The following is a 72089-nucleotide window of genomic DNA, read 5'->3' as shown; positions in this document are numbered from 1 at the left end:
TAAACATTTATAAACATTATATTTCTTGAATTTATGTATATTCAGATATTGTATATTTGGTAAGTTCTAATAATTAGTCATAAACATGTATTTCTCTGAGATTTAAAATTGAATGATTGTATAAGATTATGAAAGATATTTTCAACAAACGTTGATAAAAGAACTAAGATGAAAAAAAAACAACTTAATTTGTTAAACTAAACATTTAAGATATTGAGGTTGGAATTAGTCATAAACAAGTATCTCTCTGAAAACTAAAATTTGATTAATTATATAAGATTGTGAGAGATATTTTCAACAAACGTTGATACAAGATCTAAGATGATAAAAAAAAAAAAAAAAAAAAAATATTTTTGAAAAACTAGTCTCAATTGTAGAGATATTTAGGTTGGAATTCAGAGATGTCCTTGGTAAGGACTAAATGCTACACAATGGTCTAAATTTGTGGAAAAAAGGTGGTGAAAACAATATATATGATAAAATTTGAAAAAAAGTTTTTAAAAGAGGATTGGGATAATTTCACTAATGTAATACAGTTTATACTGATTTGTATATAACTTTTCTCTAGAATTTCCAGCTTCTATTTTTATAGAAGGTACTAAATTTTGATATAATTTTAAATATATTTTGATTTTATTTAGGTTTTTAAGAAGCAGTTCAGGTTAAAATCTAAGTTTAACCCTTTAGGCTTTAGGGTTTGTAATTCAAATATCCATTTGGCTTCTTTTTGCAGGAGTGCATCGGATAAATTACCACCCCTCTTTTTTTCTTTTAATTTAGTTATCGCTGTGAAGTTAAAATATTTCAAATTGTTATTGCAACACATCCTAAAATGTTTCGCGATAGGTAGATCTTTATTGCGTTCCTTTTCGGAATTTTCTATGGAGTTTAGGTGTTCCCTAATTCTTTCCCTTAGTGTTCTCTCTGTCTCTCCTACATACTGTTTTTCACATTTTTTGCATGTAATAAGATAGATAATGTTCGTGTCCATACACCTGATGGTTTCCTTAATTTTATAATCTTTCTTTGTTATGTTTGATTTAAAGCTTTTTGTTTTAATTGAATGTTTACATGCTTTGCATGATATGCATGGGTAAAACCCTTGTAGTTTTTCGCCTAAGATCCCTCTTATAGTATTGTTATTTTTATGTTTAAAAGTTGGTGCAAGTTTGCTTTTTAGATTATTTGCTTTTTTATAAACAAATTTTGGTTTATCTGGAAGTTTTTCTACTAAATGAGGATCAGATTTAAGAATTTTCCAATGGTTTTTTATTATTTTTTCTACTTTGATCCTATCTTCACTATACTCTGTTATAAAGAGTAGAAAGATTTCTTCGTTATTTATTGAAGTAGTTGTCTTTGGTTTGTATTGTAAAATCTCTTTTCTATCTAGATTCACAATTTTTTGTCTTTCTGTTTCTATGGTCTCTTCTAAGTATCCTCTTTCTAAAAATTTATTTTTTAGTATTTTTGACTGTATTTCAAAGTCTTCTTTCTCTTTGCAATTTCTTTTTAGTCTTAGGAATTGACTCTTAGGTATGTTTGCTTTCCACCTTTTTAAGTGACAGCTACTTTCATGGATGAAATTGTTAGCGTCTACTTCCTTAAAGTATGTTCTGGTTGATATTTTTTCGTCAATAATGTTGATTTCAAGGTCTAAATAATGAACTATATTAGCGCTGAGATCAGCAGTGAACTTCAGATTTAGATTGTTAGTATTCATGTTTTCTAAACAGATTGTTAGTTCCTCTCTAGTTCCACTCCATATGAGAAACAGATCGTCTATATATCTCTTATAGACGATGTTTTCCCTATATGGGCTGAGGCTGAGAAATTGTTTTTCCCAGGCTCCCATGAACAGATTTGCGTAGCTAGGAGCAAATTTGGTGCCCATAGCTGTGCCGCAAATCTGTTCATAGTAATTGTCTTTGTATAAGAAAAAATTATGGGTAAGAATATACCTTATACTATCTATTAAGAAGTCTCTTTGTTCTTTCTTAATATCTTTATCATCTTTAAGAAAATTTTCTATGGCATGTATCCCATCGTCATGTTTAATAGATGTATATAAGGACTGTACATCGCATGTGACCAGTAGGTAATCTTTTTCCCATTTGAACTCATCAAGTAGTAATAGTAAATTGGTAGAGTCTCTTAGATAAGAATCGAGCTTTGTCACGTATTTTTGTAAGTATTTGTCTATGTAAGCCGATAGATTAGCTGTTAGTGAATCTATCCCCGCTATAATCGGTCTCCCTGGAGGTTTAGTTAGTGATTTGTGAATTTTCGGGAGGGCATAGAGAACAGGCATAATAGGAAATCTGGGGAGTAGATAATCATATTCTTTATCATTAATGATCCCTTTATCACTAGCTTTATCTAGGTGGTGTTTCAAAAATACTTTATATATCATCGTAGGATTACATCTTAATTGCTTGTATGTATTGGTGTCGTTTATTAGATCATCAATCATATTTCTATACGTTCTCTGTCTAAGATAAAAATCCCTCCTCCCTTGTCCGCCGGTTTTATAGTTATCTCTTTATTTTCTTCTAATTCTTTGATTAGCTTTTTTTGTTTGAGTGTAATATTATGTTTAATTTTCGTATTTTGCTTAATCTTACTGATGTCTTCAAGAACCAATTTTTCAAAGGTTTCAATAAATAATCCTTTTTCTTGTTTAGGGTAGAAGTTGGATTTATTTTTTAGACCTGAATGAATATATTCAGTATTGTTTAAGACTTCTTGTTCATTTATAGACATTTTTGTGTTAAAATTCCTTTCCAGAGGGGTTTTAAGGAAGTATTTCTTAAGTGTAAGATTTCTAATAAATTTACTTGCATCAATATAAGTGTCAAATTTGTTTAATGTTCTGGTTGGGGCAAATGACAACCCTTTGTTTAATATTTCTATATGTTTGTTTTCAAGTTTAATTTTACTCAAATTAAAATTTCCATTAGTCTTTATCTCTTCCTTTTGACCCTCTGTGTGTTCCTGTATTTTTCTTCTACTCTTTCTCTGTAACCCTCCTCCTCTCTTTCCTCGTCGTCTGAGTGATTTCTTTTTCTTCTTGTTCCCTGGTGTTGTGGGCCTACCTCTAAAAAATGTTCAGTGTGTTCTTTACTGTTATCTCCTGTTTTGTTTTGTTTTCTTGTTTCTGTGTTTCTATCTAATGTATCAAATCTATTAGATGTGGGAATTCTCCATTCATCTTTATTGGGTCTATTTTCAGTGTTATCAATTATTTTATCATGTGTTTTATAATTCCCATTTTTATTATGGTAGTATGTGTTTTTCTTAGGTGTATTTCTTTTTGGCTGTTCATAATCCCTTCTGAAATAATTATGCTCATAATCTCTTCTCTGATACCTATTGAAACTGTTATAGTTATTTTTGTTTTTGTGTCTCTGATGGTAATTAACCGTTTGCCATTCTGGTCTTAATTGTGGGCCATTATAATGTATCTGGTTATAATTTGAAAACTGGTTTTCTTGTCTGTAATCATTATAGTAAAAGTCATCCTGTCTGGATGTGTTATAGTTTCTTTTTCTATCTTCCTGGATGTTTTTATAAGGTATTTTTGTATTCACTTCTCTTGAGTTTGTGTCAACTTTTTGAGTGTTAGTTTCTCTCTGAGTTTGTGTGTCTGATTTATTATGTGTATTTTCTCTTCTCCATTTGTGGCTGATATATGCCTCACTATTCGTTTTTTTCTCATTTGTTTCGTAATCTTATCTATCTCTTTCAAATTTATTAAGTTTAGTTTTTATGAGTTCATCTTTTGTATCCTTCATTAGTTTTTTAAGAGATTCTTCTCTCCTTTTATATTCCTCTAATCCTTTATATTCGGATAGCTTTAGCTCTAGGTCATTAATCTCATTTCCTAAGGTTATCAATAGTTCTTCCCTGTATTCTTTTATTAGAGTCATTAATTTAGCAGAGGCCTCCTCTAAGATTTCATTCCATTTTGTTTTAAAATCATCTGAGTCTATTTTGAATGAATATTCTTTTTTAATACGTAAACCTCTCGGCACTCTTTTTGCACTTAAGTATTCATTAATGAAAATGCATTCTGTCTTATGTCTTATTTCAAGGATTAACTTGTACTCCTTTATTTTTTCTCTGTCATTTAGATTTGCTCTAGGAATACTTTTATGTTTTTCTTTTTCAAAGATATTATGAATATTGTCATAAATTGATGACCTCAGATCAAAAATATCTGTTTTCTCAATTTTATCAGTTTTGTCAGTTTTTTTTATCTTTACCAATATCATTGTTTCCTCTTTCTATTATAGACAAATCAGTCATATTACTGGTGCGCGGCTTCAAGATCAGCAAAAACAGTTACACTGCTTGTCTTATTTTGGAGGCATTTTCTTCTAAAAGGTGACATCGGACAAAGAAGACAGCTCATTCCATTCTAAGAGCTGAACTTAAAAGGATCACTTAAACAGGTACCTGTAGTTTCTAGTGGATCCATTAGAGCACTAAAAAACACTGTGCTACACTAAAGGAATCACGGATACCAGTAAATCACTCATATTCATCTGCACCTTTGAGGACATTTTACTGATATGCTGACTTAGCCATATTTAACGGAAGCTATTTGGTTTATGCACTTAGCGCACATACTCTTAGATTATCAGTAGATCATTTGATGATAGATATTGTGTTACAAATTGCTTGATATTCTGATACATACAGTTCTAGTTGCTTACATTAGTAACCTACAATATATGTGTAATTTTCCATGTGTAAATGCTTTTATAGATTACTCACATTTTAATAGAGATTGGCCAATCACATATTTTATTGTCTGAATTCTTGTATAAGGTTTAATTTATACCTAGGAGATTTTCATCTCATGTTATACATATTTTTATTTTTAGGTTCTTTTTGTGACATTTGTTGAAGAATAAATTATTTTTTATATAAACACTAAATTGCATGCTCTCTTTTTCTTGGGTATATTTTGCCTGTACTGGCGCTTTAGATTTTAATTGTTCTCTGTTGCTGGATAGTTTTTGCATTGTGATAGGTGGTGGTGGGCTCCGGGAGCGGCGGTTTAGGGGTTAAACAATTTATTTATTTGCGGCGGGGTCCGGGATCCGCAGGATAGGGGTTAATAACTTGAATATAGGTGGCGGCGGTGTAGTGGGGGGCAGGATAGGGGTTAATAGGTATAATGTAGTTGGCGGCGGTTTAGGGGTTAATACATTTATTTTAGTTGCGGCGGGGTCCAGGAGTGGCGGTTTAGGGGGTAATAACTTTATTTAGGTGCGGGGGGCTCCGGGAGCGGCGGTTTAGGGGGTAAACCAGTGTAGTTTAGTGTGGGTGCTTAGTGACAGGCTATCAAAAAAGCTGCGAAGAAGCCGATGAGCAGCGAGATCGATGACTGTCAGTTAACAACAGTCCGCTGCTCATCGCTCCGTACTTGGTGCACGGCTTCTTGACAGCTTTTTTGATAACTTTGGCGAACGTATTCAGGTCCACGGCGGCGATGATAGGCGAGCTTAGGCGAGCGTATTAGGCCGGCGAATGCAGCTAAGTAGACGGCTTCATAACTAGAGGCCAAGATCTCAACATCAGGGCTGCAAAACAAGGCTGTGTAAAATAATGTAATCATGATCTGCATGTGCAATAAACATAAGTTGAGAATAATATTTGAGCTGTTATTGATCGCCTTAAAGGGACAGGAAAGTCAACATTTAGCTTTCATGATTCAGATAGATTATGTAATTTGATTCAACTTTCCAATTTACTTCTGTTATCAAATGTGTTTTTTTTCTCTCTGTATAATTTGTTGAAGAGCCTAGATGTATTTAGCTAGCTTCAACAAATTATACCAAAATAATCAATAATTTTTGTAAACAGTAATAAATTGGAAAGTTGTTTAAAATTGTATGCTCTAAATCATGGAAAAAAATTGGTGGTGAGTGTTTATAAGAAGGTGGTATTTAGGTTTGGGAGACGTCCCATATGAACTCTAATGTGGAATGTTTTTGAAGTGTTTTTAATATTAAAGTGAAAGTCAATCCTAGTGTTTTTGAAACGCTAGGATTGACTATTGAAACAAATAAAGGGGACTTTAATTCATGAAGTATAAAATTATTCATGTAGAAAGCTAATTTTTTTTTTTTCAAATGATTGCCGTTCTTAGCTGCTAACGAAGCCATACATTTTTTTTTTGCTAATTGGTGGTGACGTTTTGACCTCTTAGCAAATAGCCATGCAGTAAATCCGGCTCCCAAGAGCGCCAAACTGGATTTACTGCACAGCTATTGGCTATAGAGGTGAAAACGTCACCTCTCTAAGGCCTAGATTTGGAGTTTTGTCGGTAACGACCTGAAAAACTAACGCCAGCTTTTTTCTGGCCGCACCATAAAAATAACTCTGGTATCGAGAGTCCACATAAAGGCTGCGTTAGGCTCCAAAAAAGGAGCGTAGAGCATTTTTAACGCAGCTTCAACTCTCGATACCAGAGTTGCTTACGGACGCGGCCAGCCTCAAAAACGTGCTCGTGCACGATTCCCCCATAGGAAACAATGGGGCTGTTTGAGCTGAAAAAAAACCAAACACCTGCAAAAAGCCGCGTTCAGCTCCTAACGCAGCCCCATTGTTTGCTATGCGGTAACCCTTCCGACGTCTGCACTTAACACTCTAACATGTACCCCGAGTCTAAACACCCCTAACCTTACACTTATTAACCCCTAATCTGCCGCCCCCGCTATCGCTGACCCCTGCATATTATTTGTAACCCCTAATCTGCCGCTCCGTAAACCGCCGCTACTTACATTATCCCTATGTACCACTAATCTGCTGCCCTAACATCGCCGACCCCTATATTATATTTATTAACCCCTAATCTGCCCCCCACAACGTCGCCTCCACCTGCCTACACTTATTAACCCCTAATCTGCCGACCGGACCTGAGCGCTACTATAATAAAGTTATTAACCCCTAATCCGCCTCACTAACCCTATCATAAATAGTATTAACCCCTAATCTGCCCTCCCTAACATCGCCGACACCTAACTTCAATTATTAACACCTAATCTGCCGACCGAATCTCGCCGCTATTCTAATAAATGTATTAACCCCTAAAGCTAAGTCTAACCCTAATACTAACACCCCCCTAAATTAAATATAATTTAAATCTAACGAAATTAATTAACTCTTATTAAATAAATTATTCCTATTTAAAGCTAAATACTTACCTGTAAAATAAATCCTAATATAGCTACAATATAAATTATAATTATATTATAGCTATTTTAGGATTTATATTTATTTTACAGGTAACTTTGTATTTATTTTAACCAGGTACAATAGCTATTAAATAATTAAGAACTATTTAATAGCTAAAATAGTTAAAATAATTACAAATTTACCTGTAAAAGAAATCCTAACCTAAGTTACAAATAAACTTAACACTTGAATATCAATAAATTAATTAAATAAACTACCTACAATTACCTACAATTAACCTAACACTACACTATCAATAAATTAATTAAATACAATTGCTACAAATAAATACAATTAAATAAACTAGCTAAAGTACAAAAAATAAAAAAGAACTAAGTTACAAAAAATAAAAAAATATTTACAAACATAAGAAAAATATTACAACAATTTTAAACTAATTACACCTACTCTAAGCCCCCTAATAAAATAACAAAGCCCCCCAAAATAAAAAAATGCCCTACCCTATTCTAAATTACTAAAGTTCAAAGCTCTTTTACCTTACCAGCCCTGAACAAGGCCCTTTGCGGGGCATGCCCCAAGAAATACAGCTCTTTTGCCTGTAAAAATAAACATACAATACCCAAGCCCCCCAACATTACAACCCACCACCCACATACCCCTAATCTAACCCAAACCCCCCTTAAATAAACCTAACACTAAGCCCCTGAAGATCTCCCTACCTTGTCTTCACCATACCAGGTTCACCGATCGGTCCAGAAGAGCTCCTCCGATGTCCTGATCCAAGCCCAAGCGGGGGGCTGAAGAGGTCCATGATCCGGCTGAAGTCTTCATCCAAGCGGGGCAGAAGAGTTCTTCCATCCGATTGAAGTCTTCATCCAAGCGGCATCCATCCGGAGCGAAGCGGCAGCATCCTGAAGACCTCCACCGCGGAACATCCATCCTGGCCGACGACTGAACGATGAATGACGGTTCCTTTAAATGACGTCATCCAAGATGGCGTCCCTCGAATTCCGATTGGCTGATAGGATTCTATCAGCCAATCGGAATTAAGGTAGGGATATTCTGATTGGCTGATGGAATCAGCCAATCAGAATCAAGTTCAATCCGATTGGCTGATCCAATCAGCCAATCAGATTGAGCTTGCATTCTATTGGCTGATCGGAACAGCCAATAGAATGCGAGCTCAATCTGACTGGCTGATCGGATCAGCCAATCGGATTGAACTTGATTCTGATTGGCTGATTCCATCAGCCAATCAGAATATTCCTACCTTAATTCCGATTGGCTGATAGAATCCTATCAGCCAATTGGAATTCGAGGGACGCAATCTTGGATGACGTCATTTAAAGGAACCATCATTCGTCGTTCAGTCGTCGGCCAGGATGGATGTTCCGCGGTGGAGGTCTTCAGGATGCTGCCGCTTCACTCCGGATGGATGCCGCTTGGATGAAGACTTCAATCGGATGGAAGAACTATTCTGCCCCGCTTGGATGAAGACTTCAGCCGGATCATGGACCTCTTCAGCCCCCCGCTTGGGCTTGGATCAGGACATCGGAGGAGCTCTTCTGGACCGATCGGTGAACCTGGTATGGTGAAGACAAGGTAGGATGATCTTCAGGGGCTTAGTGTTAGGTTTATTTAAGGGGGGTTTGGGTTAGATTAGGGGTATGTGGGTGGTGGGTTGTAATGTTGGGGGGCTTGGGTATTGTATGTTTTTTTACAGGCAAAAGAGCTGTATTTCTTGGGGCATGCCCCGCAAAGGGCCCTGTTCAGGGCTGGTAAGGTAAAAGAGCTTTGAACTTTAGTAATTTAGAATAGGGTAGGGCATTTTTTTATTTTGGGGGGCTTTGTTATTTTATTAGGGGGCTTAGAGTAGGTGTAATTAGTTTAAAATTGTTGTAATATTTTTCTTATGTTTGTAGATATTTTTTTATTTTTTGTAACTTAGTTCTTTTTTATTTTTTGTACTTTAGCAAGTTTATTTAATTGTATTTATTTGTAGCAATTGTATTTAATTCATTTATTGATAGTGTAGTGTTAGGTTAATTGTAGGTAATTGTAGGTAGTTTATTTAATTAATTTATTGATAGTCTAGTGTTAGGTTTATTTGTAACTTAGGTTAGGATTTCTTTTACAGGTAAATTTGTAATTATTTTAACTATTTTAGCTATTAAATAGTTCTTAACTATTTAATAGCTATTGTACCTGGTTAAAATAAATACAAAGTTACCTGTAAAATAAATATAAATCCTAAAATAGCTATAATATAATTATAATTTATATTGTAGCTATATTAGGATTTATTTTACAGGTAAGTATTTAGCTTTAAATAGGAATAATTTATTTAATAAGAGTTAATTAATTTCGTTAGATTTAAATTATATTTAACTTAGGGGGGTGTTAGTATTAGGGTTAGACTTAGCTTTAGGTGTTAATACATTTATTAGAATAGCGGCGAGATTCGGTCGGCAGATTAGGGGTTAATAATTGAAGTTAGGTGTCGGCGATGTTAGGGAGGGCAGATTAGGGGTTAATACTATTTATGATAGGGTTAGTGAGGCGGATTAGGGGTTAATAACTTTATTATAGTAGCGCTCAGGTCCGCTCGGCAGATTAGGGGTTAATAAGTGTAGGCAGGTGGAGACGACGTTGAGGGGGGCAGATTAGGGGTTAATAAATATAATATAGGGGTCGGCGGTGTTAGGGGCAGCAGATTAGGGGTACATAAGTATAACGTAGGTGGCGGTCGGCAGATTAGGGGTTAAATTTTTTTTTCGAGTGTTGGCGATGTGGGGGGACCTCGGTTTAGGGGTACATAGGTAGTTTATGGGTGTTAGTGTACTTTAGAGCACAGTAGTTAAGAGCTTTATAAACCGGCGTTAGCCAGAAAGCTCTTAACTACTGACTTTTTTCCTGCGGCTGGAGTTTTGTCGTTAGATTTCTAACGCTCACTTCAGAAACGACTCTAAATACCGGAGTTAGAAAAATCCCATTGAAAAGATAGGATACGCAATTTACGTAAGGGGATCTGCGGTATGGAAAAGTCGCGGCTGGAAAGTGAGCGTTAGACCCTATTTTGAGTGACTCCAAATACCGGCGGTAGCCTAAAACCAGCGTTAGGAGCCTCTAACGCTGGTTTTCACGGCTAACGCCAAACTCTAAATCTAGGCCTAAGAAAACAGTGATCTGCCGCGGGCTTCCTTAGCAGCTCAGAGCGGAAATCAGTTGAAACAAATAAAGGTGCTTTTAACATGAAGTATCTTATACTTCATGAATGAAAGTCCCATTTATTTGTTTCAATAGTCAATCCTAGTGTTTCAAGAACGCTAGGGTTGTCTTACATTTTAATTTGACTTGTGCAAACTTATAAAGGTGTAAAATATATTTTGTATTTTTCATAAATGTGTGTATTGTAATTGTTAGCTTTTAGTGCCCGACTTGCGACCTAGGTTTGTTTTTAGAGATTTCTTTGCATATCTACCTGGGAGATGGTAGCTTTCTTGAGTGGCAAAACCAGTTATAGGCAAAAGCAGAACTATATTCCTTTCTGTAACAGTTGTGTAACTGTTTCATACAAATACCCTCAAAGAAAGCTTCCAAATCAGGGAAACCAAACAAAACAAGCATTGGTCACTAAAGGTCTAAATAAGGATTTTGAATGGAATCTATGTTTTTTTAATAGTCTTATATATCAGTAATTTTGTGCAGAGTTTTCCTTTTTAGTTGTACGTTTTTTGTTTTTTAAGAATTTATTTTGTATAAAAAATGTTTTTATGAGCATTCTGTACTAATAAGATAGTAAAGAAATGGACAAATTGTAGTACCTAATTTTGACCACATGATATCACTATTGTACAGAATTTGAATTTAATGCAACAAGTAAGGGTATAAAAGAAACAAAGTAACAAAATAGCAAATCCGAGGAGCTATATGTAGGGTGACCATATTGCTGCTTTAAAAAGGGACATATATGAAAAATACATATGTCAGGGCTGTTTTCAGGGCTGTTTAAAGAAATGGTTTATATAAGAACCCTGACATATGTATTTTTCATATGTGTCCCTTTTTAAAGCGGCAATATGGTCACCCTAGATATATGTAAAACGGAACTATTATTTAGGAAATTTGTTAAAATGCAAAAGAGCCTTTACATGACCATGAGTGGTAAATGGTGACAAAGCTAACATGTTTCGGCCAAAGCCATATTCATAGCTAGTTAGTTAAAAAGTAAACACCCTTATAAAGACCCGTGCCTTTCCTTATTGGTCACTACCTGTTACTCAGCTGCATTGTTAACACCTATTTCAATAATTTAAGCGGAAATACTGGCGCTGAAAGCAGGGTAGTACACAAATACAATATACGGGTAACCTAAAAGGGTCTACCTTAGCAGGAATATAATCGTTATAAAAGTTAATAAATGGTTATAGCCTAATATATATCTAAGAAAATATATTTAATAGTGTAAAATTACAATACAATCAAGATTAAAAGATCAGTGTTAATAAAATCAGTACATATATACTAAAAAGTAATTAATGGGGCCCTTTAAATTAGTTTGAAAAAACATACAGAAAGGGGAAAGATTAACCACAAATATATATATATATATATATATATATACTGTGATTGAGGATAGAAGAAAACTATACTCAAATAAATATAAGTATAAAGATGGCAGAGATATTCAAACAGTATAAATAAAAACAAATAGCAATACAAACAGACTTAATAACTATTGCTATTTGTTTTTATTTATACTGTTTGAATATCTCTGCCATCTTTATACTTATAATTATTTGAGTATAGTTTTCTTCTATCCTCAATCACAGTATATATATATATATATATATATATATATATATATATATATATATATATATATATATAGATTTGTGGTTAATCTTTCCCCTTTCTGTATGTTTTTTCAAACTAATTTAAAGGGCCCCATTAATTACTTTTTAGTATATATGTACTGATTTTATTAACACTGATTTTTTAATCTTGATTGTATTGTAATTTTACACTATTAAATATATTTTCTTAGATATATATTAGGCTATAACCATTTATTAACTTTTATAACGATTATATTCCTGCTAAGGTAGACCCTTTTAGGTTACCCGTATATTGTATTTGTGTACTACCCTGCTTTCAGCGCCAGTATTTCCGCTTAAATTATTCTACTATCCTCCTCAGGGTTCTTAGAGAGAGACCCTTCTATACTTGGCATTAGGGTTGATATAAGCGCCAATTCTCACCTATCCTCCTAACACCTATTTCAATGCCTGTGTAGAAAATCTTTAAAGGTGCAAATGCACCTAAATATTAAAGAACGAATGTTATGAAACACAGGCTGCACACATATTTGTTATATTAATGCATGGGTTATAACAATGCAGCCAAAGAGCAATAAGTATATGGAAACAAAATACATTATTATTACATCTCTTTCCTAGAATGGTAAATGGACATATTCCATAATTCTGAATTACTGTTGTGACATATCAATATAAATATACATATATATTTTTTGTACTTCAACTGAATTGTGAATAGGCGACTCTTACCCGCCACTGCCGGACACTTTTGAGACCCGTGAGGTGGTCCGTTTTTGTGAACGCTGCTTCTAACACTGCTATAACACGCTGAGCCTTCTGTTGCTCTGAGGGCTTAAGCGGATGTTTTTTGATTTGTCTTATTGATACCTCATACAAATTGAGGTTTTTAAATGTGAGTAGGTTACTGCTGAATGTGCGTTTTGTAGCTCAATAAAGGGTAATACACTATCAGTGTTTCTCTTTGCTTTTATATGTGAGTCTTTTAGAGCCCATACACAGCTCCGGTGCCTGTCAAGAAAAGTAAGACCGAAAGTGTCTTCTTCTGAGACTCCAGGGGTCAGGAAAGTTTACACTGTGGCGTTCTCAAGCTTCCAAAGCAGTGAGGAGTATTGGTGGATACGTCTTTTCTTACCTCATATTGATTGAGGTAAACTCAAGTAAGTGGACAATCTTAGGGTGATTTTTAAAGAAGAAAAAAGCATCTTTATTTCCATTGTCATTCTGATTAATTTATGAACTTTTGTATATTGTGTTATTTGTTTATTAGTGTATAGATACTCATACATTCTTGGGGACCTGGATCAGCGCTTACCTACCATTCGGCTAGTTTTGCGTTATGAGGGGTGCAGTGCTAACTTGCACGTTATTGTCACCGCTCAATTCCCTACAGGGCTTGTATTACAGGTTTACAAAAACCCGGTGTTAACAGGCAAAAAGTGAGCGTAGAGCAAAATTGATCTCCATACCGCACTCCAATACCAGCGCTGCTGAAAGCTGCGGTGAGCAGGTTTTACATGCTCGTGCACAATTTCCCCATAGACATAAATGGGGAGAGCCAGCTAAAAAAAACCCTTACACCTGCAAAATATCAGCGTAAAGCTCCGTAATGCAGCCCCATTGATTCCTATGGGGAAACAAAATTTAGGTTTACACCTAACACAAACCCGAGTCTAAATACCCCTAATCTTACACTTATTAACCCCTAATCAGCCGCCCCGACATCGCCAACACCTACATTATACTTATTAACCCCTAATTTGCTGCCCCCAACACTGCCGCCACCTACATTATATTTATTAACCCCTAATCTCCCGCCCCCAATGTCGCCACAACCTACCTACATTTATTAACCCCTAATCTGCTGCCCCAAAGTCGACGCCACTATAATAAACATATTAACCCCTAAACCACCATACTCCTGCATCGCAAAAACTAGTTAAATATTATTAACCCCTAATTTGCCGCCCCCAACGTCACCGCCACTATACTAAATTTATTAACCCCTAAACCTACATCTAACCCTAACCCTAATACCCCCTAACTTAAATATAATTAAAATAAATCTAAATAAAACTTACTATCATTACCTAAATAATGCCTATTTAAAACTAAATACTTAATAAACCCTAAGCTAGCTACAATATAACTAATAGTTACATTGTATCTATCGTACGTTTTATTTTTATTTTACAGGCAAGTTTGTATTTATTTTAACTAGGTAGAATAGTTACTAAATAGTTATTAACTATTTAATAACTACCTAGCTAAAATAAATACAAATTTACCTGTAAAATAAAACCTAACCTGTCTTACACTAACACCTAACCTTACACTACAATTAAGTCAATTACCTAAATTAAATACAATTACCTAAATTGCAAAAAAACAAAACACTAAATTACACAAAATAAAGAAATTATCAGATATTTAAACTAATTACACCTAATCTAATAGCCCTATCAAAATAAAAAAGCCCCCCCCAAAATAAAAAAAAAAACCTAGCCTAAACTAAACTACCAATAGCCATTAAAAAGGCCTTTTGTGGGGCATTGCCCCAAAGAAATCAGCTCTTTTACCTGTAAAACAAAATACAAACAACCCCCCAACAGTTAAACCCACACAACCAACCCACCAAATAAAATCCTAACTAAAAAAAACTAAGCTCCCCATTGCCCTGAAAAGGGCATTTGGATGGGCATTGCCCTTAAAAAGGCATTTAGCTCTTTTTCTGCCCAAAAGCCCTAATCTAAAAATAAAACCCACCCAATAAACCCTTAAAAAGCCTATCACTAACCCCCGAAAAGATTGGAACAGCCAATAGAATGTGAGCTCAATCATATTGGCTGATTGCATCAGCCAATAGAATTATTTCACCTTTAATTCAGATTGGCTGATAGAATTCTATCAGCCAATCGGAATTCAAGGGACGCCATCTTGGATGACGTCATTTAAAGGAACCTTCATTCTGCAAGAAGACGTTGATTGAAGAGGATGCTCCACGACGGATGTCTTGAAGATGCAGCCGTTTCACGCTGGATGGATGAAGATAGAAGATGCCGTCTGGATGAAGACTTCTGCCTGTCTGGAGGACCACTTCTACCAGCTTGGATGAAGACTTCTCCTGGCTTCGTTGAAGACTTCTTGTACTTGTCGCTTGGATGAAGACTTCTCCTGGCTTCATTGAGGATGGATGTCCGGTCTTCAAAACTGTTAGTGGATCTTCGGGGGTTAGTGTTAGTTTTTTTTAAGGGTTTATTGGGTGGGTTTTATTTTTAGGTTAGGGTTTGGGCACTGAAAAATAGCTAAATGCCCTTTTAAGGGCAATGGGGAGCTTAGTTTTTTTTAGTTAGGATGTTGTTTGGGGGGTTGGTTGGTTGGGTGGTGGGTTTTACTGTTGGTGGTTGTTTGTATTTTTTTTTACAGGTAAAAGAGATGATTTCTTTAGGGCAATGCCCCGCAAAAGGCCCTTTTAAGGGCTATTGGTAGTTTAGTTTAGGCTAGGGTTTTTATTTTTTATTTTGTGGTGCTTTTTTTTATTTTGATAGGGCTATTAGATTAGGTGTAATTAGTTTAAATATCTGACATTACTTTTTTATTTTGTGTAATTTAGTGTTTGTTTTTTTGCCATTTAGGTAATTCTATTTAATTTAGGTAATTGATTTAATTGTAGTGTAAGGTTAGGTGTTAGTGTAAGACAGGTTAGGTTTTATTTTACAGGTAAATTTGTATTTATTTTAGCTAGGTAGTTAGTAAATAGTTAATAACTATTTAGTAACTATTCTACCTAGTTAAAATAAATACAAACTTGCCTGTAAAATAAAAATAAACCCTAAGCTAGCTACAACGTAACTATTAGTTATATTGTAACTAGCTTAAGGTTTATATTACAGGTAAGTATTTAGTTTTAAATAGGAATTATTTAGGTAATGATAGTAGGTTTTATTTAGATTTATTTTAATTATATTTAAGTTAGGGGGTGTTAGGGTTAGTGTTAGACTTAGGTTTAGGGGTTAATAAATTTAGTATAGTGGCAGCGACGTTGGGGGCGGCAGATTAGGGTTGAATAAATGTAGGTAGGTGGCAGCGATGTTAGGGGCAGCAGATTAGGGGTTAATAATATTTAACTAGTTTGGAAAAAACACAAAACCAATGGCACTACTTTGTTGTCTATGATTTTTAGAAAGCTCTTGATAACTCAAGTATTAGATTAATTGTTCAAATAGAACTATGTGAATACAAACTTTTTGATATAGTGGTGCTGTGTATTATTGAAATTGAAACAAAACTATGAGGTGGGTTAAGAGGACCCCCCCAAAAAAGGAATACACATATAGCACTCTAGAGCTATTTGTAGCTAGGTATAGCTGTATAAGGATCAACTGGGTATCAGATTGATATCAGTTATTCATGACCGATTAGTCACGAGATTGAGGAGAGGAAAAAGGAGATAATTAAAATATAACTTTTATTAAAGAAATTGCTACTAAAAGTATGGGAAACAAAAGCATTAAAAACACACACAATATATGTTGACTAATATGTTTAAACATACACCTATATCTGTGCAAATAGTTATGTATGTTATAGGTGGATTTGGAATCGTGATATGATTTAATCTAGAGGTTCCAAATAGTGATTCAGTTATTTTATTGAGGTCTACAAATTGTATTACCTTCACTATTAATACACTATTGGAGGTGTTCCTTGGATTACTTGTTATGGTCTTAGGAATTAGTTGTTGGTAGTGGTCTTTAAATTGTATGGCACACAGTATTGTACCATTAATGTGAGTATTTCATTGTGTACTAGTGATTTTCTCTGTGATGGCCTTTTGAGCACTATGATATTAAGTGGGTGTTCACTATTACCCACCCAAATTGTGTTATTTTACAGGATATTGTTCACTCCGTTCTAACATTGAAATTGCACTTGAAAATATGTATTGTGTTCGAACTTCATAGGGTTATATACAGGCTTAGTTAACTCTGTATCTTCCTGTTTAGTAGTAGTGCTAAAAAGGACTATCACAAGTTCTGTATAACACTTGTGTTATTTTTATAGTTTTTACTGATAACTCAGTTTTTATTAAATGGTAACACTAGTGTTTCAGCCTTCAACAGTTTTTTTACAATATATTTATGTTAACTTATCAAAAACATGTACTGAAATTGCCATTGAAGCTGCAATTAGTACCTTGTCATACAACTATGTATGTTTTTGAAATTTTATGGTTTGTACTGCATCTAAATAGTTTTTAATAATATATGTTAAGAAGTGTCAATAAATTGTTCTTACACACTTTGTTTGTGTTAGATTTTACAGAAACATATATTTTAAAGCAGCAGTTTGAGCTGCAGTTTGATCATTATAGTGCAGTTCAATTCAGTTATATTCTGTGTCACACTTGTGCTACTGTTGCCGATTGAATTGGATGGCAAGTCAGTGTTATTTTAATTATTGAGCTGTGTACCTCTTCATTATCTATTGACAATGATGTTGCAAACTTAATTTACCGTATATGTTGTTTTGAAACTTACAATAATTTGTATCAGTGCTGCAACTGAAGCTGTATCTTAAAACATTAAACACAGCCTGTGGAGCAAATATAGCATTTCATGCAAAATATGTAGTAAAATTGGATCACAATAGGATCTCTGTTGTGCTTTTAGATTCAATTGCATCAGTTGACTTTATATATATATATATATATATATATATATATATATATTTATTTATGTAATTGTTAAATAAATGTTGGCAACTACGTTGCAAAATATATCTAACACTAGTCCTAAAGCCCGTTCACACGGGCCATTTTTTGCAGTACAGTGGTCCCACCCCTTGCGTTCTCTCCCTCCCACTCTCTTTTGCTTTCTCTCTCTCCCCCCTCTCTTTTGCGCTCTCTCTCCCCCCTCTCTTTTGCGCTCTCTCTCCTCCTCTCTTTTGAGCTCTCTCTCTCCCCCCCTCTTTTTCGCTCTCTCCCTCTCTATCTCCCCTCTCTCTTTCTCTCTCTCCCCTCTCCCTCTCTCCCCTCTCTCTTTCTCTCCCCCCACTCTCTCTCTCTATCTCCCCTCTCTCTCTCCCCCCTCTCTCTCTCTCTCTCTCTCCTCTCTCTCTCTCCCCTCTCTCTCTCCCTTCTCTCTCTCTCTCTCCCTTCTCTCTCTCTCTCTCCCCTCTCTCTCTCCCCTCTCTCTCTCTCCCCTCTCTCTTTCTCTCTCCCCTCTCTCTTTCTCTCTCCCCTCTCTCTTTCTCTCTCCCTCTCTCTTACTCTCTCCCTCTCTCTTTCTCTCTCCCCTCTCTCTCTCTTTCCCCTCTCTCTCTCTCTCCCCTCTCTCTCGCTCCCCTCTCTCTCGCTCCCCTCTCTCTCTTCCCTCTCTCTCGCTCCCCTCTCTCTCTCCCCTCTCTCTCTCTCTCCCCTGTCTCTCTCTCTCCCCTGTCTCTCTCTCTCCCCTGTCTCTCTCTCTCTCCCCTGTCTCTCTCTCTCTCCCCTGTCTCTCTCTCTCTCCCCTGTCTCTCTCTCTCCCCTTGATCTCTCTCTCTCTCTCCCCTTGATCTCTCTCTCTCCCCTTGATCTCTCTCTCTCTCCCCTGTCTCTCTCTTTCTATCCCCTCTCTCTCTCTCTCTCTCTCTCTCCCCTTGATCTATCTCTCTCTCCCCTTGATCTCTCTCTCCCCTTGATCTCTCTCTCTCCTTGATCTCTCTCTCTCTCCCCTTGATCTCTCTCTCTCTCTCCCCTTGATCTCTCTCTCTCTCCCCTTGATCTCTCTCTCTCTCCCCTTGATCTCTCTCTTCCCTTGATTTCTCTATCCCCCCTCTCACCTCTTTTGAGCTGTTTGAGCTCTCTCCACGACCTTTCACGGCCCTGCCCCCGGCCACGCCCCCTTCACGGACCTGCACGCTAGGCCACGCCCCCTTCACGGGTCTTCACACTAGGTCATGCCCCCTCACACACTCGGCCACACCCCCGCACACGCTCGGCCACGCTCACTTCTTCTCGAGGCACTGTCTGGCAGTCGGCAGATCAGGTAGCTTTCTCTCTCCCCTCTCTCTCTCTTTCCCCTCTCTCTCTCTCTCCCCTCTCTCTCGCTCCCCTCTCTCTCTTCCCTCTCTCTCGCTCCCCTCTCTCTCTCCCCTCTCTCTCTCTCTCTCCCCTGTCTCTCTCTCTCCCCTGTCTCTCTCTCTCCCCTGTCTCTCTCTCTCTCCCCTGTCTCTCTCTCTCTCCCCTGTCTCTCTCTCTCTCCTGTCTCTCTCTCTCTCCCCTGTCTCTCTCTCTCCCCTTGATCTCTCTCTCTCTCCCCTGTCTCTCTCTTTCTATCCCCTGTCTCTCTCTCTCTCTCTCTCTCTCCCCTTGATCTATCTCTCTCTCCCCTTGATCTCTCTCTCCCCTTGATCTCTCTCTCTCCTTGATCTCTCTCTCTCCTTGATCTCTCTCTCTCTCCCCTTGATCTCTCTCTCTCTCTCCCCTTGATCTCTCTCTCTCTCCCCTTGATCTCTCTCTCTCTCCCCTTGATCTCTCTCTTCCCTTGATTTCTCTATCCCCCCTCTCACCTCTTTTGAGCTGTTTGAGCTCTCTCCACGACCTTTCACGGCCCTGCCCCCGGCCACGCCCCCTTCACGGACCTGCACGCTAGGCCACGCCCCCTTCACGGGTCTTCACGCTAGGTCACGCCCCCTCACACACTCGGCCACACCCCCGCACACGCTCGGCCACGCTCACTTCTTCTCAAGGCACTGTCTGGCAGTCGGCAGATCAGGTAGCTGTGCGCGCGAGGTGTCTGGGATCTAAGGCCAAGTGTGTTTGTCTCTACTGCGGCTGCGCATGACGGCTTCAGACAAACACACTTGGCCTTTTATAATATAGGATATGTATTGGTTAGAGCTTGTCAAAAGCGCCTCTTAAACCTGTGACTTAAAGGGACACTGTACCCAAATTTTGTCTTTTGTGATTCAGATTGAGCATGAAATTCTAAGCAACTTTCTAATTTACTCCTATTATCAAATTTTCTTCATTCTCTTGGTATCTTTATTTGAAATGCACGAATGTAAGTTTAGATGCCGGCCCATTTTTGGTGAACAACCTGGGTTGTCCTTGCTGATTGGTGGATAAATTCATCCACCAATAAAAAAGTGCTGTCCAGAGTACTGAAACCAAAAAAAATCTTAGATGCCTTCTTTTTCAAATAAAGATAGCAAGAGAATGAAGAAAAAATGATAATAGGAGCAAATTAGAAAGTTGCTTAAAATTGCATGCTCTTTCTGAATTACAAAAGAAAAAATTTGGGTTCAGTGTCCCTTTAACCCCTTAATGACCGGACCATTTTTCAATTTTCTTACCCTTAATGACAATGGCTATTTTTACATTTCTGCGGTGTTTGTGTTTAGCTGTAATTTTCCTCTTACTCGTTTACTGTACCCACACATATTATATACCGTTTTTCTCGCCATTAAATGGACTTTCTAAAGATACCATTATTTTCATCATATCTTATAATTTCCTATAAAAAAAATATAAAATATGAGGAAAAAATTGAAAAAAACACACTTTTTCTAACTTTGACCCCCAAAATCTGTTACACATCTACAATCACCAAAAAACACCTATGCTAAATAGTTTCTAAATTTTGTCCTGAGTTTAGAAATACCCAATGTTTACATGTTCTTTACTTTTTTTGCAAGTTATAGGGCCATAAATACAAGTAGCACTTTGCTATTTCCAAACAACTTTTTTTCAAAATTAGCGCTAGTTACATTGGAACCCTGATATCTGTCAGGAATACCTGAATATCCCTTGACATGTATATATTTTTTTTTAGAAGACAACCCAAAGTATTGATCTAGGCCCATTTTGGTATATTTCATGCCACCATTTCACCGCCAAATGTCATCAAATAAAAAAAAAAGTTCACTTTTTCACAAATTTTGTCACAAACTTTAGGTTTCCCACTGAAATTATTTACAAACAGCTTGTGCAATTAAGGCACAAATGGTTGTAAATGCTTCTTTGGGATCCCCTTTGTTCAGAAATAGCAGACTTATATGGCTTTGGCATTGCTTTTTGGTAATTAGAAGGCCACTAAATGCTGCTGCGCACCACACGTAAATTATGCCCAGCAGTGAAGGGGTTAATTAGGTAGGTTGTAGGGAGCTTGCAGGGTTAATTTTAGCTTTAGGGTAGAGATCAGCCTCCCACCTGACACATCCCACCCCCTGATCCCTCCCAAACAGTTCTCTTCCCTCCCCCACCCCACAATTGTCCCCGCCATCTTAAGTACTGGCAGAAAGTCTGCCAGTACTAAATAAAAGGAGTTTTTCTTTTTTTTAATAAAAAAAATTAAAATGTTTTAGCTGTGATGGACCCCTGCCTTAGCCCCAACCTCCATGATCCCCCCCCCCAGCTCTCTAACCCTCTCCCCTACCTAATTGCCGCCATCTTGGGTACTGGCAGCTGTCTGCCAGTACCCAATTTGCCCCCAAAACAAGTGTTTTTTTTTGCAATTTTTTGCCATTTTAATGTTTTCTGTAGTGTAGCAGCCCCCAACAATACCCCAACCCCCTCCCCCTCCCAGATCCTTATATATTTATTTATATTTCATTCATTTTTGTCCCCCCTTCCTTTCTCATTGGTGTCAGTGGCCATGTAATCAGGCGCGCACGCGCGCCCCCGCCCGCGCACGCGCGCCCCCGCACGCTCCCGGCACCCGGCGTGCACATAGCACTTACAGGAACCGGATGCCGGGTTGCGATGGGCCGCCCACCCACCTCCCTGATGTGCTCGAACCCACCAACGAACCGGCACCATCGCTACCGGTGCAGAGAGGGCCACAGAGTGGCTCTCTCTGCATCGGAGTCTTCTGAAAAGGTATTGCAGGATGCCTCCATATGAAGGCATCACTGCAATACCCTGAGAGCTGCTGGAAGCGATTGCGATCGCTTCCAGCACTCTCTTAGACAACTGACGTACCAGGTACGTCTATTGTCATTAACTGTTAGTTAATGCATGACGTACCTGGTACGTCAGTTGTCATTAAGGGGTTAAGCTACAATAAAACCGCGTTTCTTTGAGCTTGTCAGTAATAGATCTTAAAGTTGTGACTGAGATTGCAATTGAAATGTTATACGATATTGCAAAGAAATGAAAGTAATCTCTATGTATGTTATATGATAGAGTTAAATTATGCTCCACTTGATTGCTTCATTGTGCAAGTGTTGCATAGTTCAGTTCAATTGCCTCCTTATAAAAAGCACTGTTTGGTTTAGTTTTTATCTGCTGAAGGATCAATTTCAAGTTTCAGGTTTCACCGGATTAGTTTAGGTGTTACATATATTAAACAAATAAAGTAGTCAGTGTTGCTTTGTGCGCTCGGTTGCCTCTGTGATTAGTATCACTATATTCCACTGAAATGTTATTACAAAAACCGAGTCCCCATCAGTTTAGTTTCCAGTATGTTAAATAGTTGTTTTCAACATCATAGTTAATGCTGCTTTGTTAAGCTAGATTCTTGCCACATACCGTAATTCCTATTAACTGGTATTAACCACTATTACTAACAAGTAAATGAGTTGATACTCCTCTATTTTAATCAAATACCACCACCTATAGCACTCGGTTATGCACAAATAGAATCATTATATGTATAACGTTATTTAGTCAATATTGCCGCCAGTTAAAAAGGGAGTTCCCAACAACTCCTAACAGGTCCCTGACATGTTTCGCTGTATAACACGGCTTTTTCAAAGGGTATCAACTCATATACTTGTTAGTAATAGTGGTTAATACCAGTAAATAGGAATTACGGTATGTGGCAAGAATCTAGCTTAAAGGGACAGTCTATGCCAAAATAAACTTTCATGATTCAGATAGAGCATGAACTTTTAAACAATTTTCCAATTTACTTTTATCACCAATTTTGCTTTGTTCGCTTGGTATTCTTAGTTGAAAGCTTAACCTAGGAGGTTCATATGCTAATTTCTTAGACCTTGAAGGCCACCTCTTTTCAGAATGCATTTTAACAGTTTTTCACCACTAGAGGGTGTTAGTTATCGTATTTCATATAGATAACGCTGTGCTCGTGCACGTGAAGTTATCTGGGAGCAGGCACTGATTGGCTAGACTGCAAGTCTGTCAAAAGAACTGACATAAAGGGGCAGTTTGCAGAGGCTTAGATACAAGATAATCACAGAGGTTAAAAGTATATTATTATAACTGTGTTGGTTATCCAAAACTGGAAAATGGGTAATAAAGGGATTATCTATCTTTTAAAACAATAAAAATTCTGGTGTAGACTGTCCCTTTAATGAAGCAGCATTAAAGGACCAGTCATCACAGCAGATTTGCATAATCAACAAATGCAAGATAAGAAGACAATGCAATAGCACTTAGTCTGAACTTCACATGAGTAGTAGATTTTTTTTCTGACAATTTTAAAAGTTATGTCTTTTTCCACTCCCCCTGTACCATGTGACAGCCATCAGCCAATCACAAATGCATACACATACAATGTGACAGCCATCAGCCATTCACAAATGCATACACACTTATTCTTGCACATGCTCAGTAGGAGCTGGTGACTCAAAAAGTTTAAATATAAAAAGACTGTGCACATTTAGTTAATGGAAGTAAATTAGAAAGTTGTTTAAAATGGCATGCTCTATCTGAATCAAGACAGTTTAATTTTGATTGAGTGTCCCTTTAACTATGATGTTGAAAACAACTATTTAACATACTGGAAACTAAACTGATGGGGACTCGGTTTTTGTAATAACATTTCAGTGGAATATAGTGATACTAATCACAGAGGCAACCGAGCGCACAAAGCAACACTGACTACTTTATTTGTTTAATATATGTAACACCTAAACTAATCCGGTGAAACCTGAAACTTGAAATTGATCCTCCAGCAGATAAAAACTAAACCAAACAGTGCTTTTTATAAGGAGGCAATTGAACTGAACTATGCAACACTTGCACAATGAAGCAATCAAGTGGAGCATAATTTAACTCTATCATATAACATACATAGAGATTACTTTCATTTCTTTGCAATATCGTATAACATTTCAATTGCAATCTCAGTCACAACTTTAAGATCTATTACTGACAAGCTCAAAGAAACAGCGGTTTTATTGTAGCTTAAGTCACAGGTTTAAGAGGCGCTTTTGACAAGCTCTAACCAATACATATGTTAGATATATTTTGCAACGTAGTTGCCAACATTTATTGAACAATTGCATAAATAAATATACATATATATATAAAGTCAACTGATGCAATTGAATCTAAAAGCACAACAGAGATCCTATTGTGATCCAATTTTACTACATATTTTGCATGAAATGCTATATTTGCTCCACAGGCTGTGCTTAATGTTTTAAGATACAGCTTCAGTTGCAGCACTGATACAAATTATTGTAAGTTTCAAAACAACATATACGGTAAATTAAGTTTGCAACATCATTGTCAATAGATAATGAAGAGGTACACAGCTCAATAATTAAAATAACACTGACTTGCCATCCAATTCAATCGGCAACAGTAGTACAAGTGTGACACAGAATATAACTGAATTGAACTGCACTATAATGATCAAACTACAGCTCAAACTGTTGCTTTAAAATATATGTTTCTGTAAAATCTAACACAAAGTGTGTAAGAACAATTTATTGACACTCTTTAACATATATTATTAAAAACTATTTAGATGCAGTACAAACCATAACATGTGTCTTAATTTCAAAACCATACATAGTTGTATGACAAGGTACTAATTCCAGCTTCAATGGCAATTTCAGTACATGTTTTTGATAAGTTAACATAAATATATTGTAAAAAAACTGTTGAAGGCTGAAACACTAGTGTTACCATTTAATAAAAACTGAGTTATCAGTAAAAACTATAAAAATAACACAAGTGTTATACAGAACTTGTGATAGTCCTTTTTAGCACTACTACTAAACAGGAAGATACAGAGTTAACTAAGCCTGTATATAACCCTATGAAGTTCGAACACAATACATATTTTCAAGTGCAATTTCAATGTTAGAACGGAGTGAACAATATCCTGTAAAATAACACAATTTGGGTGGGTAATAGTGAACACCCACTTAATATCATAGTGCTCAAAAGGCCATCACAGAGAAAATCACTAGTACACAATGAAATACTCACATTGATGGTACAATACTGTGTGCCATACAATTTAAAGACCACTACCAACAACTAATTCCTAAGACCATAACAAGTAATCCAAGGAACACCTCCAATAGTGTATTAATAGTGAAGGTAATACAATTTGTAGACCTCAATAAAATAACTGAATCACTATTTGGAACCTCTAGGTTAAATCATATCACGATTCCAAATCCACCTATAACATACATAACTATTTGCACAGATATAGGTGTATGTTTAAACATATTAGTCAGCATATATTGTGTGTGTTTTTAATGCGTTTGTTTCCCATACTTTTAGTAGCAATTTCTTTAATAAAAGTTATATTTTAATTATCTCCTTTTTCCTCTCCTCAATCTCGTGACTAATCGGTCATGAATAACTGATATCAATCTGATACCCAGTTGATCCTTATACAGCTATACATAGCTACACATAGCTCTAGAATGCTATATGTGTATTCCTTTTTTTGGGGGGTCCTCTTAACCCACCTCATAGTTTTGTTTCAATATTTAACTAGTGTTTGTGATGCGGGAGTGCGGCGGTTTAGGGGTTAATATGTTTATTATAGTGGCAGCGATGCCAGGAGCGGCAGATTAGGGGTTAATAAATTTATTTTAGTGTTTGTGATGCGGAAGGGTCTCGGTTTAGGGGTTAATAGGTAGTTTATGGGTGTTAGTGTACTTTTTAGCACTTTAGTTATGAGTTTTATGCTACAGCTCTGTAACGTAAAACTAATAACTACTGGCTTTCAGTTTACGGTATTGATCTTGGTGGTATAGGCTGTACCGCTCACTTTTTGGCCTCCCAGGTAGACTCGTAATACCGGCGCTGTGGAAGTCCCATTGAAAAAAGACTTTATGCAAATTGCGTAAGTTAATTTGCGTTACGGCCAAAAAAGTGTGCTGTGTCCCTAAACCTGCAAGACTCGTAATACCAGCGGTAGTGAAAAAGCAGCGTAATGAGCCTCAACGCTGCTTTTTCACCCATACCGCAAAACTCGTAATCTAGCCGATTGCTTGTTATATATATATATATATATATATATATATATATATATATATATATGTGTGTGTGTGTGTGTGAGATAAATTATAAAAAAAGCTGCAACTTTGGTGGCTTTATTTAAAGGGACACTAAACCCAAAATATTTATTTCATGATTCAGGTTGAGAATACAATTTTAAACAACATTCACATATACTTCTATTATCTAATTTGCTTTGTTATATAGATATCCTTTGATGAAGAAATAGCAATGCACATGGGTGAGCCAATCACACAAGGCATCTATGTGCAGCCACCAAACAGCAGCTACTAAGCCTATCTAGATATGCTTTTCTGCAAAGGATATCAAGAGAATGAAGCAAATTAGAATTGGGGGCTTTTGTGTAGAGCAGGTGTTAACATGCAAAGATCTTTGATTATTTTTGCTTAAAAATAAATGATAGGCCTCATGTATGAGTTGACTTACCCAGCAACCATCTATCAAAAAAACTCTCCATTATCAAACCTGTCAAAGAGGGCTGCCCAGCAAATCTCAGCCAACTGATCAGTCCTCCTATGCACTCTCTAATGACCAGTTTCACCCCCATACACTCTCTCCTGATAAGCAGCTCTCACCAGCTGATCAAGCTATTCATCCTCATTCGTCTGGTACAGTATTCTCTCACCCCCTGACCTTTTTCTTTCTCTCTGTATTGCCGACTCTCAAAATTCATACTCCAAATGCACACAGCTATTATTGATTGGTTCCTTTAATATTGGTTTAATGGGGCTAATGCATTTCATGTGAGTGTGTTGCAATGGGATTTAATGTATTTTATTTTTTTAATATTACAATTATTTTTACTAATTCCTGATAGATAAACATTGTTGTTATCTTTATTGAGTTTGGATTCGTTGATACAAATGTATATTTCTTATTTTTACATTACCCTTATGTTGATGATGTATTTTTTAACAAAAACCATCAGTGTTTTTAGCATGGGCAGCACCATTTTGTTTTTTGGGTCTGTTTATGCGTCTATGGTTGTTCAATATTGTTACTGTTTATCTATGTGTGTATTCATAGTTTTTTAGGGTGTTAGTTTTGTGTCAACACCCTTTGTGTGTGGAATGTAATTGTGTCCAGTTTGTTATTCATATATGTTTGCTTATTTGTGGTTGGAGAATTGTGATTGCTGAAGTGGTTGCTATTCATGTATCATATATACAATTTTCCTACTATCTGCTCGGATCTGATCCATGTGAGCCAACAAATCACTGATAAATGGGATTGGAAGGATTTGAATCAGCCCGTAGGTAATGAACAACTTGGGAGCCTCAGAAAACTGCTGGTCCCAAGGAGATACAGTCACTGAGATTGTTAGCAGTATAAGTCAAACATCTGTGTTGAGCAACTGCCAGTGTTGATTGCTTACCAAATGTTCTCTGTGGATTATATTCAGTACTTTATCTATGTGTTCAACCCATGTGCGAATATTAGCCACATAGCATTGCCGGGTCATTAGTGCTAAAATAGATGTTCTAACTATTTATGACATGTAATTTTTGTGCACTATAGATTCAATATTTTTTAAAGTGGACAAACCAATGTGAACAGATTTAGCAGAAGCTAATACATGACACTAGTCATACATGTTCTACATAAAGCACACATTTTGAATTAAAATACTGTTTATAATTTATGTTCTTAAATAATAAAAAAAAATATATAAACTATCATTCAGCTTCAATTCAAGATCTGTTAACTTTAAAAAGTGGAAAATTTCTTTTAAAAAAAAAATGCTATTAAATTTAAGTAATAATATGAGCATGCCAACAATTTAATTGTTTTAACACAATCAAAACTGTTATATAAATATAATGTAATAATCTGTAATTTCAGCAATTATTTCATTACTGATGTCATATACCATGTAATATGCATTTTATGATGTTTTATGTCATACAATATATGATGTCAGAAATGCTATCCCATCCCTCCCCACTCCAACCAACCTGATCTACTCTCCATAAACACACAAAGTGATGTGAGATGATCTGGCGATGAATCTTGATAAAACCCTGCATGGGTGAAACACGTAGAAATAATCCATGAGATTAGAAGGGTAAAACCTTCCAACGTCAAGTCTATATTCCTGCTGTACTATTCTACTATTGGACTCTATAGTTTTCTCAGCTTAAGACACCCGGTATTGACACGGAGAAGTACATTGCAGCATAGACGGTTACGGAGAAGCAAAAGGACCCGTTACACTATATTCCCATTATATCCGGGAAACAGATGATCGCTATCACACTGTATGATCGCTAGTGTAAGGCTGTATGGGGAGTAATTTGAAACAAAACAGAAACTCCAAACACTCATGCAACATTTGAATACTATTTGTATCACCACTGTTCAACGGATTGCAAGAGCAACTGCTTACGTTATCTAGGAGGTCCACAGCTGACAGGGGAAACCCGTCGATCAATCAGATGAGAGGTGTGTCGGCTGGTGTGTATACAGAGGATCGCTCTCACGCAGTTTACAGCTAACTGGTCAATCACGATGATCACGCAGGCAAGAGATGTGTCGACTGAGGTGTATACAATAACATCTCCTAATAACGTATGTTTACTATTTGACTGACTCATCACACAGAGTGGGAACAAGTAACGGAGTAAGGTACCTTACTATTTGGGAGACGTCCTTCAGCTTTTATTTTTAAAACCATATGGACCATACAGGTTTTTTATTAGATTGATAAGTATCATTTGAATAAAAAGTATACTCAATTATTTATCCACTTGATTTATTTTTCTGTTTAACCAAATATACTTTGACATATACCCTAGCTAATAATAGCGCCGGTTCATCTCTAACTTTGTGTGCTGTTCTATCTTTGTTACTACTGGGGAGGAGTAGTATACCCTGAACTTGGCTATAGGGATCAGTTGTTAGTGCCTCATATCAATATTTTGTTTAATATCTACTTTCCATAAAACTTGCAAGAGTTTATTAGTTTTGTCTTGCTACACATTAGTTTAACATGCTTTGTCCTGGCTGTGCAGTGATTTTGTTTGTTGTAGTGAAGGGAAGGGGTAGTTTCATAAATAAAAAAGGATCTTAAAAATAAATGAAACATTTAATTAAAAAATACTTAAAAATAGAGGGTATAAAACCCACTCACACACTCCCCTACCCTTATGGTCACACATGTAGGCACTTTTCCCACTTTTACACACATCCTCAGACTATTAACATTATGCACACAAAACCATGGTCTATTGTTACAATTAAGTAGCCCAAATATTGTTTTACTCATATTTACAACCCATACACTCTCATACCCATACTTCTAACCCCCATCTCCACAGACCCTATTACTCTTTTATACTTACCCACTCACCTTTACCCACATCCTCAGGTACTCTCCCACTCTTAAATACCCCCACCACACACACACACACACAAGTGGCTGTGGTAGCCACCTGGTTAAGAAAACAACTTTAGTAAAGAAATCAATGGTGTGATACCTCTAAAATACAGTTATGTTATACCCTAAATATCACATTAAAGTGAATGTAAAAATCCTGTTAAAAATAGGGGCACTTTCATTCATCAAACTTTACATTTCACTGGTTTTGTTAAAATACTTACCTTTTCTTCTTGAAAGCTGCTCCACCGCTTCTCCAGCCCGTCGCAAGCCTCTTCATACGTCAGCGATGACGATTCCGGCATCCTCCAATCACAGCTTCCCCCCGGGGGGAATCATTGCCTAAAGCAACGCTGTGATTGGAAGAAGGTCGGGATCGTCATTTCTGATGTAGGAAGAGGCTTGCGACGGGCGGGGGAAGCGCTGGAGCGGCTTTCACAAAGAAAAGGTAAGTATTTTAACAAAACCAGTAAAATGTAAAGTTTGATGAATGAAAGTGCCCCTGTTTTTTCAAAATTGACATTAATTTAATCTCTCTAAATGTGAAAGAAATAGGTGTATATATGGAGAAAAACTGTGAGTGACAATAGCAATGAGAATAACAATTAAATGATGAGTAAAAAGAGTTTAAAAGAAGGCAATTTAATGTCCTCACAAGAGTTAAAAAGGCCTATTGACTTTATCTAGGTCACCAGAACAATCGATTAATACATCTATAAAATAAAAAAAATATTCCTACAATCAAACTGAATGAAAAGATGCATCAGAATAGGGTATAACAAACCTAATTATACCAATTCACATAAAAAATATATAGAGTGGGTTTTTTACATGAAAAAATTGTTATAAGATGGTATGTAAACACATAAGAAAAATCACAGTCAAGAACACAGTCTCTGTGAATCAGATTGGTGTAACCAGGGAGCCAATCTTTATGGCTTTTTCTTAAAATTTGTTTTTTTTGGTTGGATGTATGAGGTCTTAGTGGTGGTAAGGGTGAAATGTTGAGGCATATATCCTCGCTGTGCACAGTTACAAGGTACCTTACTGTCCACGATCAGTATGAAAAATGGCTTGCTCATCTCAAAGATAAAACTTCCTGGTCACGTGACTATTGGTTATCCAATCGGATGTGCTTGTAAAAGGACGGCTATTGATTACCGAGTTGCCTGTGATACAAGGTATTCCGTGTTGTAACAAATTAGTTTCTTCCTTATCCAGATTCTGTAAAGCTTACTAACAGGCTAGCTAAGTTAATGATGAATCTATAGCTCCTGTTCCGCTCACTTGGGTAGATTATCAGCCATCATATGGATGATAGGTAAAATGTAGGTAAATCAAAGCACATAAGGTGTGTAATGAGAAGCACCACAACAGGATTTTAAGCTTCAGTATATACTTGTAATACACAAAGTATTAAGGCTTAGAGGGTCCATTATTCTTCCCTAAACCAAACCCCTAAACCAGCCCCCATAGGGCTTGCACCTCCCAACCATTACTCCCCCCAAAATTACCTGAAATAAATACACAACACCAATTTTGCCAATAAAAAATGGAAAGTTCACTTTTATTTATATAGATTTTGCTATTGTAGCTAAAATCGGATAAGAGAGCCGTAAATCAATTCCAGCAATTTCAACACCCCAAGTTAACATAATGCCCAAGCATTTCAAATTGAACATGGGCCCACGTATTCCGGGGGGGGTGACCACAAACCCTCCCCCCCCCATGGCAAGACCCGAGGAATTGCCCGAGAGAACCCGCTGCACAATCTGCCCAGCAGCTAGACCACTGGATCACGGCCCCAAGCCGAGTGTGCAGCGGGATCCTCCCGCCTCCTCGATGCCACACCCACATGCCAGGCCCATTTCACCACCACCAAAAGGCTCCCTTTCCATCACCCAGCTTAGTGACCTTTCCTTACCTTCACCATTTCCGCCACCATCATCCTTATGTCTTCCAGAAACTGGTCATTCCCGATCTCATTCAGGTGTACTCCATCGACCCGAAATAGCTCTTCCCTTTTTGCAGCAATCAGGGGATGCTCCATCACTCTGCCCCCCGTCTCTCTTACTATTCGCCCGGCTACCTGATTAACTCTTCTGCGCGACATATATCCTGCCCTCTGCGTATCCATGTTGCGCCAGTATATCCTAGATATTATATTGGACCATACTACTCGCACCTGTGGCGAAGCAACCCTTAACCACATGATTACTTCCTACTACTACTTATATTATCTTCCAATTCCTTTAACGGAATTGCGCCTATATCATTGCCTCGTAGGTGAATTATCAGCGCATCTGGGGGGCCCCACCTTCTCCTTGCCTTTTGTATGGTCCCGACTAACTCTTCCCAGCGCATACCCCTCTTCCCTAGCCATCTTATGCTCACTTCCTTTTGTGAGCAACCTAGGTGAGACCCTAATCCTGTTGCGATTGCCCTCGTGCGAACCCAATGTACATATGAATGCCCCACCACCCATACACGTAACGCTCTTCCTAAAATGAAAAAAACAAATATCCAATGAAACTCACAAGTCAATAAACATTTTCCAGTTATTATGAACGACCCAACTATTTAAACTGCTAAATTCACTTCTTTCCTATTCATTCTCCTTTTATTCTAATGTAAGATCTGAATGCCTGGGATTTCCATCTCCCCAAATTTTTTATCCTTTCTTCTGAATACCCTTTCTCTGCCGCGCATGTTGCAGCCCGTATTCAAAATGAATGCGGCTCAAACCGCATGTGGTCCCATCCCAGCTTTTTTGTCACCATCTCCAACACCTTTTTAAACTGATACTTTGTCAGATTGGACCCGTCCATGTGTCTTAAAAATATCCTGCACTCCCCACGCTTTGTTCCTAACATCTCTTTCACCCCTGCTACAGGGCATGTGTAGCTCCCTGTCTCCCTTATTGACACCCACGCCCCTTTTCCTTCTCTGTATGTTTTTTATTTCCTTACTAAAACCATTATGTTGTCCCCTGTATACCCTTACATCCGAAGCTTCCACTCCATTCTTTGTGTCCCCCTTACTTGCTGCTATTAATTCCCCTATCCTAAATGCACCCCAGAAAGCCATAACGAATGCAGCCTTAAACAAACTAGCTTCCTCCCTATCTCTGCATACCTCCTCCAGCACCGTTATTATTCTTCCCCACCTTTCTTCTGTGATTGGTTCCCTGTCATCTGACTTTTTAACTTCACCCACTTGCCATGCTCTTAGCACCTTTCTGACCACAAATGATTTTGTCATATCCTCCATGTCTCTTAATTTTGCAAAGAAAGAAACACCCGCTAATGCAATGCTGACCTGCCCTTTCTTCATGCCCTTCACCTTTAGTGACCAAAGCCATTCCAAAAACCTACTTCACTCGCCCCCTATCACATTACCCTTAAATCGCAACCACTGCTTCCAATAGGTATCGTATGCCCTCCAAGTTCTTGGGGCCAAAGATTTTCCAACCAGTTCTCTTATACTTTTTATGCATTCCCAATCTGCCAAAGAAATATGGGGCAGCATTCACCTTCTTTTCTAGCGGCAGGCGCAGCCCTCCTAAACCCAATTAAACCTCGACAAAGCGTCGGCTATTACGTTCTTATATCCTGGAATGTGTTTCACTCAAATACTTTATTACTGGCATTGATGATGCTGAAAGGTTGTTAATCACGTCTACTACTCCCTGATTATCTGACGAAAATGTAATGTTTTTATTTTGCAGTGATTCTCCCCACAGCTTTACCGCTAACACAATGGGGAATAACTCAAGTAATACCAGGTTCCTCACCCGTCCTCTCCTTTCCCAATTTGCTGGCCACTTGCCCACACATCAATTCCCCTGTAGATATGCGCCGAAACCTGCACTCCCTGCCGCGCCTGTGTACAGCTCTAACTCGCTTGCTGCTGCTGATCTTGGCCATATTCTGATCCCGTTAAACTCCGCTAGGAATGTATCCCAGACCCTCATATCCTCCCTCATTGCTCCTGTCATTCTAATCATATGCTCTGGTTTTTTCACCCCTGCTGTTCCCAATTCCAATCTTCTCTTGAAAATTCTCCCTACTGGTATGACCCTACACGCAAAATTAAGCACTCCCAGCAACTTCTGCATCTCCCTTAGTGTCACCTTTTTATGCCCCACCATTTCCTCTATAAGCTGTCGTGCCTTTGCACTCCTCTAGTTACTCGCATTGCCCTTTTACTGTATCGATAGTTATACCCAAAAATGACAACCGTTGGCATGGCCCTTCTGATTTTTCGGCTGCTACTGGAACTCCCAGCTCCTCTAGCATATCAAGTAATGCCTTCCTCAAACCTGCGCATGCGCTGCTCCCTGCTGCACCCACTACCATGAAATCATCCAGATAATGTACGATTCTGTCTGAGCCCGTTCTCTTTACCAACAGCCAGTGCAGAAATGTGCTAAATTTCTCAAATATGGAGCATGACACCGAGCAGCCCATTGGCAAACATTTGTCTACGTAAAATTTTTTGTTGAATCTACATCATATTAGCTTGAAACTGCTCGGATTTAATGGTAACAGCCTAAACGCTGACTCTATGTCTATCTTCGCCATTAATGCGCCCTTCCCCACTTCTTTTACCATGTGCACAGCTGAATCAAACGATTGGTACTGTACTGATGCGTCCGCCTTATTGATTGCATCGTTTACTGACTTCCCTCTCGGATACGACAAGTTTTGTATCATGCAAAAGTTTCCCTTTTCTTTCTTAGGTACCATGCCTAGGGGTGATATCACTAATCCCTGTATAGGCATCTCTGTAAATGGTCCCGCCATCCTCCCCAATTTTATTTCATTTTCTAATTTTTCCTGCAGTACCGCCGGGTACTCTGTTGCAGATTTCAAATTCCTGAATTTCTCTGACCCGCACACTTCCGCTTTAACTGGCACAACAAATCCCTCTGATAGACCCTCTGTTAACAATGCCCTGTCCTCTTCCTTATTATAGTCTACTAATTCTTTTAGTAGCCTATCTACCTTCAGTGGTGTTCTGGCCATTCCCTATTGCTCCCCCACTACCGTTTCCCCCTTGGCCACGAATAAGCTGCTTGTTACCCCCTCCGTTATTCCTTCTACAATCCACCCCTGCATCAAAACCCCCACAATATCTGCATATGTGTCTAAATTTACACCCATTACCCCGTCACATCTTTTCTCATTGTATGCCCAGCATTCCTTTCCTTCTGATCTCCCTGATCTGCCTAATGTTAATGCTACTGGCCTCTGCGCTGCGCAGCGCTGCACTGTCTGCTGGCTTTATTAAACGCGTCCACATGTCCAGTATTTTTATTCCAAACTCTTTCCTTCCTTTCTCCCCCAACTGCAGGTTACCCCTTCTGAATTCCCCATCATAATCTTTCCACCCAAAACCCCTGTATGTTGTGTAGCATTCCGCTATCATATGTATATATCTCAACATTCCCTTTATCTTCCCAGGGTTGTTAGATAGAAAACATTCTGCGTATATTACCATCCCTTTTACCCACTCTGGGAAAGACTGCTTCCATTTTTTCCCCTTCCCCTCTTCGCTTCTAGCTTTTAAAGCCACTGCTTCCCTCATGATTTCAAACACATTTATATATTTTCCTTTTTGTGCTTTCACTACAATTTTTGCTTTCAGGTGAGTCGTCAGTGGCATTCGCTTTGTCCCCGTGACCTCATCATCTGCGTCAAATTACCCTTCGCTATCCCCTCCACCTAACATGATTTCGCTCTCCCCCCTTTTACCTTGTTTTGCGTATATTTTCTTCACAAAGAAAATTTATTTTCTTCACAAATTTTAAGATTCTCCTATTGCCCTCGCCCTGGACTCTTTCATCATCTGAGTCCCATTCTGATGAACTATCCGATCCCACATCCCGGCAGTACATTATTTTCTTACCTTGTTTCTTTTGCACGTTCTGTTCGACCTCCTTGTCCCCTCCTCCTTCTGCATTCCACTCTCCTCTGCTATTTTTTGTGCTGCTCTCCATTTCCCCCTGAAATGCATTCAATTTAGTGTTATTATTGTTGATTTTTTTGCTTCCTCCTGCTTCCCCCCTTGGCCCCCTCCCCCCTGCCTATGACTCTCATTTTCCCTCTTCTTGTCCCTGCTTTTTTGGTCTTCCCTTCTCTGGTCCTCCTCCACCATAATTTAAGTATTACCCTCTACATCTCTTATAGTCCTATGCCTGCCTCCTCTTACTTTGTCTGTTCTATATCTTTTCTGTGGCCTCTGATTGTTCTGCTTCCTGCTATATATTTCCACCCACCTGTGCTCCCCTCCCTCTTCGCTCTTAGACCTACTCCCACTTCTCATCTCTCTGACCCTGCCGCCTTCTGGCTGATCATATCCCATTCTTCCCCTTTCCCTTGCTTTCTTAGTTTTATTATTATTCCCGCTGCCCATAGTGCTCGGCCCGCCAGGACCTCCGCACCTGCCCCCTCACCCTCCTTGTCATAACTCCTAGCATTTCCTTCATTGCCCCTGTTGTGTAAACCCCTGTGTTTTTCCCTATGCACCCCCCTCTCCGCGCCCCTCTCCGGGGACTGATACCTGTTCAGCTCGCCCTCCCTGCTATGCCCCCGTTGCCTGTACCTAGGCCCCCTCCTCCTGAGAATTACTGCATTGCTCCGCTCTGTCTCCTCTCCCCTGGGGGCTTAAAGATGGCCGCCGCGCGCGCACTTGGAGCCCCGCCCTGCAATCTCTCCTGGGACTCCAAGATGGCCGCCTAATTCTCGCGGGATTTACCACGCGACTCTGTCCCTAAGCCCTGCTCCGTTGGAACGCACTCCTTACTTCCGCCAGCGCCTCCCCTTATAGCCTGCTGCCACTTGCTGCTAATTCTGCTCTGGCCTGGGGGAATACTTTGCGGGGTCCCGTCTGCCCTGAATATTATTGGAATGTCTGCGCCCTCATCTGAATCTGGGTCGCTGCCAAATTCGGATTGGGGGCTTACCTCCCCTGTTACCTGGTCCTCCTCCCTTCGTCCTGCCCCAGCACTCACCTTAATGATCCTGTCACCACACGCTGGCATAACCTGCTCCAAATGCCCAGCCAAAGGTACTGCTCCTCTGTCCTCTGCCGCTCTCGCTCTCTCCTCTTCCTTCTTCTCTTTTTCCAGCCTCCTTAGTTTTCTTTGTGCCTGTACTGCTCTGATCCGCCAGATAGTATCGTCGCCATTCAGAAATTTGTTCGGTATCCTGCGATTTCTGGTCAACATTGCTCCGCTCTGCAAACTTCCTCCTGTAACAACAAGAAAAAATTGTTAATGTGCATCACTTCCTGTTACTCGGATTTATAATACCTGTTCTTAGTGCCGCCTCCTTTTCCCCTAACCGCCATTACCTTTGTTCCCTATTCCTCCCTCCCCCTGTACTCCTATCTCCTAATCCAGTCTCCTTCCCCCCTATCCCTAAATCTCAATATTAACCCTTTCATGTCCAGCATAGGAGCCCCCAGCCTTAGTGCCTCTCCAGTCGTATTCGCACCTTACTCTCATTGATCTTGCGCCAGACCTGTTCTTCTCCTATGTAACACCTTCCTTAGAGGATTTAGTGATCAAAATTCTACGTGTTTCAGCAGTAATGCCTACCTTTATTAAGAAAACAACTTTGGTATAATTGCATTCAGAAGCATGTTATAATCTAAAATTCCCATTAGTTTTCTTCCTATCACTGAATGCTTGGTAATATGCAGAAAATCTATAAAAACTGTGGAAATGTTATTGAAAAAATGAAGAACACTGAAAAACACTGATTTGTTTAAAGGGACAGTCAAGTCCAAAAAAACTTTCATGTTTCAAATAGGGCATGTAATTTGAAACAACTTTCCAATTTACTTTTATCACCAATTTTGCTTTGTTCTTTTGGTATTCTTAGTTGAAAGCTAGACCTAGGAAGGCTCATATGATAATTTCTAAGCCCTTGAAGGCCGCCTCTAATCACATGCTTTTGTATTTGCTTTTCACAGCAGAGGAGAGCTAGTTCAGGTAAACCCTATAGATAACATTGTGAGCACGCCCGTGGATTGTGGCAGACACTGCACTAATTGGCTAAAATTAAAGTCAATAGATAATAAATAAAATGTCATGTGATCAGGGGGCTGTCAGAAGATGCTTAGATACAAGTTAATTACAGAGGCAAAAAGTGTATTATTATAACTGTGTTGGTTATGCAAAACTGGGGAATGGGTAATTAAGGGATTATCTATCTTTTAAAACAACAAAAATTCTGGTGTTGACTGTCCCTTTAAGGCAATGCCTGGACAAGTATTTTCCATGGATAAAGACCTCTTGTGGAATTTTAATATCCTTAGGGTATTTACTTATATATGCATTTATAGGGTTAATTTGGGTCTGTAAAATATTTTAATCCTTAGAACTAAGGCCACGCCCATTTTACGCACCGGAGGACGTAGGTGAGCTGTGTGTAGCGGTAGTTCTAAAGCCGGCTTAATATACAGCACCACCGCTGCCCCAGCGACACCCCTCTATTGTTTTAAACAGTTATCCCTTTGTAATACGGCCCTAAGTATTTATGTGTTGGGGGAACGCCCTACAATCGGTGTATACATGTTTGAGGGTCTATCTTGTAAGTGTACATCTTTTTACTTATGTTATAATAAAGTGGAACTTTTATAAACTGCACTTAGATCGTTTTGTGTCCCCCTTCTTGCGCTCCACCACTTCTGTATCTACAGATTCCTTCTATCCTGTTGCCTTTTTCACGGAGATCAAATCAGTGTTTTGGAAAGGAGCTGCATGGTGGACATAAAGGATATGGACATCGCAAAAAGAGAATAAGTAACTGTCCCTTTCTCTTCTTTTTTTCAAAGACTGTTTATGATATTGTGCAAGTGCACACCTCCTTTGGAACGGACTCTAAAATTTTGTATATCACCATTTTTTATAATCAATTTCTACTGCATATTTATATATATATATCCTGTGTATGATTGCATATGCTATGTGTTATGTGGCGCTACCTTAATATTGTGTAACAACAATAGTGTTTTTGCCTTAGAACTAAAGGATGGCATTTTTCATCACTGCCATGAAAAGACCATGTTGTGCAGGTCTAGGGCATGTTGCAATTTTGTGTGCTGTGCTGCCCTGGTTTAAAATATGCATGTTCATATGTTTAGTATCTATGGGCTCCGGAGACCTAAGGCATTCTTATTTACCTTGTTTATTCTTTTTATCAGCTACTACCCTTTAAAAAATTACTGAGAAACTTAAAGTGATGGTAAATCCAAGCGTATAACAAATGATAGGATTTACCATCACTAAAATTAAAAATTAGTTTCTTTCATCAGCAAAATTGATCACTAACTACGCGGCTCCAACCGCCCATGGCACAGAGCTTTCTCTAATGAGGTGAAGTTTTCACCTCTAGACCAATAGCCGTGCTAGAATGTCAGTTGACATGCACAGCTATTGGTCTAGAGGTGGAAACATCACCTCATTGAAGAAAGGACTGTGCCTGGGGCACCGGAGGCACTGTGTTAGAGATCTACTTTGCTGACAGCTAGGGTGAGTTTCAGTGCCCCTATAGTGTCCCTTTAACTAATTTATTTCACATTTCTCAGTTTGTTGATGATGGCCAAACAATGCACAAATATAATTTAAAAATTGAAACCAACTATGGATGCCTTTAAAACTAGTTATCATTTAATTATTTCTTATTGGTTTTAAAATGGTCCTTGCAAAAAGAATATCTAAAAAAAAATGTTATTTACCATCACAAAATTTTTTAAAGACACCAAGACATATTTCCACTCTCTATTCTAAAAATCAGCTGAATTCATTTAAATATTATTTACAAAATGTCCAATAGTGCCACATGGAATAAAATAATACAGCAATTTCATTCAGGGTGAAACACCGCAGAAACTGCTTAGCCAATTAAATTGAGATATTAAAAAAAATGCTTAATCAATTTACTTCAAATTCAAGGTAATCTTATCTACAGTTATAAATTTAAGCTGAACCTAATGAAGCTGTATAAAAAAAAAACCTGCATGGAGAGAAATTGTCAGCTTAATTTATAGAAAAATATATTGTACAATGAGTCTATCTTATTCACATAAAGCATATTAGTGAACTCCCCTTGATGAGATACACAGTTCCTAAGGCACAAATATTAAGTTTAAACCAGGGGCATTTTGCAAACCAGAGCTTTAGAGAATCAGAGCCTTATTCTGTAGTCATTTTGGTTGTTAAGAAGGTACCAGACATTATTTTGAATAATCTAGCTGAATGTTTCCAAATTAAAGGGTTAAAAGTGAGCATTTACGTTTGTCTGTTTAATACTCCTTACCCTCTTTTTTTTAGCCCATTCACACTTTGAGCAATTTTTACTTTTAGTTCATTATTTTGAACCCCTTTCATTTGGGCACATTCACATTTTGATTGAGTATGGCGGGAAGGAGGGATAGGGGCCAGATTAGCCCGGAGCTATTAGAGCTCATTAGGCAGGAGTTTAGGCAGGAGGTGAGCTTATGGAGGAGGTTAGGCAGGAGTTTAGGCAGGAGAGAGGGAGGGGGAGAGGAACTAGAGAGGAAGGGGAAGAGGGAGTGGAAGGGGTGGGTGAACCCAGCCATATTGTGGAAGATGAACAAGTGGCTGGGCCCAGTGGTGTGCAGCGTAGACATGGTGCTTCACAGTCCAGGGAACAGAGGCTCACATCGCAGGGGAAGCCCAGGCAGAGGGAGGAGAGATATACCATGGAGGAGAAGGAGGCCCTTATAGAAGCTTATATGGAAAAAGGCTATGAGGCTGCAGGAACAGAGGGCCACCCCTTCGGATAAGAGGAAGTTGTGGATGGAGATCACGAATGCCGTTAATGCAGTGGGGGCTATAAGAGGGATGTCAAGTCTATTTAGCACCGTTACCGGGACTGCAGAGCTGAACTTAAGAAGAAGCTCACAAGGGACAGAGAATACCATTCAGGGACTGGTGGTGGTCCGGAACAAACATTTGTGTACTGCCGCTGGGAGGTAATGCTGCATCCCAACATCTCCGAGGTGGCCATATCCTGTATCGGAGGAGTTGATACTGGGAACCTGCGCCTCTCATCTGCCGGTAAGCTAATTTACTAATCTCTTTGCATCCACCTCATAACCCATTCACACGCAAAAAAAATTACGGATAGGACTAACTCAATAAACATTTTTTAAACATTATTACGTAAACGCATTCACAATTACCTTGTGAAAGTGGCATTTGAAGAAAAGCCATCACATTAGTAGATAGTCTACAGATTAGGTGTGTATTTCAACAGATTTAAGACAAACACAAAAAGACATTCAGATTGACCATATAGATATCAGAAAGACAGGTTTGAAAATATGGAAATCATATTGATTGCTTTGGCTTACAATTGAATTACGAAGGCCGCCTCATTAACATTTACATCTTTATTTGGAACTGTGCTAATATCTCGATTTCTTTATTTTTAAAATATATAGTCTGAGGCTGGGAGGAGGAAGTACAGCACCAACAGGCTCCTCCTTCACCCAGGCATGAGAGTGGTGCAGATGACTCGCCACCTCGGGGAGAAATGGAAGACATCCCTGAAGAAGCACCCCCTGAAGAAGCCCCCGCTGCAGAAGAGATCCCTGCAGCAGCCCCCCGTGCACCAGCAGCCCGCCGTGCACCAGCTTCTCCTGAGGAGAGCATCCCCCCAGAGGTGCCAGAGCTGGAGCTCATTAGAAACTTCCTCGAATAGATGCGTGCCTCCCGTAGGGAACAGGTGGAATACAGGGTGTTCATGACAGGAGTATTGAACCAACTGCTCAAAGGAAAGGTGGAATACAGGGTGTTCATGACAAGAGTAATGAACCAACTGCTCGAAGGACAAAATAATATCTTCAGTACTCTAAATAATATGTTGCAGGTCCCCGGGAGGTACCATGCGTAACGGGGGAAAGAGCGTCTGATCCTGGACCATCTTCTCCTGGGAGTCCATCTCCTCCTCAGCCTGGTGATCCCTTAACCACTCATAGTACTCCTCCTCCCCTTCTTCCCCAACCATCTCCTAGGAGAACTCGTCGGAGGGGGCAGTTGCCTTCCACAGAGCCTCCGTCTCTTGGGAAGAAGGGAAGGAGGAGGAAGTAATTATATATATAGATATATTGTTTACAAATTTAATGTGTGAAGGCTAGGTATGTGATGATGTTGTCTTCTTACACTTGTGGAGCACACTCTGTATTTAATAGGCTTCTATGGGACCTGGTCCATGGAGGCATATTGTTTGCAGAGTGTGTTTTACAAGTGTGTGGAGTAGTGGCGTATTTAGGTTTTGTGCTGCCCTAGGCACTCAAAATCCTGCTGCCCAGGATTTAGGCCATTTTGGCCATAAAATCTTTTGGTCAGATTATGTTCCCTAAACGGTTGTGCTGGGTACTGGGGTACTACTACCTGTTTATCATAATAATAAAAAACCTAAATCGAGGGTTTACCCAGAACGGTTGTGTGGGGACTGGGGTAACACTACCTGTTTATCATAATAATAATAAGCCCTAAATAGAGGCCATACCCAGACCCTCTGGGTAAGGCCTCTATTTAGGGTTTATTTTATTATTATTATGACAAACAGGTAGTCCCCAAATCCCCAGCAAAACCGTTAGATAACATTACAATACACATACAGACTCAGAGAGGCCGAGAACCAGACCACTACCGTAGTGTAGAGTCTGTATTCTGAAAAGTTCCCTAACGGTTGTGCTGGGGACTGATGGACTACCTGTCTAGTTTAGAGTGAAGAGCGACAGCATGATAAGCACGTCACAGTGAGAGCACAGACCATCCAACCTCATCCTCCATACATGCCAGGGTGGCGCCAGGCAACAGTCAGTGCTGCTATTTATGTTACGGAAATTTGTGCAGTGCCAGTGTCAGCAATTGGCTTGTTACTATGCCTTTAAGACAAGTTCTCCTCCCCAAACTGAATCCTATTTAAGCTCCACATTTCCCAGGAATCATTGCTTGATTATTAACGTGTAATAGGTGACTTTCACTAAGTCTCTCTAACTACATACTTATTTGAGCTAAACCTAAGCCTGAACTATAACCTCTATTTTTTGGTTCCTTCATACTTTTATGCCACATTCTTGTGGGTATATTTCATCGTGTCTCTTACTTTTCTCCACGCAAATTAGGACTCTTAACATTTTTGCCTCCAGCAGCTGTCAGTAGCTGCAGCTCTCCACCGACACAGCCTGAGATCGGACGCGCAGACAAAAGGTGACGTCATCTCCGGTCACACTGGAACAACTGCGCAGCATGCCAGAGTTGGTAACTTGCTGTTCACTCTGAGACTGCTCTCCTGTCTTCCTCATTAGACGCTTGGATCTCCGAGTAACAAGTAAGACAAGCAACCTCTCACCAACCTAAAACCTATACTTTGTAAGGTATGTGCACCAATGAAATTGTTTGTAAGCATGCTTGGACACAATCTAATTGTAATGCATTACTGAATTATCTACGCTAAACTCATCTTGTTACTCAAACTTCCTGTATATCTTATATAATTTTTGCGGTCTATTTTTGGATTATATGTTGCAAACAAACCAATATCCAAGATTTAGGTCTTTATCATATTTATGAATTCTAAGCATCTCTATCAGAATATAATAACCAAAGCCTAAATGGGCTATTTGACACTGACCCACCAATCATATTTAACTGTATCTGAATTTAAATAATATCTTTTTCATTCAACATTTTTCATTCCAGTTACATTTCTCATTACTCTCTTCATTCAATAGAGACTGTCACAACTGTTGAGATATATAGTTTTGTGATATAAACTACAAATCATTTAGTAAATATGTATTCATACAGGTACCTAATATCTAAGCCATGGTATTTAGGAGATTATGAATGCAAACATTTACCTTCCTAATAAATATATAAAATACATTATAAAAATATAATTTTTAAAACCTATTTCTCACAGCCAGTGACCTACTTGAGCTCTCTAAGTATCTCCAGCAGAGTCCAGTCCAGTCTGCTTTAGCGGCGCTGCCAGTCTGCCACTAGTGAAAACTTTGCCTCTTCATCCAAACCCAGTTGCTGCCTGGGAAATCACGTACACACATTTGTGACTCACTCAAGCAGACGTCAAAAAAAAAAATATATATAAAATGGGAAAAAGATTTTATTTTTCTAACTTGTGATGTGTGTTCATTGTACACCAATATTAAACATTCTTTCGGTATTAAGGCAGTAGAATACTTCTTAACTAAGAAGGGAGAAATGCCATATGAACAAATAGAAATTTTAATAGATAGTATTTCTTTTATATTAAATAATAATTATTTTAATTTTAACAATCAATTCTATTTACAGATTAAAGGAACGGCGATGGGCACCAAGTTCACCCCCAGTTATGCAAATTTATTTATGGGCTAAATAGAAGAGAAAATGATTAATGGATCCCATTGGGAGGCGAACTTGGTGCTCTATCGTCGTTTCATATATGATATAGTTTTTATTTGGAAAGGTGACAGTGGACTTTTAGAAATATTTTTAGAAGATTTTAGCAATAATGGATTTGGAATTAAGTAATATAATTTTTTTAGATCTAGACATTAGAGCTCAGGATAATAAAATCAGTACAAGAACTCATTTTAAGGAAGTTGATTCCAATAATTTTATTCACAATAAAAGTTGCCATTACAAAAAATGGTTAGAGAACATCCCAAAAAATCAATTCCTACGGATCAGAAAAAATTGTACCGAATTGGAAGACTTCGAACAACAGGCAAATATTTTAGAAAATAAATTTAGTAAAAGGGGATATAATAGAGATCTTGTAAATAAAGCCAGAATGAATGCAAGAGATAAAACACAAAATGAATTATTGAAAGGGAAAGTTTTAAAAGAATGTAACAATGAAGTTTTAGATATACCGTTTATTACAGATTTTAACACTAATCATAATAAGCTAAGAGAGGTTTTAAATAAACACTGGCATTTACTATTAAGAGATCCCTTTATAGGTGAATCTCTTACAGAGAAACCAAGAATAGTATATAGAAAAGCAAGGAATATAAAAAATATGCTAGCACCAAGTACTTTCCAATCCAGAAAAATTGAATTTAGAGATGTAGATCTGAAAGGGAATAAACTAGAGGGATACTTCCAATGCATATCCTGTAAGGCATGTAAATTTAGAAGCAAAAAAACTATTGTTAAATCCACTGTAACACAAAGAGATTTTAAAATTAGAGATCTTATTAAATGCTCCGATAAAAATACATTCTACCTTATAGAATGCCCGTGTAAAAAGCAATATTTTGGTGAAACCTCACGTATGTTGAGAGACAGGATTAGGGAGCATATCCTCAACATTGAACATGGATTTGAAGGACATTTATTGTCCAAACATTTTAAAGAAAAACATAATCAGAATCCAAAAGGTATGAAATATTGGGGCCTACGAAAGATAAAACCAGATTGGAGAGGGGGTGATATAAATAAAAAAACTTTTAAAGATAGAAGCTGAACTAATTTTTAATTTTAAAACACTAACCCCTTTAGGATTAAATGCTGAGTTAGATCTTAATCCTTTTATCTAAATAATTTTATATACACATGTATGATTTTTAAGGGAAGTTCTTAACAACTATTTTAAATTAATGCACTTTAAATCAACTTTATTTGTAGAATGTCAAGGAAAATAAAAATAATAATTATTTATACCATAGTAACAGCTGAGCCCCATATATAATCAATTTACACTAAGATCATGCAGAATTTATAAATTTGTAGATTCATTATATGGTTTTAAATAATATTCTTATATATAGTCAATACAATATGAAATGTCTCAATCAACTTTTTTATTCATACTTTCTATTTTTAAATATATTTTTTAGAGAAACTTTTTAGAGGTATTTAAAAAAAAATGTAATTTATATATTCCTAATAAGATCTATGAAATTCCCCCTCTGATTAAATGAATCACCATTTAATGGCTGAAGAATTATATATTCTTAATACTAATATTTTCAAAAATATTTAAAAAAAAATATATATAATTTTTTTTAATATTTTTAATATTCCAAATTGGCTAAATAAGAAGTAACGTTTTTAAAAAATTTAAAATTTAAAATTTAAAATACAAAATAAAATATATATTTATATTTATATAATTCTAGTGATATATTTTCTCTGTGATATATTTCTTTTTGATAGTTGCCGCTTGAATGGATAATCATTAAGTTTTTTGTCAATAGGTGTTTTTATTGTAGAAAAAATCTGTTTGAAATATAAAATGATCTGTAAAAATGTATACAACGTGTATGTACTTTTATTTTTCCCAAATGAAGATAAAACCTTATTACACACTAATCAATATCCCAAAGCAAATAAACTGTAACTACCAAAAGGTGAATGGAGAAAATATAGACAATATAATTAATCCCAACTGTGCCTTTAAGAGAAGGTGTATAAAAGTCTGGTGGGCAGGAGCAAGTTCATCTTGAAAAAAGCTTACGAGCTGAAACGCGTAGATGAACTAACTTGTGAGGCTGGCCAGCTGGAAATACTTGATTAGACTCTGCAAACTCCTACGCATCTGCTGTCCTTTTCGGCTAGAGTAACAACAGGGAGACTGCTACGGTACTGAAGCTTCTATGAGGAGCAGGATTTGAGGACAAAAAGATCCCCTTTGAATGGATATATCTCCACCTAAGGTAACCCACAGCTTGAGACATAACACTGGTAACCTGACCGAGCCATTGGTTTAAGAAACCGGACACGTGTACGAACACACGCTAAGACCTGCACTAACGGCTAATAGCAGAGGTAACAGCAGAGACGCCGGATCACCGCTTGTAAAGGTAAAGGGCACGGTCGGGGAAAGGAAAAAACTTTCATATTCTGGTGAGAGCATAAAGGGTTACTTTGGGGTCTACAGATCACATTTTGGAAATCTCCCAAAAGATATTTAAACCGGAGAGACATTGAAAGAGTATTATCATAAAAGAATTTAAAAGACACTGTTTCAGTTGACTAACGGATTCAAAAAGGCACTAACCAATATAGTTACATTATTGGACACAAAAAAACCTTTTACACAAAAGAAGATTGACAATTACCTTCTTGAGCTTTCTTTTCATAAGACTTTGGGATACACTTGATTCTAATAGAACCCACATTGAATATTATTTTAAAAATGTGTATATATTGGATGTCATGAATTTTTATATATTAGTTTTAATCAATTAAGGTGCACCTTAGGAATTTAGTATATATGAGATTTTATGTGTGTATGTTTAAATTCTACAAATAAACTATTAATATTCTAAGTAACTATTAGGTAGAGCTCTTTATGCGCACTCAGAGATTTGACATTTGATTAATTTCAAGTGTGATTACTGGGAAAATCATACATTTTGAGTTGCAAATACTACCATTTTAGGGTACATTATCTTGTTATTTATTTCACTCAAGCAGACCAAAGGAAAACGGTGGTGGAAAACATCACATGACTTTGGCGTTAAGCTGGACCAAGTCAATTTAGGTTTTTTTAAATCTACACAGTCAGTGCAGCGGCCGGGGGCAATGGACCAAGTGCCGCCCCCCTCAAATTTGCAGCCCTAGGCACGGGCCTTGTTGGCCTAGGCCTTAATACGCGCCTGGGATAAAGGTTATCTGAACAATAGACACAGCTGATTAAAATTAAAGGGACAGTCTACACAAGAGTTGTTATTGTTTAAAAAATAGATAACACCTTTACAACCCATTCCCCAGCTTTGCACAAACAATATTGTTATATTAATATACTTTATAACATTTAAACCTCTAAATGTCTTCCTGTTTCTAAGCCACTGAGGACAGCCTCTTATAACTTTTTTTTTTTATTAGCTTTTAACACTGCAGGACACTGCACTAATTGGCTTAAATGCATATCAATAGATAATAAATAAATAGCCATGTGATATGGGGGCAGTCTGCAGAGACTTAGATACAAGGTAATCACAGAGGTAAAACGTATATTAATATAGCCATGATGACTGTGCAAAACTGGAGAATGGGTAATAAAGGGATTATCTATCTTTTTAAACAATAACAATGTTGGAGTTAACTGTTTCTTTAACATTTAAATTCCAATCCTGGAGAGTACAAAAGGGAGCAAATAGGGCTTACTGGCACACACAATAAACAATGGCTGTTTTAATTGTTTCTTTTGGCAAATATTCTGCTAGCTGTACCAGGATCTAGCTAAAACAATTATTAAATATACCGGAGTCTTGCATATAATTTATGAATAAAAAATAAATACTGTTTAAACTCACTTTAGCTGGTACTGAAAAAAAAGTCTTAAAACACCACATATACAATATGGCTAAACTTTTAATAGCAATAAAAATATTTTTCCTAAAATAAGACATTTCCATAGAGCAAACACAGGTATTCAACGTTACCTTTTTATGCCTTGTTTTGTGTTTTTTGGAGGGGAAGTTTCCTGTTGTATAAACTTGCTTTGTCCAGGCAAGTTAATTTCAGATAGAGAAAAAAATAAGAATTTGTAAAATGTGTAGAAGTACTTTAAATGCAGTTATATATTTTAGGATGACTGTAGATTTAAAAGAATAATGTTTTTTTTAAGGATCACATTATCCTTAAAAAAATAAAAATAAACTGGACATATCATCATGTTTTCATTAAAGAACCAAAGTTGGTTACAATCAAAATATCAGATAGTGTGAGTGGTGAACAGAGCGCCTAAAAATAAAGGCTATGGTACTATGTCCTACAATATATAGAGGGGTACTTATCAAGCCGTCTACTTTACCTGCCTTCGCCGGTCCAATACGCCCGCCTAAGCTCGTCTACCATCGCCGCCGCGGACCTGAATACGTTCGCCTAAGTTATCAAAAAAGCTGTCAAAAAGCCGCGCACCAAGTACGGGGCGATGAGCAGCGGATTGTGATAGTTATCACTCATCCGATCTCGCTGCTCTTCGGCTTTTTGACAGCTTTATTGACAAGCTGTCACTAAGCACCCACACTAAACTACACTGTTCTACCCCCTATACCGGCGCCCCCGGAGCCCCCCGCAACTAAATAAAGTTATTAACCCCTAATTAGACCCCGCCGCAACTCTTATAAATGTATTAACCCCTAAACCGCCGCTCCCGGACACCGCCGCCACCTACATTATACCTAGTAACCCCTATCCTGCCCCCCCTATACCGCCGCCACTGTAATAAAATTATTAACCCCTATCCTGCCCCCCCTACACCGCCGCAACTGTAATAAAATTATTAACCCCTTAACCTAAGTCTAACACTAACCCTAACACCCCCCTAACTTAAATATTAATTAAATAAATCTAAATAATATTTCTCTTATTAACTAAATGAATCCTATTTAAAACTAAATTCTTACCTTTAAAATAAACCCTAATATAGCTACAATATAAATAATAATTATATTGTAGCTATCTTAGGATTTATTTTTATTTTACAGGCAAATTTCAATTTATTTTAACTAGGTACAATAGCTATTAAATAGTTATTAACTATTTAATAGCTACCTAGTTAAAATAAAGAGAAATTTACCTGTAAAATAAATCCTAACCTAAGTTACAATTACACCTAACACTACACTATACTTAAATAAATTATTCCTATTTAAAACTAAATACTTACCTGTAAAATAAACCCTAAGATAGCTACAATGTAATTAATAATTACATTGTAGCTATTTTAGGATTTATATTTATTTTACAGGTAACTTTGTATTTATTTTAGCTAGTTAGAATAGTTATTAAATAGTTATTAACTATTTAATAACTACCTAGCTAAAAGAAATACAAAATTACCTGTAAAATAAATCCTAACCTAAGTTACAATTAAACCTAACACTACACTATCATTAAATTAATTAAATTAATTAGCTACAAATAACTACAATTAAATACAATTAAATAAACTAACTAAAGTACAAAAAATAAAAAAAGCTAAGTTACAAAAAATAAAAAAAATAAGTTACAAACATTTAAAAAATATTACAACAATTTTAAGCTACTTACACCTAATCTAAGCCCCCTAATAAAATAACAAAGCCCCCCAAAATAAAAAAATTCCCTACCCTATTCTACATTAAAAAATAAACAGCTCTTTTGCCTTACCAGCTCTTAAAAGGGCCTTTTGCGGGGCATGCCCCAAATAAAACAGCTCTTTTGCCTGTAAAATAAAAATACAACACCCCCCCAACATTAAAACCCACCACCCACATACCCCTAATCTAACCCAAACCCCCCTTAAATAAACCTAACACTACCCCCCTGAAGATCATCATATCTTGAGTCGTGTTCAGCCAGCCGACCACCGATGGAACCGAAGAGGAGATCCGGAGCGGAAGAAGTCATCATCCAGGCGGCGCTGAAGAAATCTTCCATCCGATGAAGTCATCATCCAGGCGGCGTCTTCAATCTTCATCCATCCGGAGCGGAGCCATCTTCAGAGGAGCCTACACGGATCCATCCTCTTCTTCCCGACGACTAACGACGAATGACGGTACCTTTAAGTGACGTCATCCAAAATGGCGTCACTCGAATTCCGATTGGCTGATAGGATTCTATCAGCCAATCGGAATTAAGGTAGAAAAATCTGATTGGCTGATTGAATCAGCCAATCAGATTCAAGTTCAATCCGATTGGCTATTTAATAGCTATTGTACCTAGTTAAAATAAATTGAAAGTTGCCTGTAAAATAAAAATAAATCCTAAGATAGATTCAATATAATTATTATTTATATTGTAGCTATATTAGGGTTTATTTTAAAGGTAAGTATTTAGTTTTAAATAGGATTCATTTAGTTAATAAGAGTTAAATTTATTTTTATTTATTTAATTAATATTTAAGTTAGGGGGGTGTTAGGGTTAGTGTTAGACTTAGGTTTAGGGGTTAATCGTTTTATTACAGTGGCGGCGGTGTAGGGGGGGCAGGATAGGGGTTAATACATTTATTAGAGGTGGCGACGGTGTAGGGGGGGCAGATTAGGGGTTAATAAATTTAATATAGGTTGCGGCGGGGTCCGGGAGCGGCGGTTTAGGGGTTAAACTATTTATTTAGGTGCGGCGAGGTACGGGATCGGCAGGATAGGGGTTAATAACTTAATTATAGGTGGTGGCGGTATAGGGGGGGCAGGATAGGAGTTACTAGGTATAATGTAGGTTGCGGCGGGGTCCGGGAGCGGCGGTTTAGGGGTTAATACATTTATAAGAGTTGCGGCGGGGTCTAGGAGCGGCGGTTTAGGGGTTAGTAACTTTATTTAGTTGCGGGGGGCTCCGGGGGCGCCGGTATAGGGGGTTAACATGTTTAATATAGTTGCGGCGGGGTCCGGGAGCGGCGGTTTAGGGGGTAATAACTTTATTTAGTTGCGGCGGTGTAGGGGGGGCAGATTAGGGGTGTTTATACTCGGGGTACATGTTAGGGTGTTAGGTGTAGACAGCTCCCATAGGAATGAATGGGATGTCGGGCAGCAGCGAACATGAACTTTCGCTATGGTCAGACTCCCATTGATTCCTATGGGATCCGCCGCCTCCAGGGCGGCGGTTTGAAAACCAGGTACGCTGGGCCGGAAAAGTGCCGAGCATACCTGCTAGTTTTTTGATAACTAGTAAAAGTAGTCAAATAGTGCCGCACTTGTGTGCAGAACATCTGGAGTGATGTAAGAATCGATCTGTGTCGGACTGAGTCCGGCGGATCGAAGCTTATGTCACTATATTCTACTTTTGCCGGTATCTAGGGCTTGATAACTAAGGCGAATCAGCCTCGCCTCAAATACGCTGCGGAATTTCAGCGTATTTGAGGTAGACACGTTGATAACTACCCCTCATAGTATACAGAGTAGATTTATAAGTTAAAAAACATTATATTTAATACATCAAATAAAAATAGTACATCAAATGGAAATAAAAAACATCAAACAGATATAAAACATTGGTCCACATGAACAGTTATATATAAAATCAATATCCTATAGAATCTTGAAATGCAATATATTCAAAATTCAATAAACCTTGTATAGAAAATACAAAAAGTGCTGTCCTGTATTGTGATAATGGTCTATTCCTAAATGAAACAGAGAGTTCACTAGTGTAGGGTGACTGCAAATTCCTTTCTTGATTCAGGGGAGTTAATCCAAATTAGCGCCAATATTGACTGAATGACAATTGAACCTTAAAATCCTGTGACAAAATTAAAGTCTGGTGGAAAAAAATCTAGTGGAAAAAATGTAGTAAAAAAACAAAAATATAAAAATAGGAATTTAAAAATATAAGAAAGTGTATACACAGAAAATTAGAAAAGGAAATGCAATAAAAATAGAAATTAAAAATATGGATCAAAAACATATATTAAAAAGAGAAAACTAATAGTCAAATGTGACAAACTTGTATTCCTAGTGGTGAGAATCTGTGCAATGTCCCCAATGTCCCAGAATCTTTTAGGATTCTTTACCAAAAAGTCCTTGAAGTATCCTGTGAAAAATAAATGAAATAGTGCAGATTGTTTCCAAAAAGGTGCTGATAATAGAAATAAGCTTACCAGTTTAATGTCAACGCGTTTCGGCCTTAGGAGCAGGCCTTTTTCAAGAGTCTGCTCCTAAGGCCGAAACACGTTGACTTTAAACTGGTAAGCTTATTTCTTTATTTTGGTAAAGAATCCCAAAAGACTTCTGGGACATTGGGGACATCGCACAGATTCTCACCACCAGGAATACAAGTTTGTCAAATTTACCTATTAGTCTTCTCTTTATAATATTTGTTTTTGATCCATATTTTGTATCCATAGTTTTTTATTCCTATTTTTTATTGCATTTCCGTTTCTAATTTTCTGTGTATACACTTTCTTATATTTTTAAATTAATATTTTTATATTTTTTATATTTTATTTTTTTTACTAGATTTTTTCACTAGATTTTTTCCACCAGACTTTAATTTTGTTACAAGATTTAGAGGTTCAATTGTCACTCAGTCAATATTGGTGTTAATTTGGATTAACTCCCCTGAATCAAGAAAGGAATTTGCAGTCACCCTACACTAGTGGACTCTGTGTTTCATTTAGGAATAGACAATTATCACGATACAGGACAGCACCCTTTGTATTTTCTATACCATACATGGTTTATTGAATTTTGAATATATTGCATTTCAAGATTCTATCGGATATTGATTTTATATATTACTGCTCACATGGATCCATGTTTTATATATGTTTGATGTTTTTATTTTCATTTGGTGTACTATTTTTATTTGATATATTAAATATAAGATTCGGCCAGATCATGAGTTTTGCATTATGGCTGCTCGCTAATTACTTTTACGTTATTTCCATTGTGTATCTTTTTATAATGTAGGTATTACGAGTCTGAAAACAACCTCGTAACGTGTTGTGATAACACGACTACCGCGTTTATTTAATAAGCGTAATTACGGGCGCGTTAAAGATTCTCCCATAGAGATCAATGCTAAATGAAATAATCACGGATTTGTCATCTAACACTCGATTTTGCGAGAAATACACACTGCTCTGTCATATTACGTATACGGAATAATGCACAACAAAAACACAGCTCAAATGTACAAATAACAATCGCTCACGCAACATAGCACATACGCATTCAACATTCACAATCATAAACAAAAAATAATGCACAACATTTACACTAAACAAGGAATCGATAAATATGTTCCGATCTTGCAACACAGAACAAAACAACATAAAAAAGAATTGCACACTGATACACAAACAAAACATTTGCATTACTGATTACGTAACATTAGTACAAATAAACATTTACAGCACTTGACAAATACAAGACCATCACAAATCAGCATTTACATTTACAGATACTACTTTTGGACAATGTTATGCAAAACGATCACTATGACATCATCGCATTATACACATTGCACAAATACAAACTCAATATGAGTATGCGCAAATTCAAACAACTAATGCACATTGCACACATACTAATTACAAAGAAAGCACACCTGAACATCCTTTACTTTGCAAACCAGTACATCATTAAACATTTACATAGGGTATATAAGCACGCTCTAAGCATGGATTCTTTGACTGTATTGCTTTTTCCAGTTAGGTGCAGGTCTAGGCGTTGGAGGGTTTGGAAAAAAATTGAGAGTAGATAGATTTAGTGTGAGAATTAGTTAGTGTGAGAATTAGTTAGTGTGAGTTAGTTAGTGTGAGAGAGTGAGTTAGTGTGATTTAGTGAGTTAGTGTGAGAGAGTGAGTTAGTGTGAGAGAGTGGGTTAGTGTGAGTTAATGAGTTAGTGTGAGTGTCATTTGGGTGAGTGTGCAAGTGTTTTGTTCCTACATTCATTATATAAACACATTTACACGCAAACACATTCAATACATGCATACACTTATCACTAACACTACATACCCCATTCCCTCTCATACTGAACTCCATACCATATTCCCATTCATCCCATACCCCATTCCCTTTCATCCCATACCCCATTCCCTTTCATCCCATAGGTTTTTGTTTTATTAAAAAATATTATTGTTTACATATCCTCATTTTTGTCTTTTTCCACATATATGTTTGTCTGTTTAATACCCCTTACCCTCTTTTATTTATATCCGATTCACACTTTCAGCACTTTTTACTTTTTGTTCATTAATCTGACCCCCTTTGGGATCCTTCACATTTTATTTGAGTATGCCAGGAGAGGGGGATAGGGGGCAGATTAGCCCACAGCTATTAGAGCTCATTAGGCAGGAGGCTAGGGCTGAGTTTAGGGATGAGCTTGTAGAGGAGGTTAGGCAGGAGTTTAGTCAGGAGAGAGGGAGGGGGAGAGGGAGGGGGAGAGAAACTGGACAGGAAGGGGGACAGGAAAGGGGAGAGGAAGGGGTGGGTGGATCCGGCCACTTTGTGGAAGATGAACAAGTGGCTGGGCCCAGTGGTGTGCAGCATAGACAGGGAGCTTCACAGTCCGGGAAACAGAGGCTCACATCACATGGGAAGCCCAGGCAGAGGGAGGAGAGATATACTATGGATGAGAAGGAGGCCCTTAAAGAGGCTTATATGGAGAGGGCTAGGAGGCTGCAGGCACAGAAGGCCACCCCTTTGGATAAGAGGAAGTGGTGGAACGAGATCAGGGATGCCGTAAATGCAGTGGGGGTCTATAACAGGGATATAAAGTCTATCCAGCATTGTTACCAGGACTTTAGAGATGAACTGAAAAGAAAGCTCACAAGGGAGAGGGAATACCTAGCCGGGACCGGTGGCGGTCCGGAAATAATCTTTGAATATTCCCGCTGGGAGGAAATGCTGTGTCCCAACATCTCCAAGGTGGCCATAGTCGGTATTGGAGGAGTTGATACCGGGAACTTGCCCCTCTCATCTGCCGGTAAGCTCATTTTATAATCTCTTTACATCCACCTCATAACCCATTCACACGCAAAAATTATTTAAGGATATGACTAACGCAATTACGCTTTTTTATACATTATTACGTAAATACATTCACAATTACCTTGCGAAAGTTGCATTTCAAGAAAAAACATCACATTAGTATCTAGTCTACAGATTAAATGTGCATTTAAAAAGATTTAAGACAAACGCAAAAAGACATTCCGATTGACCATATAGATATCAGAAAGACGGGTTTGCAAATGCTGAAATCGTATTGATTGCTTTTGCTTACAATAGAATTACGAAGGCAGCCTTATTAATACATTTTCAAATAGAACATTTACCTCTTTATTTGGAACTGTGATAATATCTCGATTTCTTTCTTTTTACAATATACAGAGTCTGAGGCCAGGGAGGAGGAAGCAAAGCACCCACAGGCTCCTCCTTCACCAAGGCATGAGAGTGGTGCAGATGACTCGCCACCTAGGGGAGACCTGGAAGATATCCCTGCACCATCACCCCCTGAAAAAGCCCCCGCTGCAGAAGAGATCCCTGCAGCAGCCCCCATGCACCAGCAGCCCGCCATGCAGCAGCTCCTCAAGAGAACATACCCCCAGAGATAGCAGAGGTGCAGATCTTGACTGATTTCCTCGAGGAGATGCGTGCCTCCCGGAGGGAACAGGCGTAATGCAGAGTGTACCTGACAGGAGTACTGAATGATATTCGTGAAGGCCAAAGAGATATTTTGAATACTCTTAAGGATATGTTGCAGGTCCTCCGGGAGGTGCCAAACGCCCCATCTGCTCCTGCCCCATCTGCTCCTGCCCCATCTACTCCTAGACCATCTGCTCCTGGACCATCTGCTCCTGGACCATCTGCTCCTGGGCCTCCTCCATCTTCTCCTCTGCCTCAATTTCCTCCTCAGCCTGGTGATCCCTTAACCACTAACAGTACTCCTCCTCCCCCTCTTCCCCAAACATCTCCTATGAGAACTCATCGGAGGGGGCAGTTGCCCCCCCAGAGCCTCAGTCTCGTGGGAAGAGGGGATGGAAGAGGAAGTAATTTTGTATATATTTTATTTATTTAATGTGTAAAGGATAGGTATGTGATGATGTGGTCTTCTTACACTTGTGTAGCACACCCTGTATTTAATAGGCTTCTATGGGACCTGGTCCATGGAGGCAGATTGTTTGCAGAGTGTGTTTTACAAGTGTGTGGAGACCACATCATCACATGCTGTCCTTGTTGATTACATTGGTAGGTTTTTATGATGTGATGTCCAAACTGTTCTCCTAATCTCAAACAAAATGATCATTACAATTATACATGATGGCATATCACTGTTTTGATGTCAACAACACAACTTAAAGGGACATTCATAACATGAATTAGTGTTGGTTACAAAGAAAACACTTTATTGCGCATTATCAAGTTTGGAATAACAAGACTTATAGAAATACACATTTTACTTCTGTGATTAACTTATTTAAGTTCTTTTGACAGACCTGCATTTCAGCCAATCAGTGATCACTCCAGGGTAACTATACTGCATGAGCTCAATGTTTTCTATATGAAACCCATTAACTAATGCCCTCTAGTGGTCAAAATGCATTCAGATTAGATGCACTATTTAAAGTCTAAGAAATGAGCAGATGAACTTCCTAGGTTTAGCTTTCAAATAAGAACACCAAGAGAATAAAGATACATTGGGGATAAAAATTTAAGAGAAATTTGAAGAAAATTGCATTTTTTAATATTTAAATCATTAATGTTTTGCTTGACTTGACTGTCCAATTAAACAATAACATATGTGAACATATACTAATCCTTAGGGCTTGTTGGTATATCTACACGTACTTGTTAAAACAAGAAAATATTTGAATAGGATACTAAGCATAAATGCCATATTTCTCTCGACGTGTTAAATAAAGTGTATTTTTTTTAAAGCTACATTATAGTGTTTGAATTTTTTTAGAAAGACATTTCATTTAGAAGGAATCTGGTTTCATGTCCTTTTAAGAGTTACATTAGAAATATATGCTCACAATACTATATTTGGAGATTAACAATGTGGAAGCCATACATTACACAATACTGAGCATTTACATTAAGAAAAAATATCAGGACATAACATCTAGAATAAGTAGACATCTCATATATTTATCATATGATAAAGGTCAATGCATATTGATTCTTTTATTAAAAGACAAAAGCGCATATTTAGGAATTATATATTTAGAAAATTCAACACAACACATTAATTAGTTAGTAAAGTGAAAATATTGTTGACAAACATATTAAACAAGATGGAGTATATTCATGGATTTGCACTTGCCTCAAAATGTATTCTGAATGAAAAACATATTACCTTCATTCGTTTCTTCAACGAGACAGCCATCAAAATATATTTTTGTGTTCTTTATCAGCTATGGTTCAACAATGTACATGATTGACAAAATCCATAATCCAAGAAAGTCATGGTTTTAAACTTGTGTTCTCATTCGCAAACGTGGGTTACGTTGAAAATCAAATATTGCGGGACAACGTAATCCAATCAGATGGATTTTACACCTTTGCATGTGACGTCTCAAGCAACATGGCGCATCCAAGATTGCATAAAAACGTCATCCAATCAAATGCGCATCCGAGATCGCGTAAAAACATCATCCAATCAAAGGACGCATTTTACAGCTTTTCATGTCAATAAGAAAAGTATTTATATTTTAAAGACTAGTATGTGCTATATTGTTATCTATGAAGCTTGTTTGTTTCATGTAATGCACAGCTTCACATAATGTCACGCTAGATAACGTAATACTGTGATATATGAAATATAATCCATTGTTGGCAATAAGTATATATTTCCTTAGAATAGGAGGATTCAGAACTATTTAGGAAGCAGCAGGGTTTAAATGGACATGAAACCCACATTTTATGTTACACGATTATGTAAGAGATTGCAATTTTAACTACCTTTCAAATTTACTGATATTATTTAAATTAGCTTCTTTCTCTTGTTATCTTTTTATGAAATGTGTTTCAAGGTAATCTCAAGAGCAGCAAACAACCTATGCTGCTGATTGGTGGCTACATATATATACCGATTGTCATTGGTTCACCTATGTGTTCATTTAGAAACCATTAGTACACTGCTGCTCCTTAAAAAATGATACAAAGAGACTGAATCAAATTTGAGAATTTAAGAACATTTGAAATTTATTTAAAATAGTATGTTATACCTAAATGATAAAATACATTATTGGGTTTCATGTCCCTTTAACTGAGAAAGAATGCTACGAGATACATTATGAAAATGTGGATTGGTTATACATTATATGTTACCTATAGCTCTGGTGTCCATCTTTCTGCTTTAAAAAGGGACACATGAGAAATGCATATGTCAGGGATGTTTTCAGAGCTGTTTAAAGTATTTTTGGGAATAAGAATAATGACAGATGTATTTATCATATGTGTCACTTATTCAAGCGGAAATATTGTCAGCCTACCTATAGCAATATATTGTTGGATAATTAAAGAGAATCAATAATAATAGAAAGATATTAATCATGTAAAATATGTGCATTACACACAGTGATTGCTTTTGTTAGACTACTACAATAAGATATAAGTGAAATTGAAATACGTGTGCTGTCAACATTCAACTAATAGTCGGTTTTAAACATATTATATGTCTATGTTGATGTAAAAAGTAAATAAATACATTAGAAATGCATATCCATAAAATCAATTAACTAATGGTTTCTAAATGAACACATGGATGAGCCAACAACAACCAATATATATATATATATATATGCAACCAACAATCAACATCTAGAACCTAGGTTCTCTGCTACTCATGATCTTGCAAAGATAAACCTCTCAGCAAAGTATATCAATAAAATGAAGCAAATTAAACAATAGATGTAAATATGAAATTTATTTAAAATTGTATTATATATCTGAATCATGAAATACCATTTTTTTGTTTCATGTCCCTTTAAGGATTAACCACACAAAATATAGTTTTTACTAAATGACATGAATAAATAAAGATGAAAAATAATATATTAATGACTTTTTTTATTATGCTGTCATAAAACATAAAGAAATAACATAAATTTCAAAAAAGTCATAATGATAAATCAGCCCCATTGGAGCCATCTGACAAGGTGAAATAGTGCATCACAGTCCTTGGAGGGAGTTGACAAGGGCAAACAAAGGCCAACATAGCCCCATTGGAGCCATCTGACAAGGTGAAATAGTGCATCACAGTCCTTGGAGGGAGTTGACAAGGGCAAACAAAGGCCAACAAGGCCCCTTAATGAAAATCTGACAAGATGAAATAGTGCAACAGGCACAACAACAAAAACAAAATCGTCCAAGTGGCAACAGATTAACAAAAAATAACATAACATGGGATGTGAATGGAGGATTTATTTGGTCTCCCTCGGGCCATCTCCGGATCCTCCACTTATGGGGCATCAGCATCACCTTCATCGTCCTGTGCATCTCTAGCTGCGGCTTCATGCATTGCCTCTAACCGCATTATGCGTTCTAGAATCAAGCGATGAAGCCGCAGCTGGATACACATGGTCTCATGCATCTTTCCCAGCAACTGATTGTTACTCAGCATGGTCTGCTCTATACGTGCTAGAGCCTCTAGCGTTAACCATGATGAGTCACAACCTAAACAAAAATAAATAATACAAATTAATAATAATTACAGAACATAATAAAAAGAGAGCAAAGAGACATTGTAATAATTTAAATACAAATCATTATTATAATTAAATATGCTATATAGAAGATTTACACATTAAATATTTTCTTCAGAGATAAACCATTAAGATATTAAGACAAATCAAAACCCTATCAATCTTTAAAAATATAATTCTTTGGTTTATGACACACTGTGAAAAGGGCAGTGATACAAAATCCAAAATATTGGCATATATACATAATAGATATACAACATCTAGGCAATATCATTTAGATATAAGAAAATGTGGATGTTGATTTCCAAAACTGAATATCGGAAGCATTTACATTAATCAAATAAAGAAAAGGTTTATCAAAAACATTTTCATATACAATTCAATTTATGTATAATTAGTTCAGTATAATGTCCCTTTAACCCCTTAACGACCAAGGACGTACGCCACACGTCCTCAAAAAAAATACACTTAATGACCGAGGACATGTGGCGTACGTCCTTGGTCTGGAAAGCAGCTGGAAGCGATCCTGCTCGCTTCCAGTTGCTTTCCGGTTATTGCAGTGATGCCTCGATATTGAGGCATCCTGCAATAACCTTTTTTAGCAATCCGGTGCAGAGAGAGCCACTCTGTGGCCCTCTCTGCACCGGACATCACCGGCTAGTTCCGTTGGTGGGTGGGAGCCGGTTCGGGAGGCGGGTGGCGGCAATCGTTGGCCGTGATGATGTGTAGGGGGGCGGGATCGTGGGCGGGGGTGATCAGAGGCACGCACGGGCGCGCGCACGTGCACGGGAGGGCGGGGGCGGGCGCACGCACAGGGAGGGAGCGGGTGGGAACCGCTACACTACAGAAAAATTATGTGTGATAAGTTGCAAAAAATATTTTTAACTATGTAAAAATAAATTAGTCAGGGGGTGGGGGATTGGTCTGTGGCGGGGGGGAAGCTACACTACAGAAAAACAGGAAAAAAACAAAAAAAAACATTTTTTTTTGCAAACTGGGTACTGGCAGACAGCTGCCAGTACCCAAGATGGCCCCCAATAAGGCAGAGGGGGAGGTTAGAGAGCTGTTTTGGGGGGGATCAGGGAGGTTGGGGGCTAAGGGGGATCCTACAAAGTAGCATATGTAAATATGCTAAAGATGTATTTTATTTTTTAAAAAAAAACTTTTATTTTAGTACTGGCAGACTTTCTGCCAGTACTTAAGATGGCGGGGACAGTTGTGGGGTGGGGGAGGGAAGGGAGCTGTTTGGGAGGGATCAGGGGGTCTGATGTGTCAGGTGGGAGGCTGATCTCTACACTAAAGCTAAAATTAACCCTGCAAGCTCCCTACAAACTACCTAATTAACCCCTTCACTGCTAGCCATAATACACGTGTGATGCGCAGCAGCACTTAGCGGCCTTTTAATTACCAAAAAGCAACGCCAAAGTCATATATGTCTGCTATTTCTGAACAAAGGGGATCCCAGAGAAGCATTTACAACCATTTGTGCCATCATTGCACATGCTGTTTGTAAATAATTTCAGTGAGAAACCTAAAATTGTGAAAAATTTAGCGTTTTTTTTAATTTGATTGCATTTGGCGGTGAAATGGTGGCATGAAATATACCAAAATGGGCCTAGATCAATACTTGAGGTTGTCTACTACACTACACTGAAGCTAAAATTAACCCTAGAAGCTCCCTACATGCTCCCTAATTAACCCCTTCACTGCTGGGCATAATACACGTGTGGTGCGCAGTCGCATTTAGCAGCCTTCTAATTAGTAAAAAGCAAAACCAAAGCCATATATGTCTGCTATTTATGAACAAAGGGGATCCCAGAGAAGCATTTACAACCATGTATGCTATAATTGCATAAGTTTTTTGTAAATAATTTCAGTGAGAAAACTAAAGTTTGTGAAAAAAATTGTGAAAAAGTGAACATGGGCCTAGATCAATACTTTGGGATGTCTTCTAAAAAAAAATATATACATGTCAATGGATATTCAGGGATTCCTGAAAGATATCAGTGTCCCAATGTAACTATCGCTAATTTTGAAAAAAAGTGGTTTGGAAATAGCAAAGTGCTACTTGTATTTATAGCCCTATAACTTGCAAAAAAAGCAAAGAACATGTAAACATTGGGTATTTTTAAACTCAGGACAAAATTTAGAAACTATTTAGCATATGTTTTTTTTTGGTGGTTGTAGATGTGTAACAGATTTTGGGGTTCAAAGTTAGAAAAAGTGTGTTTTTTTCCATTTTTTCCTCATTTTTTATAATTTTTTTTATAGTAAATTATAAGATATGGTGATAATAATGGTATATTTTGAAAGTCCATTTAATGGCGAGAAAAACGGTATATAATATGTGTGGGTACATTAAATGAGTAAGGGGAAAATTATAGCTAAACACAAACACCGCAGAATTGTAAAAATAGCCTTGGTCCCAAACGGACAGAAAATGGAAAAGTGCTGTGGTCATTAAGGGGTTAATAAAGTATGTTATAATGTTGATTTGTAATGATACTTACATCGGTGGCTGGGAAGGACAATCAGACACCCAGGACAATGAAGGTGGGAATTGGGGTAAAGGTCTTGATGGGGAGGGATGGGACGAGGTGGATGACTGGGTTGCCGCTCCAGTGGAGCATGCACAGCTGGGGAGTCAGGGGCCTGGGGAGTTGGTGGCTGTGCAGGTGGGGGAGATGTAAGGCAGGCCAAACGGGGAGAGCAGCGAGTGGGGGCAAGGAAACGTTTTTTTTTGGGAGGGACAGGACAGGAGTAAGAATGGGAAGGGCCGGGAGCGGGCTCAGTTTGGTAAGGGCCGGGAGTGGATTCTGGCTGAGAAGGGGCAGGAGGGGCTTCTGGTTGGGGGGACGGGAGGGGCTTCTGAATAGAGGAGAGGGGCTTCTGGCTGGGGGGAGGGGGCGGGAGGCTGATGCCCAGAAGTGGAAGGTCCATCTGAAATATATAAAATAATTCTATAAATACATATATGATATGAAAATATCTTGTTATTGTTGTATATTTTAGATTACAATATTAATTATGACTATCTCGGTAGTAACCTCCAACGTGTTAGTATATATATATATAGGTTACAAAATGATTTACTATTCTCTCATCGGTAATCTCTCATATATTTGTATTATTTTTCAGTAGTTCTAATCATGTTATATCTTTTTTAAAAACAGCAAATTATATTTGTGGAGTAAAGAGATTTATTACACATTAAACAAGATACTAACAAGCGATATACCATTTAATTATACAGAAAACAAATTCTCTGATACAGTATAAAATAAAATATGCCACTAACCTTTGTTTTGATCCTATGGGTACAAATCTAACAGTGAAGTCTATAACAAAATAAAATAAACCAGCATGAACCAACTATGCAATATGTGTTACTAACAACGATTATTTAATAGAATCTTAGCCAAATATTACCATTAAAATTATATCCGGATACTTAGCAATTTATAGCAATTAATCAGATTTAAAGTTATGGCTATAGCCAGTAAGCAATTTATAAAGGATAAAATAAAACTTTTATTATGCCTCAACAAGTCTCAGCCTTAGAGAATACAATACCACTAAAATTAAATATATTTAATTATAATACCCGGGGCTTTCCTTACAATAATATGCTGAGTTAAATTAACACTATCTATAACAAGATTTCTTGTATTGTTAGGTGAATTAGATTCCTAGACAATATAAGGCCAGACTATGGGGTAAGTACATATAAAAAAAAAATTGGGCCTATAACCATCTAATACAAATCTTAATAAAGACCTTAAAGGGAGAGTTCACCCAGAAAATGTTTTATTTTTAATTGAAAGCACACAATTAATTAAGTATGCCAGTCTGAAAGAATAAATACACATTTTTTTCTTTATAAAGATATATTTTTTATATAACGATTCTCAACAGGCTTGTCTATACCCTGTATTGCCAAATTAATACGTGCGTTTAGCATGTTTAGCCCTAAGTTACTTTGCAGTTGTGACCCGCCCTCTGAATAGGTAATTGAAAGTGTGGACACGGAGAGCACTCATAAACCCTCAGATGATCCTTGTTAGTGATGTGAATGAAACCTTCAGTATTGTATTGTGAATTTCAGACACAGCCCACATGTTATCCCTCATAGCCCTAACGTAAAGCATATATCCTCCTGAGGTGCATATTGTGCTTTATTGCTGTGGAATGTAGCTATGACATAAATGTCAGTGTCAAGAGTGTACGTGAAAAACAAATTCCAGTCGCAAAACAGTCTCTTGACACTATCCTGTATGTAACATCTACATTCCAAAGCGAGGAAGCACAGAATGCATCTCAGAAGGCTATATGCGTTATGTGACGGCTATGAGGGATAACCTGTGGGCGGTGTCTGAAATCTACAATACAATGCCGAAGGTTTAATTTACATTACTAACAGGGATCATCTGAGGGTTTGTGCTTGGTTTCTGATTGCTCACATAAATATCTGAAACTGCTTCATTTACAAATCCTCAGCAAAAGCATGATGACTAAATATGCCTTATGTATATAACTGCTAACCGGAGCAGTGTTAATAGTATCAACATTCCTGATTACCATGCATATGACATCATTTGCATAGAATAAAATAGCTAAAATTGATTGGTCAAGGGACGTGTTAAGAATCTTTATTGCCAAGCCCTTTTATCTTGGAGTTCCATGAGTGCTGAAATCAACGGCTAGGGTGCAAACTAAAAATGTAAAAAAAATATGTTTTTATGTTGCTAATTTCATGTTTATGCATCGATTTTATTTTGTAAAAGCATGTTATTGCAGCTAAGCAATTGCAGCTCCTGAGTGAACTGGTCCTTTAAATGCAACAACTGTTTAAATATAATTAAATATTTTTTTTATACTTCCCCAAATGTTTGCTCCTCCAAGCCCTGGGTTATCAGTAGTCAAGCTCTGTGTTTCCTCTGCATTCGTTCCCCAAAAAAATCTCTTAATCCACAAGAAAAATAGGCAAAAAGTTTCCAAGGATTTCAAAAATATGAGATGGGTAACCGGGATTCAGAAGTTCTATTTCAGAGGAAAATTGGACAGCGCCCTCACTTTTATGCAACCCAGAGTCCCTTGTGAGTGCTCAGTGACCCAATTTATCCTGAACTACAACCCCGCCCTAATCTCTAACAGACATTCACAGATGTGTGAGGATCTGCAGTGCTATGATTGGACGGATGCTAATTAACTTTTGGGGATAATTCATCCAATGTTAAGTATAGCGGGTTGTAATTTTACTAATTCACCACAAGATGGCGATGGTGAGTTGTGCTATAAAAGTGAACTTGTGTAACTTCCTTATATTTATTCTTCTTAGAATTAATTTTTTTATATATCATACATCTATATATATTCATATATACATATACATAGTACATATATACAGTGGGGCAAAAAAGTATTTAGTCAGCCACCAATTGTGCAAGTTCTCCCACTTAAGAATATGAGAGAGGCCTGTAATTTTCAACATAGGTATACCTCAACTATGAGAGACAAAATGTGGAAACAAATCCAGACAATAACATTGTCTGATTTGGAAAGAATTTATTTGCATATTATGGTGGAAAATAAGTATTTGTTCACCTACAAACAAGCAAGATTTCTGGCTCTCACAGACCTCTATCTTCTTCTTTAAGAGGCTCCTCTGTCCTCCACTCATTACCTGTAATAATGGCACCTGTTTGAACTTGTTATCAGTATAAAAGACACCTGTCCACAACCTCAAACAGTCACACTCCAAACTCCATTATGGTGAAGACCAAAGAGCTGTCGAAGGACACCAGAAACAAAATTGTAGACCTGCACCAGGCTGGGAAGACTGAATCTGCAATAGGCAAGCAGCTTGGTGTGAATAAATCAACTGTGGGAGCAATAATTAGAAAATGGAAGGCATACAAGACCACTGATAATCTCCCTCGATCTGGGGATCCACGCAAGATCTCACCCCCTGGGGTCAAAATGATCACAAGAACGGTGAGCAAACATCCCAGAACCACATGGGGGGACCTAGTGAATTGACCTGCAGAGAGCTGGGACCAATGTAACAAAGGCTACCATCAGTAACACACTACACCGCCAGGGACTCAGATCCTGCAGTGCCAGACGTGTCCCCCTGCTTAAGCCAGTACATGTCCGGGCCTGTCTGAAGTATGCTAGAGAGCATTTGGATGATCCAGAAGCGGATTGGGAGAATGTCATATGGTCAGATTAAACCAAAGTAGAACTATTTGGTAGAAACACAACTCGTTGTGTTTGGAGGAGAGAGAATGCTGCGTTGCAACCAAAGAACACCATACCTACTGTGAAGCATGGGGGTGGCAACATCATGCTTTGGGGCTGTTTCTCTGCAAAGGGAACAGGACGACTGATCCATGTACATGAAAGAATGAATGGGGCCATGTATCATGAGATTTTGAGTGCAAACCTCCTTCCATCAGCAAGGGCATTGAAGATGAAACATGACTGGGTCTTTCAGCATGACAATGATCCCAAACACACCGCCCGGGCAATGAAGGAGTGGCTTCGTAAGAAGCATTTCAAGGTCCTGGAGTGGTCTAGCCAGTCTCCAGATCTCAACGCCATAGAAAATCTTTGGAGGGAGTTGAAAGTCTGTGTTGCCCAGCGACAGCCCCAAAACATCACTTCTCTAGAGGAGATCTGCATGCAGGAATGGGCCAACATACCAGCAACAGTGTGTGACAACCTTTTGAAGACTTACAGAAAACGTTTGATCTCTGTCATTGCCAACAAAGGATATATAACAAAGTATTGAGATGAACTTTTGATATTGACCAAATACTTATTTTCCACCATAATTTGCAAATAAATTCATTCCAAATCAGACAATGTGATTGTCTGGCTTTGTTTCCACATTTTGTCTCTCATAGTTGAGGTATACCTATGATGAATATTACAGGCCTCTCTCATCTTCTTAAGTGGAAGAACTTGCACAATTGGTGGCTGACTAAATACTTTTTTGCCCCACTGTATATATATACATATATATATATACATACATATGCATACATACATCCATGTCTACTTACAAGCATTTAAATATATTTCATTTAATATTTTTTTTCTGTTTAACTAAAATGTACCAGTTTAACAATGAAATCCTTATGACTTAGATAGATACTTATTTATATATAAGGCATATGCATAAATAGAATTTCCTTATGGGGGAATCTCATATATAAGTGTATGTTACAGATAAGGCATAATTAATTATATACGGTAAGATTACGAGTCTTGCGTTATGAGTAAAAAAGCAGCGTTAAGCCTTATAATGCTGCTTTTTTATTACCGCTGGTATTACGAGTCTTGCAGATTTAGGGGTACCGCACACTTTTTTGGCCTTACCGCAAATCAACTTCCGCAATTTGCGTATAGTCTATTTTCAATGGGACTTCCATAGCGCCGATATTACTAGCTTGTCCTGGGAGGCCAAAAAGTGAGTGCTACACCCTATCCCTTCAAAATTCGTACCGCATTTTAAAGTCAGTAACTATGAGTTTTACACTACAAAGTCGTAGCATAAAACTCATAGCTAAAGTGCTAAAAAGTACACTAACACCCATAAACTACCTATTAACCCCTAAACCGAGTCCCTCCTGCATCGCAAACACTATAATAAAAATATTAACCCCTAATCTGCCACTCCAGACATCGCCGCAACTATAATAAACATATTAACCCCTAAACCCCCGTACTCCCGCCTCGCAAACATTAGTTAAATATTATTAACCCCTAATCTGCCGTCCCTAACATCTCCTCAACCTACCTACATTTATTAACCCCTAATCTGCCGCCCCCAACGTCGCCGCCACTATATTACATTTATTAACCCCTAAATCTAAGTCTAACTCTAACCATAACACCCCCTAACTTAAATATAATTAAAATAAATCTAAATAAAACCTACAATTATTACCTAAATTATTCCTTTTTAAAACTAAATACTTACCTGTAAAATAAACCCTAAGCTAGCTACAATATAACTAATAGTTACATTGTAGCTAGCTTAGGGTTTATTTTTATTTTACAGGCAAGTTTGTTTTTATTTTAACTAGGTAGAATAGTTACTAAATAGTTATTAACTATTTACTAACTACCTAGCTAAAATAAATACAAATTTACCTGTAAAATAAAACCTAACCTAAGTTACACTAACACCTAACCTAACCCTACAATTAAATACATTCCCTAAATTAAATACAATTAACTAAATTCAATAAAATTAGCTAAATTACAAAAAAAACCCACTAAATTACAGAAAATAAAAATCAAATTACAAGATCTTTAAACTAATTACACCTAATTAATAGCCCTATCAAAATAAAAAAAGCCCACCCAAAATAATAAAAACCCCTAGCCTAAACTAAACTACCAATAGCCCTTAAAAGGGCTTTTTGTGGGGCATTGCCCCAAAGAAATCAGCTATTTAACCTGTAAAAAAATATACAAACAACCCCCCAACATTAAAACCCACCACCCACACAACCAACCCCCCAAATAAAACCCTAACTAAAAACACCTAAGCTCCCCATTGCCCTGAAAAGGTCATTTGGATGGGCATTGCCCTTAAAAGGGCATTTAGCTCTATTGCTGCCCAAAGCCCTAATCTAAAAATAAAACCCACCCAAAAAACCCTTAAAAAAACCTAACACGGACTTCCGGTGGGCGGAGCTACAGTGTGGAGGTGCCCTGACAGAGATCCGTGTACTACGATATACAAACACTAACTTTGAGCACCACACTGGCTCCCAAACCCTTCCTTTGCTCCTTTTTACAGTCTGGAGGCATCGAACATTGCGGGTGCTGTAGTTTGTGAGGCTTAACAGCTTTAACCTCACCACCGGAACGTTTGCAGCAGCAGGATCGGCTGCCATCTTGCCTACCCTTGTGGTGCCTGCTTTCTCTTTCGGAGTATCTCCTAACTATCCTTATCCCTGTTGGACTCAGAAGGATCGCTCCACAGGGTGAGTGCATTGTACACTTCTGCCATAAGCAAATATACTCAGGGAGAATTGCGGTTCTCAGAACATTTGGGTGACAGAACGATGTCTCATTGATAAACACCAAACTTTTAATTACTGGCAGAATACTCACACCACTCTTTAAGGGGTTAAACAGCATACTCCTGACTCATCATTGCAGTGAACTGGTTATTGTATACAGTCCCATAGGGACAGAAATAGGATGTATAAAATAATTAAACAAGAAAAGGATAACAGAGGAATATAAAAATAAAAGTAATCGCTACAGGATTAGCATAAAGCATATTAGAAACCGGCCATAACCCTGACAAGAATAAATAACTAAAGTGGTGTGCATAGGAAAAGAACACTAGAAATAACAATACAGTCTAAGGATCAACTCTGGGAGATTGGGTTTCTTGCTGCATACATGCATTGAACATTTTTTTTACATTGTCAAAGTGCTGAGCACACCTCTTGCACATCAATTGGTGGGAGCTGGTGGAAAACATCTAATTGGAACTTTCTGTATGACCAGTGCAAATGAGTTAAACTTCTGTTGACTGTCTCATTAATCTATATGGACAATTGTTTGACCATTCCAAAAATGTCGAACAGAAATAACTCCCAACAGGAAAAAAAAAATGGACAACCCCAAGACCCACCCCAATCTTCCTCCCCTGCAAAATCTGCATCCACCCATGAGGCTGATGGATTCCAATCAGGAGAACAGCAACTAAACTCCCTGCTACTGTCCAAGCTAGATACTTTACAAAAAGGCATGGATACCTTGACGTCTGAGGTCAAACAGTTTAATTCTAGATTGGCGGGTGCAGAGCAAAGGATATCTGATCTGGAAGATGGCCATCACTCTTCCTCCACCCAGATGAAAGACTTAATCCAACAAAATAAATACTTACATCAAAAAATTGATGACTTGGAAAACCGCTCACGCAGGAACAATATCCGGCTAGTAGGACTGCCTGAGTCAGTCCGCCAATCGGAACTGCTCTACTTTGCCGAGCACTCCCTTCCTAACTTATTAGGTATCCCTACGGAGTATATCCCACTAAAGGTGGAGAGAGCACACCGAATTGGAGGTGATAGGCAAGAAACAGCAGGAAAAGACTCCCCCCCTCGTGGGGTAATGATAAAATACCTCAACTTTCAGTCTAAGATTCAACTCCTTCATTCTTACAGGAAAACTGAATTGCTGTTATATGATGAAAAGAGAATCTACATTTTCCAAGACTACTCCTCAGAAGTTGCAAAAAAGAGGAAAGATTTTGCTCCGTTATGCAGCTCCCTTAACAAAGAGAAACGCCAGGCCATCCGGCTATTTCCAGCTCGTCTGAAAATTCGCACCTCACAGGGTTTTAAATTCTTCGACTCCCCTAGAGACGCCCAAGATTTTTTGGATCAGGAAAAAAATTCATCTGCCCACTCTTCTCCAAGCCGAAGAGACTCTCCTGGCTGAAGTAGCTAGTGGACTTTTCCTCATAAACTTTTGGAACGGGATACTAATTCCCAGTCTTAGAACTTATTCGTTGGAACCAAGAAGACTCTATTATGGACTGGTATCATATTGCATTATTTATGAGTGCTATTGTATTGTTTGATGTTTGTTTGTATGCTGTGTTCTGGTTGATTTATTTACTGACGTTGTTTGTTTCAAGCTATAACCCCAATACTAGTGATAGACATTATCGTATGTATCTCTCCCCCCTCCTATCTCTGGTGCACTGCAGTGCAGTGAACTGTAAGGTAACGTGCTACCCCTATCACATCAAACTGTGAAGTACCACTTTTTACCCTCAGACTCCCTCTCTCTTGACTCTTAGATACAGTTTAGAAGGTAACAGGCTATGGAGCCACCAGTGTCTACGCCTTACAATTTTTAAATGACAATAAAAAATAATCTCCTGGAATGTAGGGGGGATTAACTCCCCTATCAAAAGAAAAACTATTTTAACACACCTTAAAAAAACACAGGCTCACATCATGCTCCTACAAGAAACTCACCTAGTCGCTTCAGAACATGATAAAGTCAAAACCAAATGGATATCAGAGGTCCTTAGTGCCCCCTATAATAGCTCCAGTAGAGGAGTGGCTATCCTCATAAGCCAGGGCCTAGAATACCAGCTAGGAGACAAAATAATAGACCCAGAAGGACGGTTTCTTATTGTTAGGTTGAAATGGCAGGATGACTGGTACACCTTTTGCAATATCTATGACCCCAACCACAGAGTGCCCACATTTTGGAGATCCCTGACTGCTTCTCTAGCTCAGTATTTAGACACTAAACTTATCATTGCCGGAGATTTTAATTTAACACCAAATCCAGTCCTAGACAGATTTCGAGACCCAACTGGACCTTCCCCCGCTCACAAAAAAAGAGATATGACAATATTTCCAATCAACGTGTTTAATGCCCTATATACTTCACTAGGAGTACAAGACATATGGAGGAGACATAACCCCACATGCAGAGATTACACCCGTGCCTCTTGGGCGCACAACTCACTTTCCTGAATTGATCTCTTTCTCACTTCTAACTCCTTAGAGCTATTGATTACTGATACAAAGATTGCTAACATTACTATTTCAGATCATGCCCCTATTTCTTTAACCCTTTCACAATCCCCACAACCGACTAACAAGAGAGTGTTTCAGTTTCCAACTCACCTTATAAAATCTCCTGACTTTGCAATGTATTTAACAAGACAATGGGACGACTTTGTAGCCAATAATAGAGCACATTTATCCACTCCGACTCTTTTCTGGGAAACGGTCAAGGCAGTCCTTAGGGGTGACATAATTGCTTATCTAACTAAACAAAAGCGTCTACAAAATGGTAAAGAGGAGCACTAGAATGCTCAATTGACTACCACCTATGCTCGATATTGTCAAACTCCTACCCCACAGAGCAGGGCCTCCTATTTTGCGGCAAGGAAAGAGAGAGATACCTTTTTGCTGCAAAACACAATTCATAGAGACAACAGGAACCAGGGATTTTTCTTAAGACATGGTAATAGGTCAGGAAGATTCTTGGCCTCACTGGTCAAGATTAAACAGGCAAACAGAGGGGTCCCAGTAATTAGGAGCCAAGGACACCTAACAAATGATAAATCTGCAATAGTGTCAGAATTTACAGATTACTACACTAATTTATATCAGTCACAACCACCTCATGAAACTGCACAACAGAAATTTTGGGATAAACTTATTCTCCCTAAAATTACAGCTGATCAAATAGATAATTTGAATGCCCCGATATCTCAGGAGGAAGTCACCCAAACTATTAAATCCCTT

The sequence above is a fragment of the Bombina bombina genome, chromosome 8 (assembly GCF_027579735.1).
Source record: "Bombina bombina isolate aBomBom1 chromosome 8, aBomBom1.pri, whole genome shotgun sequence".
NCBI classification, from domain to species: Eukaryota; Metazoa; Chordata; class Amphibia; order Anura; family Bombinatoridae; genus Bombina; species Bombina bombina.
This window is presented reverse-complemented; position numbering follows the sequence as displayed.